The following is a 70,417-nucleotide window of genomic DNA, read 5'->3' as shown; positions in this document are numbered from 1 at the left end:
TATCTGATTGTTTGCACAGTGGACAGATTAATGGATGACTGGGTGACGGATGAATACTCGGTTCAGAATATTTCTCCATTCTGGATTAAGTTAGGGAGGGTGTGTGTGGGTGCAGGTGGGATCTCTAAGGTCCCATGTAAATGTTTGTGGGCTCATTCAAGCCCACAGAGATGCACCGGTTAATACCAGTGGATGATGGACCTGTTTAACTCAAAGACTTTACTTCTGGGTAGTCTTTCCTGGTAGTCAATTTGTTCACTTATCCTGGATTATGCCATGTAGATATAACTCTTGTGTATCTGGAGATGTATATTTATAAAAGGTTATTTTTACCTTTTAGGTAACCAGTTCACTGGTTCTTTTGACTATTAGCACCTGCTGTGGCTAAAGAAGGCACTTATTTTTCCTGCTTGATTTTTCTTTCTCTCTTTTTGTTTGTTTTCCTGGTGCACTGAGACGAGGAGTGCTGTGACAAGGACTTTTGATAGTTTAGTCTATCTGCTGCAAGGGCAAGCCTCTGTGAGAGTCAGCGCACTCTGGATAATGTTTAGTCGTATACATTTAATAAAACTTCTTCTTGCTTTGTAGATAACTGATTTTGAATCTCGGTGCCAGTGCTGCTCCCACAGAGGCCTGCAGTGAGCAGCTGATTCACACAGATGAAGCTTTAAATATCTTCCCTTGCAGATGCAAGACTCGGATCGCTTTCTCTGCAGGCAGTCCCGTGCAGACAGTCCCACAGCATTCTGCCCCCTGGAAGATGTTCAGGTGGGCAGGAGAGGGTGAACGATTTGGCCCGTGCAGCTTGTCCGGCAGGGTGCTAATTCTGGTGCACGGGAAGGCATATGCTATGACGTGTGCGGACAGATCGCTCACAGTTTGCTCAATTCCTGGAGCAGCAGGGAAACGGGCAGAGTAGCGCTGGGCTGCCAAGTCACAATCTGCTAGCTCGATTGCTTGAGAGTCAGCCCAAACCTCCTTATCCCCTGCTGCAGAGTAAACTGCTCAGTAACGTTCTCTCTTTTCCTAGCAAAGGTCTTAAGAAGGCAGCTCTGTAGCTTACTGCAGGTTGTGCCAGATTTGCTTGTTGTGATCCGGCTCTGCAGTGCTGTGTTTGCCACAGTGATTCTAACCTATACAGAGCTGCTGAGAGATCTTTGGAAAACAGGATTGTGGAGGAAATTCTCTGTACGTACATGGACTCTGAACAGGAGTATTGTACAAGAGGCTGTGCAGTGTATTCTTCCCAAAAAAACTGCTAACAAAAATGAGTGAATCAAAGGAGAGTTATTAGTCATGGGTTTCCCATAGCAGTCTCTTTAATGGATTGCTGATGGATGGCTGCTTGTCAAGAAATAAGCAAAAATATTGGACGAAATGAAGTCAAATTCTTAAGTCTTTACTCAGGACCAGCTAAACTTCAACTATTCACTCTGACCACTTTGGAAAGTTTGGCATGCACCAGTTGTATGAGGGAGCTGTGCCAGACCTGTGAAAAGCCCTACTTGTCTTACCTCTTGTGCTGTGTCTTATATCCTCCCCATTTCCCACTTACGTTAACCGTCTAAAGCTTTTTAGTGGCTCTGGCATCGTCCACAGTCCGTGCTAAGGCATTAAGGACAAACAACAGGATTGTGTTCTTAAATCCTGCTTTGAAAATCTCTTCATAATATGTCCCTGGAAGAAACTCCTTTGCTGTTTATTTTCATTTGTCCTTTGGCTGCGCCTGGACGCCTGGTCATTGCCCAGAATCTCGCTGGCCGAGTACCAGCACGGAGCAATTTGCAGCTACATGTAAGCGACTTCGGTTCGTTTTGGCCCTATCTCCACAGCATTTCCCAGAGCCAGTCATCTGTGTTTCAGCTGATCAGGGTGCAAACTGAACTCTGACTTGCCTAGCTGAGCCTGCCAAGAAAAGCATTAGCTAAGCAGAAACAGCTTGTAGCTGAGGGCAAAGGTGAGAATGCATTAAGTATCCACATCTTGACACAGAAAGGATGCAGCTACAGTCAAAACAGGGGAAAGGGGACTGGGCAGACACACAGCCGGCTTATGTGACCCGGGAGCGCACGCTGCACTGCGTGCTGAGAAAGGCCTCTTTGTCTCTGTGCACTGTGCCTGCCTGTTTTGTCTGGGATGGAGGACAAATGCAAGAAACGCACCGATGTGGCCTTGATGACATTTTTTCTGTTTCTTGGCACTGCTTTGTTGTGCTCAGAAAAGCCTTGAATATGTTAGGCTGTTGTGTATCTCTCTGCTCCAGCCAAGCAGAGATAGTTGTACGGCTGATTTTGCAGTTCCCTGCTCTAAAGTGCAGGCTAGAGGATAGAGAGGGTGGCTGAATGCTGCAGCGCCTTCCTAAAAAGAGAATTCACTGCTGAATCACAGCTGGGAGACAGAATAAAGAGACTGAAATTCTTTGTCTGTGTCTAGGAAGGAGCTGGGAGCAGAGGTGAGGAGGAGACCTTTAACCATCACCTTTAGCGCTGGCTGGTGTGGCAGCCTGATCCCATGTCATGCAGCATGAGGCTATTTGTATTGCTGTCCTCTTCCCATTCAGATTAGATCTTGACCAGTGTGACCTGCATTTCCAGACTTTATTTTGAACATCGCTGATGCAAGCCTTGCTTCAGCAGAAGCCCCGCTGTGTCCATGAGTACCCCTCAAAGACATCATTTCTTATCAGTTTTACAAGGAATGGTCTTATCAGAGTTCTCCGACTTCAGCTGGATTTGCACAATCCATTCTTGTTCTGACGAGGCTTTACCACTTTGATGTATTCAGCCTAAGGCATATCCCCTCAACCGCCCCATGGGCTACAGATGGCCTGATAAAATGGATTTGGCTTCCATTTACAAGTAGTTTTCTTTTCAGGCTGTCTTTCACATCTGTTTCTGCGATGGCAAAGTGATCGTACTGTGGGTCTTGAAGCTGTAAGACTAAATGTTAGAGACACCAGTTCTATATTTCCCTGAACTTTGACAGCGTTGGGAAGACTGGATTTATGTCTTGACCTCCATATCTACCAAATGTTGGCTTTACAGAACAGTTTTCTAGGGGGACAGGCCCTGATTCTTGATTCAACTGTATTTGGTGGGGCTGTTTTGTGGGAAAAGGTAGCTTTCTGGTCCTGCAGTGAATTGAGGTCCAGCCAGCTGAGTGTTGAGTGTTAGCATAAGGCACTAGAGTCCTTTAGCCATCCTGGTTGCTGACAGTGAGAGGCAGCTCTATCAACAGAGAGTGCCTGGAATGTAATGCTTATTTCCTTTCGTTACCCCTTGCCTTGGTGTCTAGCAGAGACAACCTCTGAGCCCACTGGGATGACAGTAGCTTTGGGCACTTGTGGAAAGTTGGGACTATGTGGGCTCAAAGCCACTCCCTGTGCATGGGAAGGCTGAGATAAGCCCCAGGAGTTAGCTCCAATCTTGTGCCTTAATTGAATACTTCCCATTTCCCATTAACTGCGGGGCTTTAAAAGTTAAACACGTCTCTTCTCTTTAGGCCCTCTTCTTTCTTTGTTGCTATCACATTTGTTCTCATTCCAGCTTCCTAAGGGGAAAACCAAATGCCATTTGCAGTTCATTGCTGCGTATTACATTTATTTCCTCCGTGCTTTCCTTCAGAGCATGAGCCCAGCCGACCAACTTCTTATCAGTTTGACAGGCTGTGACTGTTGTCCTGGTGACCGGAGGAGTTGCACTATCATCGTGTACAGAAGGCAGCGAAAGAGATGCCTTGACCTGTGGGCGTAGCTGTGTGTGCACATGATACGATAGCAAGTTGCTTGGATACACGAAGATAAGATCCAAGTCTTGGGCTATGTATGCGAAAGATGAAGCAAAAACAAAATGGAGAAGCATGCAAAGTTAAGAGCTATACAAGAAGAAATGAGAATATGAGTAGGAGTAGCAAAATGCTCAGCTCTTCTCGGCATCTGGTCTGTGTTCCAGTCATTTAGTGCATTTGTATTTGAGAGATGCTTGCCTGCCAGCCTGCTGTCTCTTTGCCTTTTTGTCTTTTTCTACCCCCTCCCACATTTCTCCCATTTCTTAGGTTTATGGACATGAAAAAGAATAACGTTAGTAACACTTCTGAGTCATGCTTTTCATCCAGGTGCACCGTGCTTAATCCATTCATATACACATTCCTGAACAACATCAACTCCGATTCACTAATTACTTATTTAGGTGAGTTAATCAGACTTGTTTTGTGGTGCCCTGTCACAGATTAGCTCCTAGGTGGTAGGTGCTAGAAGAAAGCCCTGCTCTGAACGGCACACGATCTGAGTGGAAGACGAGGAACAACAGATGGAAGGAGGGAGATAAGGGAGCACAAAGAAACAGTGAGACACCGTTACTCAGCACACGGGCAATGGTGTCAGCACACCAGCTGCCTGGCACTTGGGAACGTTTTTGCAGGCTACACAGCATGTTCTTGTTTTAGCGTAGTGGTGTTGGCTGGTTCAGTGAGAAACTGGCAGCTTTCAGCCATCAAAGACAATGTGGGGTGGGTAGCCTGGATAAAACCAAATCCTGGCTAGTACAGGCTATGTATTTGCTAGGGGATAAGAGCATATTCAGGTCTTCTGCCTTTAAAAGGCTTGCAAGGAGCCCGCTGGTTTCTGTGCTGAGCAGGGACAGCTTTAGGCTGCTGGTCCCCCCCCAGGACGTGGCCCTGCGGCTCGGGTACCCTGTGTCACCTGTGCCATGGCACTGTTGTAGCCGTGCTTGCTTTGGGGAGGAAGTGTCCAGTTAATCCCAAAGCCAGTTAATCTTCCGTGGCTAACCGGGAGTCGAATATGGTTGGTTTACTGTAAAAACTTGCCTTCCTGATCACTTACTACCAGACGTGTCCCCACAGACATGATCAGAGTCCTGCGCTAGACCCAAAATTGTGGGAAGGCTAGGCCGGCCCACCCTCAGCTCCCGTCTGTGCACCCCAGAACAGCCTGCACGGGGGATTTCTGTGGGAAGCACTGGCAGGGGGAGCCGATGCAGCAGATCCGTCTCCCAGGAAGGTCTCTAATGCAATGCTTCAGTTTGGGCTGAATTTCAGCGGTGGTTGGTGGGGAGAAGGGATGTGCTGGTGAACAACATGACCCAGCCCCGTGCCAGGGCTCCCAGTGGGAGATACCACGTCTCGTGGCTGCAGGGTCAGAGCCCTGCTGACTAACAAGGAGAGGCTGGAGGATGTTGTGGGATGGAGCTGCTCTCATGTAAAATTCATGGTGTTAGCAGGGCATGTTAAATAAAACATTACCGTCCCTGAAAAAGACATGAAGTCTTCATTTTGTGCTTATAAAAAAGCAAAGAAAGGATGCTTAAAGAACGAGGGAATTCAGGGCTGTCTTGTGCCAGGCTGGTGTGACCCGAAATCTACTCTCCCAGTACTTTTGCACTGGAATGACCCACCCATGTTGCCTGTAGGAGTGCAGCAGTGAGGGAACAATACTTTGGCTTAGAAGAGGACTCATGCTTTTTGATAAGCAGGAAAAAAAGAGTTGCATTTCTCACTGCTGCAGTAGCTACAGCCTCTGAGGCACCTACGTGAACTTCGGTGACATAGTGCGTGATGCTGGCGGATGGGCGAGCAGAAGTGGCCCAGCTCTCGTTACAGGACAGCTGATAACATGGCTCATGTTACATTTCTGCTTCTGCTTTTTGTTTGCCTGACTATGCCTATTGTCCTGCACTCATTAGCACTTCTTCTGTTACGAGGCTGAGGCAGTTTTCCTTGTGATGTTCATAACTTTCCTAGGTATTGTGTGTTACTGACATCTCTAAGGGACTTGTGAAAGTCCCGTGTACCTGGAGGTAGTGAGGAACAATTACGTGGCCCTTCCTTTGTGACATGAGTTCTTCCTTTCATGGTAAACCTGATTAAGAAGAAGCTATTGTTTGTTGTTGTTACGAAAGGCTCTTGTGATAAATGGGAATCTGGCACCAATAACTAACTGCGTAATTTCAGGAGGGTGAAACTGAAATAACTGCAAAGCAGTTTTTGCTATTAATGAATGCAATGAGTTATTGTTGCCTTCAGTTCTTTTTCAAGGCAGGATTAATCTGCTGGTTTTAACATTAAGATGGAAAATGAATGTGTCAGTGACTGATAAAGTATGTTTTATTTTTGTATGAATTGATCCCAAAAGAGTACAGTTGCAGAAAATTCAATGCAACCCATGTTTGTCTCCTGTAAGGTTATTCCCTGGATAGCACGGTTGCTCTGGCTAAGTCAGATAAGCATATGGCTTTAAGAAAAAAGATCTGAGCTCTCCAGCTGATTGTTTCCTCCAGTGTTTTGGCCAGTTTCAGGCAGGTTTGACAGATGGGTTAGGATCTCTAAAGTATGAAAGTTCTGACAAGTTTTGTCAAAATCAGCTGCTGGAAGAGGAGACAGGATCTACTGCCCAGACTTCAGAAATGTCCAATTCAGAAGGCAGTTCTGAGCAGATTCCTGTTCTGTTCGGCTATTCAGCCTGCTGCTGGCTCCACATCCCATACGACGTGTTGCAGGTGATAGGTAGTGGAAGCGACCCATGTGCAAGTCTTATGTAAAGGTGTAGGGAAAAAGGATGGTAAGTCTGGGGTAAAAGAAGCCATCTTTATGATTTTTATCCTGAAACACTGTTTTTCCTGGGAGAAATGTTAGAATTGTGGCATTGCAGCGTTAGGTGCTGCTGCTGCGGTGCACTGCTGGCCCATCCTGCCAGCTTGTGTCACTCAGGCCATTCCAGCAAGTTTGCAGGATATGTCCCATGTTCTTAAAACACCCCTAAGCTTCCCTGCATATGTTTCCCACTCACCCCAGGAACGCAGAGTTGAGTTCCCAAGCTGTGCTATGTTTAGGATGGCCTAGCGAGAAGCCTCATTCATTTGAACCACTTCTCTTTGCAGGAAAATCTGCAGTTGCCTGCCCTGCGTGGAGAATGCAGCCGGTGTAGCTTTAGCTACAGCGCATACCTAATGCTCTGTGATGGCTTGGTCTTTGCTTGAGAAAGAAACGTTATTTATGGCTTGGAAGTTGAGTTGGATCTGGTCCAGTCATCTTTGTGTCTGCCTACCTTGTTTCTTCTGAAGTTGTTTCTTCTGGGGGTAGACACCTAGATGGTACTAGCAGTTAGCTCAGGGAGGCACGCTGACTGTGGTGCAAGCTTCAGAGCTTGAGATGAATTAGTAAGGACAGGAGAAAACAGTTTTTCCAAATTTAAGTGTACACAGTATGTTGGTGGAAGTGTCTAACTGTGGGGCTTGCAGTGCTCTGTTGGTTATGTTCACCATTTGATTTCTGCTTTGTAGGCGTATGTGCGGACTGGTTGCTGCATGATGATTCCTCACTTAGGGAAGCTGGGGAAATTCAGAGCTTTAAGTTTGAACCCACTGTTGGAAACATCCTGGTAATAGAAATAGCTACCTGGTTCCCTTCATTTTCACTACAAACATGATGTAGTTCTTCAAAGTCCGTCTTCTTGACAGAGAGAGGGCTGATGCTGCTGTCTGGGGGGAAGTGGGCAAACATTTCATGTTGATTTCTGGAATCTACTAGTGAAAAATATCAGGAGCTCTTGATTCCTCTTGTGTTACTAATCAAAGGAAGAATGGGAAGAAGGAACAAACAAGCACTTCTTTAGAGCAGAATTCAGTGAGAGGAGGACAAAATGAACCGAGGACCCTGAAAGAAAACATAATTGCATTATCTGTAAGCTTATTCAGGGAGCCTGGTTCACAAATAGGAAAGGATCAGGAACAGCTCGAGTTGTTCATCAGAGCTAGCCGTACTCTTGCAGTCTGGTGGGCAGATTTGCTTGATGCGAATGTAAAAGTCACTGGAGGTAATATTAAGGAGGACTGAGAAAGACAGGTTAAAATCAGCATGACTCTCGTTTCCAAGGAAGAAGTAATTTTGAAAGCTTACGGATGAATGGTCTAACATATAATGCACGAGGCACAGTGACTGGTACCTGCTGCAGTCTGCAGGTCACTGCAGGGCCAGGGGCCAGCCCCTGAAGTGACAAGTCCGCAGCTCCACTGCTGCTGCTGAAGTGGCCTGGGGAGTTCTAAAAGACTATACACAGGAATTTCCTAGCTGAAAACGTGTCATAACCTGTTCTGCATTACACAGACTTCAGGCTGATGAGGAGGCATTGATCGCTGAAGGACGGGTGGTTGCTTAGATGCAGGTGCTTATTATGGTTACACGTAAACAAACAACGTGTGAACAAAGAACAGTGGACAGCACTGTATATCTTGATGTTTTAATTAGCTGTTTTCATAATGACAAAAATAAGTATGAGGTGGTTCAGGTGGCAGGAAGACCTTAAAGAGTAAATAGGCATGAAAAGTGAGAGCTGACTAAGAATATTTTAGTTTATGATCAAAAAGCAACAAAGTGCAGAGAGGGTTGTGCTAATTTAAGTCCAGTCAAGCTAGGTGGAGTGAAATTATAAAAAATAAAACAGGCAAATTCTTACACATGAAACATGGGAAAAAAAGGTGATAGTAATGAATAAAAAACAATTATTATAACATCATGAAGTCAGTAAGGAAAACCAAAGGACCTCCAAAGAAGCGTTTGCTCCATAGAATTTGGAGCTACAAGGGTAATGTTCAAAGTACATTAGATAAGCAAAGGCTCTGAGAACTGATAAAATTTCCAGATACCAGAAACTGTCAATGGATATTTCAATATTGCAGAAAAAAAAAACACAAAGTGTTCAATAAAAGTTTCTATTTCCTAATGAGGGAAAAGGCCAGAGGACACAACCGTATAATAGTACACTAAAATCCTCTCCATCTAACAGTAATTCAGGATATGCTAAATAACGCCTGCTAAAGCCAGATGCTTTAAATTAGCAATAGCTAATAGATTACATCAACAATTTTCGGAAAACTAGCTGAGTTTCTCAGCAGTTGAGCCAGATTTTTTAAATATCTTGAGAAACTTGGAAACTCTGCAGAGCTGGAGAATTATTTTTAAAAGCATTAACAGGACACTGAGGTAATTTGGTGCTTGATCTCAAATATAGTTAGGCAGATGATACACACTTGATTAATAAAGAATTAGAGTGTGATAGAACCAATGCCAATTAATAAAGCTAGAGAGAGCGTGACAGAAGCAATGCCAATTAATATGGGACTGCAAGTTCAGTTGGTAAAGCAATAAGTAGGTTGACACAGGAGACTTTCTGCTGGGCATTTGACTTAGAATAAGAATGCTAAGTATTAAAATCATGATGGCATTTCTGAAATAGAATACAACTGGGCTACTTTATCTCAAAATGCAATTAGAAATTATGAACTGTCATTAAGAAAGCACATTTTAGTGGGATCACCCAGGAACTAAATGGCTTGACAAGGAGCTTGAGAAGCTCAGTCTCATTAGCTGTCAAGCTAATCTGTACCTTTTTGCTGGTTATAAAAGCAGACTAGATTCTCAGCAATGATGAAGACTTCTTCACACTGGCTACATGAGGTTAGTGAAATGATTCATGTCCCCAGGATGTGAAATGCGAATTAGCTCAGACACACTGGACGAAGGCTTTGGATTCCCCAATAGGCCAGATGAAAACCACGTGCAGACCAGACACAGAGGCTCCCCGTTAGGCTCTGGCCATATAACAGAGGATGGGGATCTCCTGAGGGCAGATCCCTCATGGCTGATCCCTCCCACCCCGTTGTGGTTGTCCTGTGGGCATCGGTTGGTGTTGTGACCGCTCACCTCCTGAATGCAAAAGTGCTGTAGGGTTTTGTTGCCTTGAGTTGTTTCACTTGTGGCAAGAAGATGAGAAGAAGTCATGGAAAATAAATTTGTACCTCTGGACAAGTTTTCTGTTGTTAAGCTTGGATCTCCTGCTGACTTTACACAAGCTGCTGAGATCTTGGGCCTACCCTTGCAGGTGCTGTGAAGATCTAAGCATGATGTTTTCTGTCATCTTTCACTCTGCCCGATTCCCCACCTCCCAAAATCCCCTGTCCTCCTTTCTGCTCCATATCCTTGCCTCTCGTTGCCTGCACCGCTGCCTTGCCTTTTCATAGGCTCTCGGTGCACTTGTCTGGTTTGCTTTGTGCGCTGCTGCATGCACTGTGTTCATAGACAACTGAGGCATGTGAACTGCGTGGTCTCTTGATTTAGTCTGACTTTGCCTTTTAAAAAGAGGCCAAAGATCTCAGCAACGAACCCAAAGAGCTGAAAAAACAAACCACTCCAAACAAGACAGGCAGGAAAATATACAGTGGATCTTTCTGTGCTCTCATAAATAAAAGTCAGACGATCACATGGCTTTCTAAAAATAACACCCATAGCGAGTGTTTCGGTAGGAATAATACTGACCTAGTTTGCATGCTAACCACATGCAAAAGATAAGATGGTGAGGAAAACCCAATTGCCTGATGTGGTATTTGCAATTGTCGAACCAGATCTGATTTGAGAGGTGGTTAATTAGATGTCATATTCTCATCTGGTGGCCCCTCTGGAGGCTTCAGGGAAGAGGGGAAGGGGAGATGATTGCTGACAGGATGGCCCAAAGCAGTCGCTTTCCTTGGTCGTGGGCTATAGGTACATATTGTGCCTGGCTCCCAGAGCCTTGGGGTGCTTTGTGCTGCAGTCACCGAGGGTCCGTATGAGCAGAAATCCTCTTCTGCAGACACAGTCCAGGATGTTCACACCTGGAGAACAGGCAGAACATGTCTGTGCTCAGAGGGCACTACGTATTTGAAGTTGGCTTTACATCTCCATCCAGGAGGCAAGAGCCAGATGGAAACATTTTGGTATCAGAGATGTTCTTTGGCTGCCCAGCTCCTAGCCTGGGGACTCAGTCCGTGCTGCAGCCCTTGTCCCCGTGGCCAGCACTGCAGCAAGGCCCTGGGGTGGGAGCTGTACCCTGCGGGGCTGAGAGAGGCCTGCACTGTGCCTGCCCGCCGGCTCCCTCTCACCCTAGCTGAGGGGTGCTGCTCGTCTGCCGGCCTGGGCCTGGGGCTGCTCCCTGCGGGCAGCTCAGCATCAGTGACCGCAGCCATCGAGGGCTGGCATCAAGCTGCCCACCCTTGTGGGGACAGGCACCCTCTGGGTCCCCTGAACACCAGCCCTATGGGTATTATTGGTTACTATGAAAGGTTATTGGGATCTCAGTGAGATGAGGGGCAGAAGCGGGAAAATAAGGACTGTTAAGATCCTTACTCTGGGATTGCCCATCCTTTCTGTCCCTCTGAGCCACATGCCACCATTATTACATTGTTGAGTGCCACAAGACCTGCTTCCCTTCTCTTGGAGAACTGGGAGGTGGAAACCTGTCCCATGGACTACATAGGTATGACGTAGCTTTGTCTTATCAAGGCCTCCCTGGCTTCTAGGGGGTGATGGACGTGTGCTGCGTGCGCAGCTGGATCCCATCAGGACCTGGCGGTGTTGGGCTCAGCAGATCTCGCCGGGTTATTTCCTCTTGGCATGGCATTAACCGGCAGTCCTTGAGCTGGCAGCCCAGGGACTGCCTCCGAGCTGCTGGAAAGCTGCGGGTGGCTCAGGGACGGCAAGCTGGCCAGCCCGCTGTGCAGTCCCGTCCTCTACGGCTTTGGCACATCTCCGCCTCTCTGAGGCGGCTGCCTAGCCTGCTGCATGTGCTGAAATGGGGGCTGTGGTCCTTTCCAGACTCCGAAATGAGAGCAGAAGCATGTCGGGTAGTGCTTTGTGCGGATGTGGATAAAGCTCTTTTATGACTAACTGATGTGGTTACTTTCCCTTAAGATGATATCCTTTTTATTTTTTTCCTCTCTCATGATAAGTGGTACATGAATTTCTGACTCTCCGAGCAGCCTCAATGCTGGCAAATGCTCTCATTCAGGCAGAGAATCTAGGTCAGCTGTTCATAAGAATAGATCAAGCCTTCATTGAGCAGGGTGGATGGGTCTCCAGCAGGACTGGATTTTTTTTTCCTGGCTTGTTTTGTTCATAACAAGCTTCTACAGTTGACAGGCATTTTGTGGACAGCAGCTATAGCTTCCTGTCAGCAGGTTAGATGCTGACATTACTGATTCAGTGCATCACAGTGGAAAATCAATAATATGAAATATTAATTGTGATTTTTTTCTAAACCTAAGATGGGGCACTCTAATGAAAATCTCTACCTATGTTCAAGAGGGTCTGATTCATGAGACAATACATTATGAGGACTGGGCTTAAATTTTGCCTCTGTTTCTGCACCTATAAATAACATATGCTCTTACATATGGCATCTAATTATGTAATTGCATATGCAGATTAGATAGTCATTTGCATGCTGTCATTAATGACAGCAACTAATAACACTGGCAATTATTTCCAGGCACATATGGTAATGCCAAAGGTTTTAAATATCAGTCAGTACCTGCTATACAAACCAATATCTCTCTCCAACTCTTCTCTTCAAATAATGTTAGAATAAATTAATATCACAAGGTACATCTGCTTCCTGGAACAAGTTGTACCAAGGCAGATCTGTTGTGCTATATATTTTGTCTAAGACTACGGTCCAGCTTGGAGTTCCTGATATATGTGTGTGATGACCCCCCCTGAAACTGTGAAGCAAGGAGAAAGAAAATGTTAATATGTTTTTTTTCTCAGTCATTTTATACATGCAAAGGTGGGGGGAGGCAATTGCTGACATGAAGGACTCAGGTCCCATTTGCCTCTGTACAAAGTGTGATCCATAGCTGCTTTGATCCAGAAGATATTTTACAGCTTTTTGATGTTCCCATTGCACAGACCTAAATGGTTACCCAGGGTAAGGTCAGTAGGAATCTGGTCTAGCGGGTGCCCAGTTCATCTTCTTATCCTCATCAACAAAATCAGTGACGTCTTCTTTTTCCTGACGTAAAATAGGTTTTGAGCATGAAACCTTAAATTTTGCTGCCATTTTGTCCACCAAAGTTGTATTTAACTGTGAACAGTGTGGTAACAGTGAAGGAGACCTTAGTGAACACGTAACCACTACTGTGCCTGGAACCTCAACATTAAAAACTTGTGCAGAAAATGCCAGTAAAACCCAAGTCATTCAAGCAAACAAGCTCCAGACAGATGCCTTAAAATACAGCAATTTTATGCTGTATCACAATCAGTTATATTATATTAGTTTGCAATTTGTGTGACTTTCAATGTCTCTGAGATAGTTATTGTTATGTAGCCATGGAGCACATAAACACCACTCCAGCCTGACTTCCTGCTCATTAAACAGATGTGTACAGCTAAAAGGCTGAATATTCTCTTTGAAACTACAGGAAACAGTCATGCACTTATATCCTTTGTAGGAATGTGGCCTTAATGCGCTTCTATTAATTGAATTTCAAGAGTCAAATAATGTGCTGGAGATCTCAGGTCACAACAACATGACGGATAACATGCTTGTGTAGGATGGATTAAAAATGCCGATTCCTTTTATTTTTGATTTTTCTTGATAATTTATTTATCATCCTTAAAAAGTTATCTAATCTTGGTTCATTGAGGACCACATCTTCCTCTATTGCAGGGGAGAGCTCACTGTGGGTGATGAATGCCGGCGGTGGTGTTGTGATGAGCACTGCAGATGAACACTGCTCGTGTGCTGGCAGTTGGTGCTGTGCAGATCTTGGGAGCTGGGTTAGTGTTTCTGAGTCTTTATATAGCACTCTGTGCTTTGTGGAGAAGTAGGAAGCAACAGAAAGATGGGATACATCCTGACACATTTCCTTTCCTTTACCTTGCCTGTATCTGATGCCTCCTCACAGCCCAAAAGTTTTGCCGACCTCTTGTTGTGTTGGTATTAATTTCTTTCCTGTAAGAGAAGGGGTCAGAATAAGTTGAAGACTCTCACAGAGCTTCCACATCGTGTAGCAGTGCTGAATTTTCTAATGCCACGTCTCTTCTAAACGCTTTTCTGTTTGTGGAAGAAAGCAGAGTGGTGTCGTGTAAATGTTTTATCACCATGCATTTGGGAAGCCTGCTTTATTCAGCCTGAACTCCTGCTGATAAAAATTTAATGCTTCTCATTGTGATCACGCAGACTTTCTCCGCAGTGGTTTCAGAGGATGATTAGCTCTCTCTTAGGACCATTTTGGGTTCCTGTAGCAAACCCATCACTGTATCTTGCTTAAGTCCAATAGTTTAGAGATGAGAGAATATGGAAAATAGAGATTGCAAAAATATTTTTAAACTGACCTTTTTGCAGTGTGACATGACATCTTGTTTAATATCCCGAGCTTTATCAGGACTAGCAGATAAACCAACTCCATGTTTACTGTTGGATGGGAGTGGAGTTCTTACACAGACTGTCCAGAAGGGACAGCGGGAAATGCTGGATGCTGAGCATTTCTGAAAATGTGAAAATATAACAACTTCTTTGGCGAGATGGAGATTTCCATATTCTGCCATAACTGGGGTGCGTGGGCTGTTCCTCCCTGCTTCTGTAGCCAGAGATACCTCGTGAATGATGCATTCACAAACGATGAGTGAAGAGATGGTTGAATTTTGATCTTAAGTTACTATTAAGTTGTGCACAGCTCCTATCTGACAGGTTTCAGGACGTTCAGGAAACCAATCTGTAGTTATGATTTTTAGCCTCCAGATGGTGTCTAACATATGTGCCTGTGGAGCCATGTCAGTACAGTGTTGGTGAAACACTAGAGACTAGAAATTATAGAATCACTGGCCTCTTGTGGCAGCAGGAAAAACATGCAAATGATTTTGGAGTGTGTAAAGTGAATTTTCAGTTCCAAATCTCTGCATATGCTGCTCCATATAGGGCTGTGGGTGTAGCCATGCGTAGGAAGTTTCCTGCAAAATTGAACCTAAATTATTTACCACTGGATCGGATCTATGGGAAAAAATGCACAGAGGAAGCCTGCCAATCTAAGCCAAAATAAAAGATTTGAATAAAATCATTTTAGGTTTGTCTCTGTCCAAATGGATATGGAATATTCATAACACAAGCTTCTAAAAAGAGAAACGCCTCTGGATAAAATCATGGAACGTCTTGAAAAGAGACATGTTGGTGGCTGAGATGATGCATTCTTTATCATGCTAGCAAACCATATCCGTAATTTATTTTTTAGAAAAGCTCTTTCCAAGTAGCATTTACGTCGTAGTTTTCCTCTCTCAGACCTGCCCCTGGAGCATTCCTTGGATAACTCTTTGGCTGGCTCTTAGGATTACACTTTTCTGAGGTTGAGATTAGAAACCAAGGTGGGTAGCTGGTCTCCTAGGGATGTGATCAGACTGACAGCCCTACAGTTACTTCTGTAGCAGAAGTAGTTTCCTAAACTGCTATTACAAGACCATTCAGGACTTGGGCTCTGCAAGTGCTGAAATAACAAGGGTGGACCCTGAGTATTAGGAGATAAGGGGTGAGACGGCTTCTGTGGGTATTACTCCTTCGTGTTTTCCTGGTGCTGTCTTAAGCAGAGAGGCCAGTTTGTCTGTCCTTCAAACCTGTCCTTGGTTTCTCCTGCAAAGTATATACAATTTGCAATTTAACATTAGGTATATATTATATATATTGTTTATATAGAGGTATGTATGGTAGGAGGACAAGGTCAGACAGTGTCTTGTCTCTGCTTACTGCCCTTGCAGGACTCTGGGGAAACAGAGACTTCATCAGCCTGCCTCACGTTGTGGTCCTGATGTTTTTCCTGTTGCTTTTCCTGATAATTGTCATCTATGGAGAACTTGGGAAATAGCCCTCAGAGCTTTACAGAAATGACATTGTGCCCAGCCAACGCTGCAGCAAGCAGCACAGGGCTTTTACCAAACCAGGCTGCCCAGAGGGACCTGTGCACCAAGGGAGGTGAGAAAACCCAAAGGCAAGGAGTAGGCTTTTACTCGCGGGTCTTTAAGCCGCCACACGCCCTGAACATGCCGGCCTCCGCAGGCCGAGGGGTGTTTCTGCCCTTCAGCGTGACACCGGCCCTGGCCTCTCTGACCCAGGGCTGCTGGCCCTCTCCTCTCCCCGAGTCCCCCACAGGTGCTAGTGCCGCTCTAAGGGCTGCAGCCCTCCGTCCTCCCACACCAGTAATGCAAAACCAGCCGCTGGCCTCTGTGCGGAGGTGTGAGGGAGCACGGTAACCACCCTGTGCTCCTCCCTGTATCTGCTATTTCTGCACCTCCCCACAGCTAAATACAGCCTGACTCCAAACAGGCCCTCGAGGTCTCAGTGTATGAGATTTAACAAGTTTGCTTCGAATATTTTATTATCCCAGCGTTTGGTTGAACCTAGTCGCTCATTTTTGTGGTCTGAATAAACTGTTTTTTCCCTAGTGTGTGTTGTATGCTCTCTATTCTTTCTCGTGGATAAATCTTTCTCCCTCTTCCGCTGAAGGCAAGCACAAGGAAGCTGCAATCACTGCAGTATCTTCAATCCTTGCTGGAGATCTGTGGGGAAAAATCAGGGTATGGGAGACTGCAGCTTGGTACCAGTTTCTTTACCGAAGACTAAACTACTGCTCCTGGAAGTATTGCTTTATTCTCTTGCTATGTGGACAGGGTATTTGCAACGCAGGGATCGTTAGGGTCAGTTTGAACATCCTTATAGATAGGCTTCCTACAGTTCATCTTTAAAATTTTTGGGACTGCATGATTTATTTACTTATTCACTATTACTATTATTGTCAAAAGGGGAAACATCTTCCTTAAAACCATGTTTGTTTGATTCTGAAAACAAAAACTAACAAGAAAAAAAAACACCAAAACAAACCAAAACAGAATGAGGCAAAGTCCCCAGGAAATAGCTAAAAATGTTTCAAAGGAACAGCGAACTAGGTTACTAATTAAGTGAAAATTGAGGTCAGTTTGGAACCAGGTCCTCACAATAATGAGGAAAATACAGGCAGTGCAAATTGTACATCACGTCCAAACTTGTTATGTTTCAGCACTCAGGGCAAGGGAAGGGGCAGTTTTCAATTCTCTGGATTGAATTTATTCCCAGGACTTTAGTGTTATTTTATAAGAGCACGAAACTACTGGGACCATGCAGCTGGCCTGTTTGCCTGTCGGTCCATCTGTCTGTTCCCTCCTGATAAATTGAATTCATCCAATTTCAGACAGATCCGGAGCTGGAGAGAAGTCTTAGATTAACTTCTGAAAGAGGTGACAAAAATTAGTGGCTGAGCCGGGAAGAGACTCAAGTGAATGCAGTAAGTAAGAGAGAGGAAGAAAAATTGCCATTTCCCTTCTCCTCTGACCGTGGCTACCCAGCAGTGCCCCTTGGCTGGCCGGGCAGCAGCAGCAGCTCCAAACTGGTGGCAGCTCTTGTGCCTGCTCGGGGTAATGCAAACCTCCTGGAGGAGACGGGGTGCAGCCCGCGGGGAGGGGGCACTGCAGGGAAGCAGCTCCCTTGCTTCTGCTGCTATGGGAAAGGTTGCTTGTGTTAAATATTTGTGTTGCTTTGTTTGCTCTAGCACGCCTCCAAGTTAGGCGGAGAGTAAACAGGGAATTTGGGAAGCAACGGCAAGGAGACCGAGTCTGTGTGCTTAAGATGGAGCTGCTTGGGTAGAGTCTCTGATGTCTAGTAAAGGCTGAGTTCGAGCTGTGTTTTGCTCCTTAGCAGGAGCAGTGAGAGCCTCTCTTCTCTCCTCAACAATGCATTTGCATGAAGTGTGTAAGGATGTATTTGTGCCAGCCACCCTCTGTCAGCTTTGTTAAAAATGACGTACCCACATGAGTATGTTTGAGCAAGGGATCAGATGAACACAGAGAAGCATGCGACCTGCGGCTGCATAATGTCATTTCTTTAGGAAATAAAGATATCTTTAGGAAATAATAATGTGTGTGCTTTCCATGGAATGATTAACGGCTAATTTTGCACAATTAACAAAGCTGGCTCTTGCATAAGACCATAGTGGCAATGCCAGCTGCAATGTCAGACTAGAGGGGGAGCTTCTTGTTTATTTGTTTGATTCTCTCTCTCTCCAAAAAAAGCTTACCTTGCTTATACCACCGGCTGGCTGTTCTGTGATTGCTGATGAAATCAAAGATGGTGTGTGTGGGTGGGGGAACACACTGTCAGGCTACAGCATGGTTTCAGAAAGTGCTTTTGAGTGAATTTATATCCTAGGGAACCACCATGTTTCTGTGCTACACTCTGTGTGTTTTATTACTGCAATTAATATTCTTTTCTGCCAACTTTAATGCCTTTGTTTCAGAATGGTGGAGAGTACCAGCATGTTCTAGAAAAAAAGATGGAAAAAAAAGATATTTCTTTTCCTCATTCTCTCTCTCTTTGCAGATACTGCAGATCCAGCTCTCCTGTTAGGACTCAAGTGTACTTTATATAACAGATGCTACTGAGCACAGAGTTTCCATTGTATATGCCTCACTGTGCTCCTGTAGAATCCCTACAAAGCAAGCAGGAGCATCATTACATTGCTGGAACTGGAATATTAATGTCATTGCGAAGTAATTTCATTTGGAGTGCTAATGGTCTGACTTCATCCAATTAGCATCCAGACCAAACACCCATTGTTCAAGTCAGGCGCACAACCCACTTATTATGAGGAGGTTTTTCCTTTGTAGGCAAAAGAAACGGGAAGCAGCAAGGTGAGGAGTTAAGTCAACAGAGAATCAATAAAGTATCTGAGATACCCACTTGTTTAGTGGAAGCTCCCAAAGACAAAGGAGTTACAGATTTTCCAAGACAGGCAGTGTCAGTGATGTGGGGAGGGTGTGGGCTTTTCCACGACCTTCAAGCAACAGGGGAAACTCCTGAATGCTGGGGATGTTCCCAGAAGATACATTCCCCTTCTTCAACAGTGAGCATTGCAAGGGTAAGGGCAGAAGGAAGAATGACCCCCACAGAGAACGTCACACTGTAGATAAACAGAAGCATTGAAACGCCAGGAACAAGGAGTGGGGGTGCTGGGCTTCCAGGTAGTGCACTTTGAGGAAGAAGAAGGTCATTTGGTATGCCTAACAAAGGAGATTGTTCAGAAGCAGAACTGCTTGTTGCGGTGCCGTGTCCTCGTGGCTTCCTGCTACCTTTCTTTCTGCTTTGAAGGACTCCCCTTGGGTGAGGTGCTCATGAAATGTAGAGGGGAGGAGCAGATGGAAGGTAGAATGCCCTAATTCCCCTGTCAAAACAATGGCTTTGGACAGCAGACAATTCCTCTGCGTTGTGTTAACGCTTGGTGAAAGACCTTTGCTCTGGTGTTATCTTGACATGTGTCAGCTCCTCTGTGGTAAAGGTATAGCCTGCCTGGGGGCTTCGCTTGGCTAGGCATAAAACCACTTGTGTGAGCACTGCAGTGGAGGATATTCCCAAAAGTTTAGGTTTCAAATCCTCGTCTTTTAGCTGCAGAACTTCAGCCTGAGCAGCAAAATAGCATTAGAGACAGAGGGGAGATATCTGTGCACCTCTTACGTGCTGCTAAAGCGCACAGACAGAGAAAGGCAAGCTGTTGGTGGCCTCTTGGCAGCATCTCCTCTCCCAGGGCAGCACATTCCTGCTCGGTGAGACCATTCTTCAACCCTCGCCTTTGGAAAGGAATTGCAGGCAGGAGTACCCAGAGCAAATGAAGACGAGCTGCTGCTCCTGCTGCAGCAGGATGGATGGGGCTCAGCACCCACAGTCAGAAGGGCCATCCCCAACATGCTGTGCCTTTGTAGGGTGCTCATTGCTGCCTGTTCCGTTAGGCAACCGCTGCCTTTGCTTATACACACACATCACCCCTGGTTGGTGAAGCCGGTAAAGGTAGAGCAGCCGAGCTGTCTGGGTTGTTGGTGTTGCATTGCGCAGCTGGGGTGTACCCCAGAGCACTCTTGTCTTGGAGGGTGGCTGCCATAGCTTTGACCCAGTGGATCCAGTGGACCATGGACTAAGAGATCATCCTAGCCTCAGTAAGTCTATCCATCTCTGCTCAGGAACTCCCCACTTTCCACAGGCTCGTGTTTCACTCCCTTGAAAGAACATTTCTGGGAAAATACAGCAATTCCCATAGATCATGTTGCCCCAGTTTATAGCACGATCTGCAATTGCGCTGAATTTAATATTTGTATACTGCAAAGAATCATGCCTGCAGGACTGGCACTTTGACATTCAATTTCCTTCCACAAAGAAGTCTAGGGCGATGATTTTTGTTAGAGCTGGCCTTGTTCGAAAATGCTGATGAAGTGAAACATAAACACATTGTGTTGGAATTTCCATGGGAAAATATTGCTGAAGGGTTTCAGCATGCTCGGAATGCTTCTCTTCTGTACTAACAGGGACTCGGTCGTGTATTAATATATATAGCAGCTATAATATTCCAAAGGAAACATTTTAACTTTATGCAAATAAACAGTAAGGTCAAATAGGAATGTACATAAAAACTTTGAGTTTGTGACTTTTCCACAATCAGGGAAAGCACTGTGTTTCACAACCTTGATATTTCCTACTGGCAACAGCTCAATTATATGACCACTACTGGAATTTCTGTTTATCCTTCTAAATGTAAGGTATTTATTTCCTCCTTCCTATTGTTAATAATGAATCTAATGACTGCGATAACATGCTGGTGAAATTAAACACTGGGTAAAAGAGACAGTAAAATTCCACTAGTTTCCTACTTGGAAACCAAGTAAATGTTATGTTGTTCTGTCATGAAAATGTAGAAAGTCTTGGAAGAAACTGCAGGCATTAAACCCAGAAAGATGACTGCACATATTCTGATTAATCTAGATGTTCTATAGAAAAATTAACCCTTACATTCATGCCCCCCCCCCCAAATCATTCTTGAATATTGTATGGTTTTGAATAAGTACAGCTTGTAATGGTTAATAAAAGACTCTGTCCTCAGCTAATGAAGATCCTGAAGTTCTTAATGCCATTTTTGTAGTAATGGAAAGGAAAAATTATATATAAAACCAACAACAACAACCATTTGCAACTATCTAGCAAACAGCATGTTAAGGATAGCATTTCAGCTTACATGTAAGTGTATTGTCTTTCTTACAGCAGTGCTGGGGCTTTTAAAAATATGTTTTAAATTTGAGCTCCTGGACTTAAATGATATTTTTTGTAAAGGAATCTTTTCTGAGGATTATGGATCAGAACCTTTAACAGCTCAGGACTTAACAATATGATTTTCATACTGGGTGGGCATTAATCTCCTTTGTCTTTCACTATGGGTTGCTGTAGTGGTATGCAAGTTACGTATATATAAATATAAAATAATACTGTGTGTAGTTGCTGGAAAATTGTTAAATCCATAAGCTTGAGATCACTCTTATCTCCTCTGAAGGGTGTTGCTAAACACGAAACCCAACACATCTCCTCTCCTCTGCAGGTTCGCTTCCCTCTTGGCTAACACCCGGCTTTCTGAGAGGTGGGGAAAAACCTGGCTCCAGAGCAAGGAGTGATGTCCTCGCTGAGAAACAGCTCACGTACAGTTGGCACACATGGCGTGTGTGGAGTGTGACGTGTGCTTCATAGAAACTATTAATAATAAACTCTCTTAAACCGATAGGATTGTCATTGAAATAATTGGCAGCGGGCGGCGTGTTTTAGTCATTAGACAATGATTAAAATTCCACTGGCTTTCCCCCGTTGCTGGTGGTTATATCGTGTGTGAGGTTTTTGACATTATTTTCCTAGAACAGAAAGATTACATAACAGGGCTGGCAGCCTATAAAAATTTCCTCACTCAACATGGGCAGGAAACAGGTTAGCTTTCTCAGAAGACAGTTGAAGGTTGTAGCCGCCCAGAGAAAAAAAATCTGGGGATAAATGACTTCTCTGGGAAGTAGCTGCTAAACTTCTACGTGAAACACCACCTTGCACAGAGGAGTTGCTAACACTCTTCTCTGATAGTATTTCCAGTATCTGGATCTGCTTGGATCATGAGGAAGACGATGTATTCCTGGGGAACCTTCACAGGAAGAGACAAGTGGGAGAAAGGGGCTGGTGAAAATGCAAGGATGCTTCCCAAGGCTGGGCATGAGGAAAGAAAGAAGCAGGAAACAAAGAGGAAAAGAAAACTAAAAACTGTGGCAGGCAAATTACTAAAGGCTGTGGCTAGTGGGAAAGAGACAGCAGCAAAGAAGGCTGAAAGTGAAAATGTGGCTGGGAATTTGCTGAAGATGGGAACAAATAGGAAGGAAGCAGAGGGAGAGACGCCTGCAGGTAACCTTGAAGTTATCTCTGTCTCCAGTCCTAGACCTTCTCAGCCTCCTCCAGCTCCGGAGACTCTTGTTTTCACTAGTTTCTGGAATAGCTGATATAAGTGTTCCTCCTAACCATCCTTCAACTAATTTGTTGTCCTTTTTGAGCTGTATGGTTTTTCCTCCGAAATTTCTGTGTTTCTTTCCCTTTGCCTCATGAGTATTTCTCTTTGCCATACTTAGACTATCCCTGCAAAGACTCCTGATGCGTCTTCTAAAAAGGATGATGTGCGTTTGACTTGTTCCCTGTAGGGTGTGACTGTGCCGTTCTTCCACAGATGGGCAGGGGGAGGTGGGTTGTACATGGGTTAATTGTAGAAGGAAACATTTTCTATGCGTTGCATGTGTTGAGGCAGGATGAGTGCAGCTTGCTAGACCCCTGCTGAGCAGCTTGCCCATTTCTTTACTGGAGATCCTTGCATTAACTGCGTCCCCATTTTGTGTCATGTTCCTCCCTTCAGTCCTGTTTAATTTAATTCTATCTACACAGACATGTTATTTCACAGAAGAAAGTTAGGATACGTGTGAAAGATAATTGAAGCTAATACTCTCATGCTTTGCTCTAAGCACACCCAAAGCTGTATCCTGAATTGATTCCAGTGTCTCACTGCTTCTGTCCTGGCTTAACTTTTCATGGGTCCTCATCAGATTTAAGTTTTCTTCTGGGCTCTGCTCCAGTTGTCTTTGGGGAAATCTTGTTAACACTTTGTTACTCGGTTTCATCATCTGTAAAATGCACAGGAAAAGAAACTACCGCTTTGTGCAGCTGTTGTGAGATTAGTTTAATTCTTAATGGCGGGTTGAGTGTGATGGTTAAGATACTTTGGAAGCAAGCAGCAGTGAAAAACTTCTCCCATCATCTTCTGAACTTTAAAGATTTGTTACCTGTCTTGTGAGGGTGCCCGGTGATCAGAGCAGTGTCTCGGTCACCACGGCTTCTTGCAGACACCGAAGCTGTGAATTCCCATTGCTAATGCAGTGCAGATAGCCCAACTTTTGATTTTCACTTTTGGACACAATAGTGCACGCAGCTATTTGGCCTAGTTCAAGGGCCCTGGTCTGCAGTGAGAAGCCTTGGTTTAGACAAGAGGCAACAGTTCGGTAGGAGTGACACACTCAGTGCAGCCACAGGAGGCTGCGAGCAGGAGGGAGAGGCCTTACGAGAGAGTTTGCAGCACGTTGTCCTGCCAGGGTTTCTGCACAGAGGACAGAGGGTTCCCACTGGGCTTGACTTTTGGCTGCGTGCTCCTTCAGAAGATGTCCTTTCTGTAATGCTTTTGTTCTGGCCCAAAGGTACTTTCCTTAATGAAAGATTGACGTTGATAAACCCACATTGCCCACAATAGGATCTGGGATCATCACGGAAAGATGAAGAAGACATGTCTGCAGGCTTAGTTAGCCTGAAGGAGAAAGGAAGAGAGAAAGAGTGCTTGCCCCAAGGAAAGTAAGAGGTGCAAGTGCTAAGCCTTAAGTAAGGGAGGTGACATTTTGTAGATTCTGAGGCTTTCTGGGATACCTGTGAACTATGTACTTCAACATGTGGATATTCAGGCGATGGGTCCTATAGAGGAGTGAACAAACATCAAGCTGAGTTGTTACTCTCTCTATTGCAGAGGAAACCGTCTGTGAATTCATTGAGCAAGGAAAATTTTTTCAAGCTTGTAATTGTATTTCTGATCTGGAGCATTCTGGAAGCGATGCTGTGGGAAAGTCTGAGTCACTTTATACGCTGCTGGCTGAACGAATGTGGGCTGTGGTGGGAGAAGCACTCTGTGGAAGTGATAGGATGCTCCTGGAGCCGCTGCAGTCGGTGGGTGAATCGCTGAAGTGGGAGAAGCAGAAGGAAGAGGAGTGGCTTGGCCGTGACCAGGAGATGGAGTCCGTTTCCACCTGGCACCCAAACTTCTGGAAGAAAGATCTGGAGGAGAAACTGATGCAGTACATGGCAGCCCAGATTCCCCGCTTTGTTCCCACGTGTAACACCAATGAGGCTGCACTAAAACAGCACCTGAGTCAGCTGGAAGCAACATTTCTTCCCAACCTGGAACACAAAAGCAGCTTCTTCAAGGAAGCAGGACTGCTTGTCACCTATGCCCAGTGCTGCCATGCCTCTTTGTCCTCTCACCTTTCCACCCTTACTGACAATAAGCACTGTACCTTCAGCCAATGTCTTTTAGTTTATGAATGGTGCCTTAACATGTACAAAAGGTATGTCTGGAGGACTTTCTTTCCTCTACAGGTTTTCTGTTTCTCTCTAATCTTCAGTTCTGAGCACAATCTCCATTTCTTGTTAATGCAGTGATTTTCGGGGCATAAAACCAGACAGATCTTGCTGAGTTTAGATTTGCCCATTGCCTGTTTTATCTTCTGTTCTCTCAGAACCAGAAGCTTTCTAGTTGTACTACTGCCTCTGTCTAAATCCCTTGTACTGGACTCAGGGCTTTCCCTGATATACGCAGACAGGATTTCTCTGCTGGACTTCTGTTGGACATGTGCACAGAGTCCTCCTTTCCTGAGCAAGCTGATGGGAATTTCTTTTCTCCTATTAAGCCGTTTTTAGCAAGCCCCAGAATGGTCCATTTACTCCAGAATAATTTACTTTTGCCTTGATGTCAGCATTATGCTCTGTGGACTTCTTTATTTGTCTCCTTGGCTCACTTGCTGTTTTATCTGGCTTGCAGTCTGACCAGTTGTTTCCATATTTCCTGCACTCAGGCCACAGGAAAAAATACAGCAGATCATTTAATTCATACCCAAGTTTGGGAAAATGGTTGTGGCTTACTTGGTGATCTGCAAAGCAGCTCATCTGGGACCTTCTGGCCCAATGCAAATTCAAAGCTTTCCACCGAGAATTCCTGCAGGTGTCATTGAAGCCTGGAGCTACTTTGCTTTCTTGCGATTTCTTTTTGTATTGCAGTGGTAGATGAGGTGTTTCATTCTCTGTGTTCGTGGTTACTTTGCTACTTAACAGCTCCAATTTACTGATTTCCTACTAGTTTTCAGTGCTTTGGCTTGTTTGATTGCTTCCGTCCCCACCTAGAGCTTCTCTGTTCCTTGTATTAACTGCACCATAAATACTTGGTCAGCTGCTAATCAGATGGACTCTTCCCTTCACCAACTCTTGAAGGAGTGGGACAGCGTGATGGGTACACATTGGTGCATGTTATCCTCAGAGACATGGGAGACATGAGGCCAGGATGCATCCCTTCTACTGCTACTTTTATGGGTTTAAAATGGTAACATTTTGGTTTTGGATAAGATTAATGGATTGATGAAATACCAAAAACTTACATGAAATTGGAGGTGAATAATTACTTAATTTAAATATATAAAGAAAAGTCCAGAGACAGGAAAAATGTGTTATGCAAATGCTGAATTTCTTCAAGAAAAAAAAAAAAAAAGGCAAGAGCAGCCTGTGACTGTGTTAGGGTCAGAAGACGGTGAAGAAAATGGAAACGAGGAGAGATGCCAGACTGACTTTAGGAAAAATAAAAACAGTCTTTACAATTTGGATTCTTCTCTCTGAATACAGTTACAACCTTAGTTAATGCTCATGTGTAGATGCAATTATCCTCGTCTATAGGTGCTTTTTATTATAGACCACTTTCCATTCAGGTGGAATATCTTACACTTGTAAAATTGTTCCTATATGGAAGTGGGTTTGCATAGCTGCGCCCAAGCCCAGGAAGGAATTCAGCAGCAGGAGAGTGAAGGGGAGAGGGAAACAGAGAGCAAAAAGTATAATTTGGGCAGCGAATTTAGGAAGAAGGAAAAGAAACAGCAAAAAGCACAGTCAGCAAAAGGGTATGAAAGAGATGTTCAGCCGTGCTGGGGCTGCTCCAGTGCTGCAAACACTGGGTGTTTGCTGTGCTCCGGGTGAGCCAGGGGCACAAAACAGGGGTGCCAGGTGGGAGAAGGGCCGTGAGTCACTGGGAAACTGAGCTCTTGTTTTCTGCACACAGCAGCAGCGGGACATGCCTGAGACCCAGGCAGACCTCCCAGCACAGCCTTGCCATTGACGTACAGAGTCTCGTGTGGATTATTTTGAAGACAGAGGAAAAGTTACTTGCAGTCACCCGGGTAAGAGTTCAGTAGTTTTACCCCAATCTGCCCGTTGTACTCACCCCCTCGCAGCCCTCTCCAGCCTGCTAGACTGGCACTGCTGAGGTTATAACAAAGATTATTTCCCGAGCCCAGCAAAAGAAAACATGCAGCTGGTGCGCAGGGGGCACAGCCCCTCTATAAGGTCTGAGCAGGGCATCCTGCCTTGCGGTCCCACAGACAACCTCAGTTCAAGGGCTGCAGCATCTCCTTTTCTCAGCAAATCTCCCCCTCCGAGAAGTGCTGTCTAGGCACGTGGTGCACCAGCAAAGCAGGGGAGATGTGTTACAACAGTGGGGAGTTCCAGAGGAAACCATGGTGTCTGGAAATTTCAGCAGGGCCTTTTAGATTCAGCCAAAGCCTAAATGCAGCACCGGGAGTTACCACACGCATCTTCTCTCTCACTTTCCCTTTCTACTCCCCCCTGACCCCCCCTCCCTGAGCAAAGGAGGGGAAGCTCCATGGCAAACTGCTGAATCACCTGAGGGGGAGTGCTCTAAATTGCAGAGATTCTCAAGTCCCTTTCCCACCAAGGTTTTCATAAACATGGGAGTAGAGGCACCAGCTGGTGACAATATGCTTAAAACCTACTGCTTTCAGTGTTTGACATTAAGCATCTACGGGCTGTTTCAAATTATTACCCCGGGGAAGACCACATGTTCTTAAGGGCTGTTTTTAGCACGCATTTCAGTGAAGGAAATGACTACACTCAGGGTAGTGCCGGTGAGGTTATCTCAGAGCATGCCACTGAGTCACTGACAAACCCTCAAAGCTACTGACTAACAGTGATGAAGAATTTAAGTCTTTTTTTTTTTTTTTTTCTGATGTAATGGCTGGAGGAAGCTTTTGTTTAACATGGGCATTCTGCTTTCCTGGTACACCGTGCACTGAGTGAGCTCACCTGGATCTGGCGGTGGCTCCGAGTGCTCGTGCCATGGTGCTCCAGGCTGGCTGCATTTCTTCAGGCATGCTTGGATCTGGAAGCATTGCAGAGCTGGGATCGCTGTGGAGCACGGCACAGCACAGGCCCAGCTCAGCTCAAACCTGGCCAACTTTGGACCAGCCCTGGGTTCAAGCTAATAAGCTTAAGTGGACCTGAGCTCGCTTCATACGGACAAACTGTTCATGTCTTTTCACTCAGCTCAGTGGCATAGCTTATAAAACCTGCTTTATTCCTTTATTTCTTTTTCCAGGATAGTTCGACACCTCATTACTCCAAATATATAGGAAGCTGACATTGAGCAAATACCCTGAGTTATCACTAAGTGATCATAATGTATAACTGTGACTGTAAATCATACAATGCTGGGTTTGCCACTTCAATGGATGACCACATTTTTCTAAATGAGAAGAGTCTGAGCAGAATAAGCAATAGCCTACTCTGCCTGTGAATACCCGGCTTTGTCACTGGGAGTGCCAGCCCGGTACCTGTGCAAACTAAAAGCATTTTCAACAGAAGTGATGAAAGCTGTGACCACATCAGAGGGTGCTGGCTGCTCAAACGCCATGTGGGGTTCCAACCTCCTAGTGGGGGACGTGGCCAACTCCGGGTACAGGCAGCATTACCTCAGCACCGACACCTCTACGGCAAGGGGCCTGCGTGCCTTTGAGGGTGCAAAGCTGGTGAACTGGAAATTATGGTGCAGTTGGCGGGGTTGTTGATGAGCTACCCCTGTCCTTATGTACTGGGGAATGTGGCATGAACGAGGGGCAAACCTTCCAGTGAGAAGTCAGGGTTCATTCTAATACTGAGAGGTGGAAAATGAACTTCTGTCCCCTGCTTCTGTGGCCTCAGCTCAAAACTGACTGTCCAAAACCAGGGCAAAAACTGGAGGAGGGTTTAGAATGACCTGCAAAGGATCACTTGGGTCAGAGTCTTCTTCCCACCCTCCCCCTGTTTTTTCAAGTAGATGAAAAGAGGACTGAGATGTGCACGTGCTTTGGAGAATTTGGGCCGAGGCCCTGCTGCTGCCCAAATGAACAAGGCCGTGCACTAGTTCTGCCTGCTGGTTTGTCAGTGGTGTGCTCCCACACAAGTTGAACATCTTAGACGATTTTGGCATTTGGTAACGAGGTAGAGGTCTCAAGGATGTTAAATACTTGCATGTTTAAAAAAAGTAGCAATTTGACAGATGAGAGAGACCCAAATTACAACCCAGTCCTGTGTGTTTTCCGAGAGGCAGCAGCTGGCTGGGCCATTAGCACTGGTGGGCTGGCCGTCCGTGGACCTAAAGCTTTTACAGCACGAGGTACCACATCTTGGTCAAAAAGAGAGGACAAGGAAGAAGCTGGAGGTTATTCATGGGCCTGCTTGCTACATCAGAAGTTTTGGTCCTCTCCATGCTGGAGCTCTGGGTAGCCAGTGTCACTGCAAGGGCTAAAAACGGGCAAGGTTGTGCTAATTCAGACACTGCCCGATCCAAAGGAACTAGGTACTCTGTCTCAACAAGTTATTGCCTTGCAGAGATCAACTAAATGTGTGCTTTGTCCCATTACGGAGCAAGACCTCCGTGTTGGCTTAAACTGATGCATTTTGCTTTGCAGCTGGGGCAGGCTAGAAATGTTTCTGCAGCCCAGCTGGTATCTGTTATCTCCGCACATGGCGTTAACACAATTGCCCACAGTCAGGTGATAGCAGTGCTCTGGGAGAAAGGAATTTTCCTTTGGTTGTTTACAACTGCTTATTTGCCTTTGTTCAATGCTTTTTCAATGAATATGGCAGAGCAGTTGTTTTGAATATGCTTTTGATGAAATTCTTAAGTGACAGTCACAAATTTCCTAATTCATCAGCCAGAAAAGAACAAAGACACAAGGGGAATGTCAGACTTTACATTCTTTCTATTTCTTTGGCAAAAGATGCAGAAATGAATGAGTAAATGAGCCTGGCTTTTGAGTTTAAAGCTTCTATGAAGGTCAGATCGTGTTTTAAGCAATGAGCCCTTTCTCTGCAGCATTAGTTTTGTTTTTATAGTCTATTCAAAATAACACAAGCCAGCCAAGTCTTGGGAAATTTCCCATCCTGCAGCCTCATGGAGCTCATCTCTCTGTGACAGTAGCTCTAAACACTAACCCGACTCCTATTTGCACTCACACGTCCCTGGCTCAAGTGAAGGAATGCTTTTAATTAGTACTGGCTGGCTCATGTGGGTGCTGGCTGGAGCTAGGAAGGGTGGAAAATCTCAGATACAGTAGCTGGCAGCGCAGCGCTGTGTCTAAATGTTGTTTTGCTGTGTGGGTGCCTTCATTTGAGCTAAGCTAACTAGGGAAAGCTGTAGATAACCCGAGCTGACACAGGGATGAAAGGAAGCTGCAAATCTTTTAAACTCAAACAAACAACGCAGAACAAAGCAGAACAATGTTATTAGGTCAGCTGGAAGCCAAGCTTTGGGTTAAATGAGATGGCCAAAAAATGGTGGCAGAAATTCCTCTAGTCCAAATGCATAACGAAGAGGCTGGGAAACCTAACTCGTTATAAATACCATTGTATCTCAACTGCTTTTTTTTTTTTTTTTTTTTTTCATGTATATATGTATTTAGAAGGAAGTAGGGAAAGCCCTGGAAGAAGCTTTTGACATTGGGAAAACCCCTTGTGCAGATGCTGCGGTCATTCAGGTAAACTGGGGGGTAATTGAAAAGCTCACATCCTTTGGGGCAGTCACGCTGTTGCACACAACTCTGTAGGTATTTGGCAAGATCCAGTTTTGCTTGTCTTGGTCTAAGCTCAGTGTGTAACAAGCTTGCAAGTTAGCTGCCGTATTTAAACTCCATCTCTTTACCCCCAAACCTGTTTTTCTCTTGTGCACGTGTAAGGAAAGCTAAACTAACTGAGGAAAGGATGAGTCTGAGATTAGCTGATTCATGCGGAAGCTGCATTTACACCTGGATTTCCATTTAACCCTGTGGAAAATGGTGGTGTAAGTTAGCCAGTCTGCCCTCTGTGAGTTCTGCACCGCAGCAGAGTGCTCTTATAAAACAAGTGGGAGCTGCTGAGTCGTGGCAGATCCCCTCATCTGGCAGTGCAAAGGCAGGCAGTGTGTTCCCTGCTGCCCCGACTGGTTAGGTAGTGTGAGGGATGACTCCAGAGCATAACGAAACTGGCTGCTCAAAGGGCATCACAGAAGCATACTGCAGATTTATGAACAGGGGGTATTTGGATCAAGACCTGCAGGAGGCTTCAAATAAATCCTAGAGTTTACATGTGGACTCAAGTGATGCTAGATGGAGATCAGGGCCAGCTGACGTGGCCCTCGTATCAGCTGATATGTTGTGGATATCGTCCTTGTATCTCCAACATCTGGCCATGTCTCAGCACGGATGGCTTTGCTGTGCTGTGTACATAGCTGGCAGTTTCGAATGCTCTGGAGCAGGTGATGAAAAAGCCTGGATAAATTGGCAACCGTTATGAAATTACCGCCTCCTCGATTTTCTCAGGCTGACACCTAAAGATCAGATAGCAAATGAGCAAGGTGATGTGGAAACTCATCATCCGTGGTTTCCTGACACTTTGGGGAACTGTGTTTTATCCCGTCCCTTTTGGTGAACTTTTACATCTGTTGTGAGCAGTGGAAAAAAACCTTCCCAATGTGAGTCACCCTTTGTCTCTCGCTGATGCTTCCCAGAGCATCGGGAGAGCACAGCACACAAGTCCATCTGGCTCCCTTTATCCATCTGGCTCTCTTCCCCTTGCAAGCTTTTGTTTCCACGGAGCAACTAATGGACAGCGTTAAGCTGCCACCTGCTCGAGCCTGCCCGCTGCGGGATGGGTTTGGAGCTGTCTGGCACAGCCCACCTGCTGCAGGCACCTGGGCCACCGGACGGGGTCAGAGGGGCGAGACAGGCACCGTGGGGCTTAAAGCACGTCGCTGTGTCAGGCCTGAGGGCTGGAGCTGGGCACCGGGCACCTGCCTTGTTCAGACATCCCCGACAGAGGCTCTGGGCACACCGTTTGGGCTGCCTAAACTTTTCTGGTGGCTGCACCCAGATTTATCTGTGAGGGCGAGCCACACAGACCTGCAGGTGTCCCCACGGGCAGCAGATCTTGGTGTGCTCTGAGCTGCAGTGCTGGACATGGCAGAGAGTGTTTGTAGGGACAGACTTTCTCCTGAGCACAGGACTTTACGCCACCCTGTTCACTGCAGCGAAAGCAGTGGTAGCAAAGTTGTAGGATCAGGCATTAAAATCAGACTCCTAAAAATACTTTCAGTCACACAAAACTGAAAAAGAAGTTGTTCCCTAGAAGGCAGAGGGGTTTGCAGCAGAGTAAAGGATGGGATGTATTCCTGATCACTGTATAAGGAAAAAATAGCTTTGGCCCGTTCTCCTCTCCTGCCTTGAATCCACAGATATTCAAAGAGAAGACAGAGGCTGCCCAGCACATCAGCGAGAGCCTAAGTGAGAAAGTGGAAGCTGTGTGCCTGGAGGAGTGCCTGAGCTTCCTGCAGAGGTAAGGGGGATGCTATTTTCCTCATCAGCATGTCCTCAGTGCCCGAAAGAAAAAAGTCCTGATGAGACTGGTGGTTCTGTGTCCAGCTTGCTCTGCCGTCACCCCTCTTATGTTTTATGGCTGTTTCCCAGAAAGAGGGGCAGCCACGTGGCTGATGCCCAGGCATGTTGTTTGCTCCTGGCTCCCTGTAAGGGGGAGAGCTCTGCTCCATTGTGCTTCTCAGAAGACACATGCCTTGTTCTTATCCTCTGCCTTCTCACCATTTCTTCTGTCTCCCTTCACCTGCATTTTAGTCTTAGGCATCTCCCTCCCTTTGCATCATGCAAGGCAGAAAACGCTAATAAATACTGCTGGCTGTAGATGAAGTGTTTCAGAAGGAGATGAGATTTAAGATCTTTGCTCTGCACATTATAATGGGAAGGAAATTCCTGTAAATCAGAATTGTCCAGGAGCCGTTTGTGAGCCTGAAGCTGTGAGGAAGTGGTCAATACATGTGGGTCGTGCATGCACGCTGAGGCTTTTACTGTTCTGCAGCTTTATCATCAAAGCCTGAGTTGCTTCCCAGAAGCAAGTGTTGCAGCAACAGCAATGATAAGACGAATCCCCTGCTTCTTAATCCATAGAATTGGCATCCAGGCAGGTCAAGGGCTGTTCCCATCCCATCGTAGTGCTCTCTTTCCTCACGAACTGGGCAGGACAGAGACCATCTTTGTCCAGCTCTAGGTCCCCCCTCAGGGACTGAAACCACGTGCAATAAAAATACAAGCAACCACAGAATATTTCTCCTGTTGGCTGCTAGGATAGTGCTGTCAGATGTGTTACAGAGCATACCAGCTTCAAAATATGTCTTTCTTTTTTAATTTAGCTATGAAAATGAAGTAAGAAACTTTCTCCAGATTGATGGCTGCCCTGGGATCTGCAGCAGCTTACGGATCCTCGAGAACTGCTGCATTCTCAGGTTAGAAACCAGACCCCAGTGGCACATGAGGCAAAACGAATTTTCTGAATTTTCTGTGGGGACACCGTCCTGGCCAGCCCTGCCGGGTGCTGCGTTGTGGTTCCCTTCCCATGCCTGATTCTCCCTCATTAGGAAAGCCTCATAAATGTTGCACTGAGACTCAAGTGCTTACGTACTTCAAGGTAAGCCCAAGCTTAAGTGCTTTGCTGAATGAAACCCTGCCGAACGCACCAGGCTTTCCCCGGGGTTGTTAGGAAGGAGGGAAGCAATAAAGCACAGAAGGCTGGGGGAGGCTGTTTGCACCTACAAGCTAATTTCAGAAGTGCTTGCAGCAATGGGAAAACAAGGTTGCTTCTGTTCTTCCTGTGTAAAATTATCTGAGGATCTCTGGAGTCAGCAAAACGCCCAGATCCACCATATGCACGATGCTTCCTTGACACGGGAACACTGCCTTGAGCCTCGGTAGCTGTTTTGTTTGATGTGTGTGCACATTGCTGCTGCTGGATCCCTAACTGAATACTTATGAGACTCTTTTATGTAATTCTTCACAGAGATACTGAAAATGAAGTTACACAATGAGCTTTTCCAGAAAGTAAAATGTCTGGTTTCAAATTGGTGATCATTTTGACAAGGTTTTGCTGACTTGAAGACTGTTCTGATGGGATATAATTCTTCACCATGTATTTGCAGGGTGTCAAAGGCATACAGGATGCTCACCAACCCTCTCTTTGTCAAGGCCACTTAACGCCTTCTAATTTTTTGAAAATCCTAGCACTTTTACTTATCTAAGCTCACTAGTGATGGGTACAAGTGGCATTTTTATGCTTTTGAGCTTTTATGTCCTTGTGACAGCATCTTAATGTGGGCTGTCCAAACTATGCGTATGTATCTGTGGGTCACTGAGACCCTGTGCTAGCCCTACACCCCAGCATGTGCCAAATACCCAAATATCCAGACAGTCACGCTGGTTATAGTGGGAAGAGTTTTGATCTGAGAGAATAGCCTGATGTGATCTGATCAACTGTTTCCATATCCCTTTTTGTTTTTGGTACAGAACTGCCTGGTGTAAGCTAACATACATTTGCAGTGCCAGCACTGGTCAGGATGCTAAGGTAAAAGGATTTCTATACAGGATGGAAGATGAGATTACAGAGCATTTTCTGCAGACAGTCACTTCTAAAGTCAAGGTATGGGAGACCCATGTTAGCACTGAGTATTTTCATACTGCTGGGCAAGCACCCCCTTCATTTTCATGTCCTCATTTGGAAAGGATTAAAATATGGTGTGATCTTCAGGCCCAAACAAGGATTAAAACAAGGTTTGATCTTCAGACCCTCCTCTGCCTTGTCTCAAGCTGCGTATTGACAGCTTCATCTTTTCCAGTTCCTCTTGTCTGTGGTATTTACTGTTGTGCTAGAAATAGGTACCCCATGCTTCCCCTGGGGACCCAGGCCCCAAGCGTTGAGCTCCACTTGATGCCTATTCATCCCCTGCAGCTGGGTGTCTTCCTGGAGCAGTGATAATTCCCAGAGCTAATATCACACAGATACATTTTACCCAGGATTAGAGCTACTGCCACCCGTTTTTCATAATTTTAGATCTTCTAGGTTTGCGCTTGAGAATTAAATACATCTTTCCTGATTTTGAATTGGTTCTGTCTTTCATGTTTTTGCTTTTCTTTGACATAAAGGAACAGGATGCTGCAGCTTGCGGAGGAGTCTGCTTCTGAGAGCAGAAAGAGCGGAAGCACAGTAATCCACGTCTGTGGCCTGTGTGGTGTCTCCACATGTGCACCCTTTGACTCTGTCTGTCCCTTTTCCTCAGGAAACACTGAAGGATCACTTCAAAAAATGTGACAGTGGTTTCAACCACATCCTTGAATCCTTAAAGCAAAGCTTTTTGGCATTTGGGAAGAAAAAAACAGACATATATGAGGTGAGGAATAACAATAAAGAAATAAGTAAGAAAGTAGGAGCAAGATACTATTCAGCAAATTACTAAAACTAGTCCATGAACCTCCAAATTACACAGTATTTCGACATTAATCCAAACTACCATTTTGTCTATCATTAAAAGGGCTTTCCAAGATCTAGTGGTCTCAGTCCAGTTCCTCAGAGTTGGATAGCTACTTCGCCAGGACAGCTAGGACCTTCCTGTTATCTCAGCAGAGAAACCAAGACATGAAGGAAGGGGGAAACCGAATGTGGGAACATAGGGCGGTCTCTGACACTGCCATTGCCCCAGTAGCATTATATTGGGAATCCTGTCAGTTTCTAATGTGCTTCAGCCTTGGTAGTAAGGCACATTTATCCCTTTGGTAGAACGGACCCATGGATTGGTGAGAAGTCCACATCCCCAGAGGATGTAGTCTCTCAGGAAGAGTTAAGTTAGGGTTAGCGAAGTAAAACTGCACAAAGTACCTACATTTTTTCACTTTTACAGTAGCCTGAACAGCTTGTCTAGTGTCTCACAACACACTAGAGTTTGGCCCTTCAGCAGTCAGATTGGTACCTGGAGTATCCTCTTGTGCACAAAGGTTGAATTCATTGCTGCTGTGCTATACATGGACCGCTAGGCATTGGCTCCCTTTCTCTCACCCTCTGAGGTCTGCAGGCTTTTTGTTAGTGCTGATTTTAATTAACATTTTGAAATGTGGAAAAAGGTAATGGAACAGAAAAATGGGGAGCTATTCTGATGTTGCTCAGAGCCCGTCACCGGACGTTGTGTCACATTAGTGCTGGGGTAAGCAGCAGCTCAGTGGTGGAGCGCTACACCAGAGCTGTCTGTCCCTTGCTTTGTCTGTTTTGGGCAGGGCTGGGGATTTCCTGTACCCTTGGACTTCAGCCTAAAACCGGTCTGATTTCCACTGCTAATGAAAATGGCTTTTCTGTGCAGCAGCCCATCTCCCCTTAGAGACATTCACTCTGCCTCCCTCTTCAGTTATTGCATGGCCTTAGCACTGAGGTTTCTTAGCAGACTGCGGGTGGCTCAGAAGTGCTCCCGGGACTTCTCTGTGCCCAGCCACAGCTGTGTGCCCAGGGGTATGGCCCTCGGATGTGTCCAACAGGGATGCTTCAGGGAGGCTGGATCTTGCTTTGTAGACCATCCCAAAGCTATGTGATTGTTAGCTCGGGGCCAAGCCAAGTGTCACTTTGCTGCTCTGGAGTGTGAGTGCGACCTCTGGCTCTGCCACCTGGTCCCATCGCTTTTGTTTGGATGTCTCCACACTTATCAGTGTCATCCACATACTGCTTGGAGTTACTGCATGTGTTAGACCAGGCATTTTGAAAGGATGCTTAGGCAGAGAAATGGGACACCCATCTGCCTGGGCCATTTATCACCTGCCTATGCTAGCCAGCATCCTATAGGTATGGTCTGCTGGTTGCTCGTTGTCCTGCTCAGTGCAGGGAAGTTAATTTGGGCTTCTTTGCTCTGGAACAGGCCCTCGTCAAGTCTGTGAACGTCATCATTATTACAGAATATGTGCAAGCCCTCCTGACCACTTCCAGGAAACCATCTTCTGTGCAGAGGAAGAGGATTGTCAGCAAGATAGAAGAAGATCACAGGACGCTGCAAACCGTCTTTAAAGAGTGCTTAGTAAGTCTTTGATATGGTCATGGGTATGCTCTCTGTCATCAAGATCAGTATCAGAAGAGAAAAAGGCTCTGAAGGCAAAAGAAAAGCTTAAGAGGTCTTACCACAATGGCATTTAGCTTCACAGAAATGAAAGTCAGATGTGCTGGAAGACAGCCCGTCCTATCTGCCAGAAGCTGTTAGTTTATAGTTTAGAAATGTGTGACTAGAGCAGGCAAGATTCACACTCCTGACACTGAAATAAGGACGAGCCACATTCCTCTAAGCTGGTAAGATAGCTCCAAAGCTGTCAGCTCCCCCAGGCAAGCCCTTTCTGCCTTGCTGTGTGTATGCAGAAGAGGAATGTGCATTCACATCCCAAGAGTTGTGTTCCCACCTCGTGCTTTCCCTTGAGCCTCTGGGATGATGAACTGAATCAGCCGCTCCGCAGCTTCTGGGGCTTCACCTTCTCCGCCCCATATGGCTACCCCTCCTCGGACATGGGATATGTGTGTTGTTACCTGTCCCTCTGGCCTCTTCCTGCAGGCCCTTCCATGGATGCCTCTGTCCCAGCCTCCCAGAGCTGGGCTGATCTGTGCATGAGCCATTTCTGTGTGCTATGGTGTTTTTTCCACAAGGGTAGAAACACGATGCTGTTGTGGTTGGTCATGGTTGCAGGGAGGAGTGAACCTTCGTGTCGAGGTGAACACCTCACACCATTACGTGGTAAAGACATGTTGCAAAAGGAATAGGTAGGGTATAAAGTATATCCACACCTTTGAAGAAAACTTGTGGAAAAAAAGACAAAACAGTAGGTCTGAATCACAGAAGCAATTTTGGAAGCCTAAGGAAGCCTCCTTACTTAATTCACAATCCTGTGTAACTGGCAGCTCCCCACACCGTGCTGTCACATGCTTTGCTCGCTTCTCCAAGGGCAGGCACTGCAACACCAGCAGCCTGCTCTGCGGCTGCTCCAGCAGGAGAATTGGCTGCCGTGCAGCACCCCTCTGGCACAGCTCTTGTGCAAATGCAGGCTGCAAGTGCCCAGGCACAGCACTTCATAGGAAAGCTGAACCGTGCACTGCAGTAACAATTGCAAAGGCAGTCTGGTACCAGGACTTAGTTGTAACAGAGCCAATAATAATTCTCGGCTTTATTGATTTTGATAACTCCACAAATTCTGACTCATTCTGATGATTTGTGAATTCAAGAGCTAGGGACTAGGAATCGATTTTCTCCCATATGAGACCTGCTGCAAGTCAGCTGTCAGAAATTCTGACTTTGTCCAAGTAATAAAATGAAATCAAAATGATAATTTTTAGGCTCCTCTAGAAACCTCTCAGACTCATTACAATTAATCCATTAGTTTCATGGCAGAAAGCTGGAAGCTGCTGGTGCTTTTAGCTGCAAACCTGCCTTTCCTAGAGCGATCAAGCACAGACACGTCAGTGCCTTGAGAAATCAGGGCATCGGGAACAGCAGGAGGATTTTTTTTAATGTTAATTCTGAAGTTTACCAGTAATGCTCTGCTCAGCATCAGCTGTAGTTGATATGTGCAAGGACAGCTGGTTTTATAATGTAAACGAGATATAAGAAATCTAATTATCTAAGAAAACCCTATGTTCTGCTTTGGTGAGAAAAGTCTGCATCTATTAGTGCTGTTCCCCTTGTGTCCCTGCTCTGTCCTCTTTCTTACTTGATGCAGAAGCACTGAAAATCTCGGGGAGGAAATGCATAAGCAACTTGCAGGGGACAGCCTGATACTCAGTCAAATGAGGTATATGGTTACGCATGCAAAATATGTGCTCTTCTGCAGGCTGAGTTTGTTGTGCAGTTGCTGCACAGGCTGCACCTGCTCCCTGCCCTGCTCTGCCCTCTCTTCAGGCTCTTCCTTCCACTCTGTCCTCAAAACACATTAGCAAACGCTTTGCTTCTTTCCTAAGAGCAGTACGTGTCAAAGGCACCTAAACACCGCTGACAAGACACCTCTTCTTTGTCTTTTTAGATTGCACGCTGTTTACCTCGGACCTTTCCTGTCTATATCGTGCTTAACAAAATCTGACACCTTCTAATTAATTAGCATTTGTAATAGTGAGCTTGCCAAGTATGAAGCCTTACAGTACTGGTGCATTAGGAGCTGAGTACAGCCTGTGCGCTGTGCAGAGCTAGACATGCTGTGTGCCTGCAGTGCGGAGGAAGAGAGAGAAGGCTGTCTTCACATATTACTGTTTTTTTTTTTTTTTTGATTTATGTTCAATGCAGAGATGAGCTGCACGGAGAATCCAGCCTGCTGTTTCTAATGCCCCATGGAGATCAGGGGAACCCGGGCTGCTTCTGTCCTAGTTTGGCAGCCCAGGCTCCAGGTTTGCTTTGTCATGGAGTCTCTGTTGACGTGACGGCATCAATAATTCAGAGAAGCAATTTAATTGCATTACCACACCAATAAAAAATGTGAACAAGACCTGAAGCTCTCTCTCGGCAGTTCATCCACATTCTGTTTTCTTCAGCTTTGCTAAAAATGATGTGCATTTCTTGCTAGATTTATGAGGCTTTTTTTTTTTTCTTCTTCTGTGTGCTCTGGTTTAGAGGGAGCTGGCCAGACACAGCATCTACCATCCATGCTCACACCCTTCACAGTGTCTAGCCTTGCTTCCCGTTGTTTTTCTGCTACAGGATCTGTGTCCCCTCACCTGCTCACCAAGGTCTCTTTCTGTCCCTGGGCTTGTTCCAGGGCAGCAGAAATGCTGTCAGGTGCTGGCCAGCTGAGCTTGTTTTCACGCAGCTACAGGGCTGTAGTTACCTGCGGAGGGAAACCATTTCCCAAAGAGTGAGACAGGCTTTGAGAGGACAGGAGATGCAGGGAAAGGCCTGCTTTGGAAAAGGAACTGAAGAAAGGAATTATGCGCTGCTGCAGGTAGTCACTGAGCCACCCTGGAAGCAGCCCGTGTTTGTTTTTTTTTCCTTTTAACCAGGAGGGAAAACATGCACAGACAGTCCTGCAGAGCTCTTAACCCGTGGAGTGAGATCCCAAGTCTGATGTGAGGCCACCTTTTAACACTGTATTTTGCTTTCCTAGCCCTGAACACACCTCTGCTTCTCTCCCCAGGGTCCCGCAGCTGGCGCCGTCAAGGATCCCATAAAAGCAATTTTAGAACTTATTCAAACTTCCGATGCCGAGGGGATGAAAATAGCCCTGCTGCCCATTCTCAAAGAATTTCCCGACCTAAGGTAAGGTGTTTTACAGGCTGGTTAATTTTGTTTCTGAATGATTATTTGCCACCAGAAGATCTATAGCAATATTAGTCCTGTGGGACTTTCTCATTGCAGCGTTCTGGGCCAGGCACAATATCTACCTTTGAATGAGCTCAATGCTTCCCATTCGCAGATGCAGCTTAACATGGTTTTTAATTTTGCCAGACATTAACCACTGGAGTTGAGATGTCCACCCTTAAAAGCAAAGTATGGATGAAATTTCTATCAACAAAGCAGGAACACTGTGGAAAAATGCTACCTGAATGGACAATTTGCAGGCTGCATTGGTGCATTTTACAGCACTGGCACGTGTGGGCCAAATGTAGATTTCAAGACCATTTCATAACTTCCAAGCACTTGGTGTTTGGCTTTAACACTTCATCAGTCCTCTTCTAGGTATTACTATTTCCACATAATCCTAGGTGTATTCAGCAAGAATACAAACTTCCATTTCTCTCAGGAAGCTGTTAACAGAAATGAAACCCAACTTTTATTAGGAAGATGAGATTTTAGCTAACTGCATTTCTTTCAAATTCTGTTGTTTGTCACATCCATCTTAAGCTCTGATGTCTTCTGCTAGTGACTGTATTTTTCAAGTTAACATGATTACAGTGTAGAGCTCTCTGTCACACGATGCTCTAAAGGCCAAATGTGTGAATAGCTTCAAACAGGGAGCAGACAATTTGTGGTAGATAATTGTCTCGGCGCCTATTCGACATGACAGTCATGATATAACCCCCAGCAAAGGAAGTCCCTTAACTGCAGACTGCCAGAAATGAAAAAAAGAAAGACAAAGAGATCATGTTATGCTTGGCTTGTTTTCTATATTCTTTTCCTAAGCGTTTGCTTCTTTTGAAAATGCAATATTGAGCTATAAAGATATTTATCTGATGCAGCAGAACAGTTTGTATTCTCTTACTATATATATATATGTGTATACTTACTATGTGTATGTATGTGCAAAGGAAATAGAATAATATTATTTTGATCCAATTCTTAGTGGAGACCGTTGTGGTGTGAGTAGATGCACTGCTCTTGATTTCAGTAGATGTCTGTAGGTTTAAAACTATGTTTGGTGTGGATACATTTGCCCTGCTTGTTAAACAGACTAAGCTGTGGCCCGGCTCAGCAAAGCAGTGCTGTGTAGAACAAAAATCCTAAAACCCTCCAGATAACCAAAAAGTAACTCTATCTGAGGTGAGAAAAGATAATACAAGTACAAATAATACAAAGGATATCAAAAAACAGTTTGAGCAGCTTCCAAGTGTTGGTCTGGCCCAGAAATACCAGGTGATAGGAAGCAAGCTTTTTTCCTTGACTCTTTCACTGACCTGCCCTCCTTTGGAACAGGGAAGAACATCTGAGTGCCGTGTTGGACCTCAAAGACTCGCTCAGCCGAAAAGACAGAGCTGCTCTCTTGAAGGCATTTCACGATAATTGTGGGGAAACAGAAACAGAAACAACCTTGCTTTTTGCAGATATAGAAGTAAAACCTAGAAAATACGGACTCTGTGGCTGCTTCTGTTGTTAACAAAGGTAGGCGTGTGTATGTGTGCTTGTGGGTAACCTGCATACGTGCATAGGCATAGGCATTCCTGCTTATAGGGAGGTGGAATGCCTATGGCTGTAACATCACCTCCCTGAGCTCCTTGTTGCTGTATACACTGGTTATACTTTCCTCTTTCTAGCTGCAAATTTCCACGTCATGAAGCATCATGCTGTAGGCAGTGCAGGGAACTGAATGCTCAGACGTGTGATTCAGCTTACAGCAGGGACAAAGGAGAAGACAGGGCCCTTCCTCCTCATTCTTCCCTCCTGTCTGAGCTGCCCTGCAGCAGTGCTCCTCTGCAGCATCCCCTCCCTGCCAGCCCATGACAATATGTGCATGTGCAGGGTCAGCCAGGCAAGAGCTGGTGCCTGGGAGGGGAACTCAAAGGGGTTTTCCTCTCAGAGGTTCCCCTGCTCCTATCCCTGGTGCAGAGGGGAGGGGTATGTCAGTCCCACTGCTGTCCCCACTCCGTGAGAGCTCTGTTAACCAAACCGGTCTCCGTCCTGCCCAGATGGCTGTGCTGTGCTGCCGACACTAGAGGCAAATGTGCCCCCTTGGCTCTGAGAGCAGCAGCCGATGGCAGAAGGCAGAAGGGATAGAGGTCAGAGGCATGGCTGTCTCTGTAGTGTCTTAAATTGCCTCAGTGTGAACTGCCGGGCTCATCTGGAGCACCTGCAACCTCTTCTATACATTCTATATGTGCAGTCTGTACCGTATGTTACAGTCCTATTCATAGATCTCCAAATCACCAGCCACCTTTAAAGGCCGTTATGTGAGTCCTACGAGTTTCCCAAGTGATTCTTTCACATTCACAAACTACTTTTTTTTAGGTGGCAAGCTGCATCAGATCTTGAAACTAAGCAGGTCCTCATGGTTTAAAAATAGCTTTTAGTGGAGAGCAAGCAGCCATTTGCTTCACTTTAAATAATCTGTAGCTTCTTTTTGTCCGAATTTACCTAGCTCCAGCTCAGAGCAAGAGAATTTTGTTTAATCTTTGCCAGGCCAGAGCCCTCTCATATCAGAAATCTCCCTCAGTTAATATTTACAGATTGTTATCAGTCACCTTCTGTTGGATAAGCTGAATAGACTGAGTACCTCAGGTTGAAAAACACGGTCCCTTTCCACCTCCTCCTCTGCTCTCCAGTGTCACCATTTATTTATAGTTCCCACGTTAGCAGATCAAGGATGAGTTACACAGAGCTCTGACCTGGGGCCTCCAGGCACAAGCAGACAGCAGGTTACCCTGTTAGCCGGGAGAGAAAGCAATTAGAGAAACAATAAGCAAGCACACTTTCCCTTCCTAATGAAAACTGGTTCTGATATAATTAACTGGCTATCAGCCACCCACTTGTATACCCTCCTTTGAAGAAATTACCCATAGCACCACCTTTGCTTTAGAAAAGATACTCAGGAACATGTGTTTAAAACACTGTAAATCACTTAATCTGCTATTTGCTGAAATCCCCTGGGTAAATAGGCCCCTAAATCCCAGAACTGGCTGTGCTGCAGTGCGGTGGAAGCATATTTGCAGCACAGGTTGGTAGTCTCAGCCAGGCTCACAGGTAGCAATAGTGAACTGCTGGAGGGATGTGCTTAAAGGAAGGTCACCTTCCTCCCTCCATCCTGTCCCCTTCCTTCCTGTCCCCTCTATTTTGTGGCCGTGCACTGGGGCACGACCTGCAGGTACACCAGCCCCTATCCATTGGGAATCATCTGCTTTTTCCCAGTCAGGCATGCAATAGTTGTGCATATTTGTCCCTTCTGTAGACAGAGGTGGGAGGACTTTGGGAACTTGTTATCTTTGGTTGTTTGGTGTTAGCATGAAATGACCTCCCAGAAGAGGAGTGAGAAGGTTTGACTAGTGTGGGCAGAGAGACGCAGGGATGCTGCCAACAGCTGTGGGCCCACAGATTGCATTAGCCAGAGCAGCCGAGGAACTGGAGATTTTCAACATGTAAACATTGATACAGCTTCATTCAGGAGCCTGTGAATAGGAGGGATGTTTTTGCCATTTGACTCTCGCAAGTGTTCTGATAAGTGCTATTTAATTACACAGCTTTTTTCTTGCTTCCACTCAGGCCCCCTGTGAGAAACACGAGGTTCTCCCTCCCATGTGGCAGCATCTGCAATCACAGCTCCTTGAAAGCTCTGGGGACTTGTGCAGCCGGATGCACGAAGATGCCTGGCAGCTATGGAAGACAGAATTCCTGCACTTCTGCAGGAAAACCACGCAGCCCAAATCCTACTCTTCTATGCAAAGTCCAGGCGGAAGATGATTGGGGTACGGCAGAAAGACATTCCTTCAAAATGGCCTAGAGATTGCTGCTTAGCTGAGTCCTGGTGGTTATTCCAGGCTGTGGCGCCATGGTGTGTAGAGGAGGAAAGTTCCTCCCTGCCGAATTTTCTTTTTTCCTCCCTTGTTTCACACAGTCTTGCATGTAACGAGGGACTGCTGCACCATGCAGTGTCCTAGCAGGTTACATGGCACTGCAACCTGCCCCAGTGACTCAGGACCCTCTGTCAGGATGTCCTGCCTAGCCCACCGGAGCACGGAGCAGCCACGGACATGGGGCAGGCTGGGGCTGTGGGCTTGGGCACGTGGATCCAGCCCCCATAAGCCTGAGGGAGCTGCCCCCTTCCCTTTCTCCAGGCATGTGAAGGCTGCGATCTGCTTTGGGGACAGCCCGCCTGGGGGAAATGCGGCCTTTCCCTTCTCACACCAAGGCTGCAAGCCCCAAGAGTAGGAGCAGGGGACAGCACTTGGCCTGGTGTTGTCTCTTGTCAGGCTGTAGGACACGTGCAGCCTGCCACGGCTCATGGCAGCCTCCCTGCTGTGCCGGCTGTGGGATGGGGAGCTCATCTCATATGAGTTTCACAGCTGGCTCTGGAGCAGAGTTTTGCATTCATTTTTATACCTCAGTTTCTGGAAATTTCCTCTTGCTGTGGAAAGCAGCTCCTTTGGAGAGGGAGTAGAAAGCTTCATGGGAAGTGGGCAGTGAAAGCAGTTGTTTGTCCCAGCCTCTGGGCAAGGTCTGTGCTGTTTTCAGATGTAAATAGGCAGTTCCTCTGGGGAAAACACTAAGTTTTCTTTCTAGTTATCTATGGGCTGGCCGCAACCTCCGAGCTGGATTTGGTTCAAGGCCCTCCTTTGCTATTGTGTTAATTTAGGTCATTACTGTCCTGCTCTTCTCTGGCCATGTAAACAAGTGAAAAAGCTCTGCTACCTCAGACGTGCTGGTGCTTTTCTGAGCAGCCATTCCTGTTCCAACATAGTTTCTCCCCCTCATCTCCTGGCACCAAAACGGGCTCTTGCTTAACAAGAAAAGGGGCTAGTTTGTTGCATAACCTACAAGCTTGTGAGGCTGGGGATGTGTCCAGCTTGGGGACTGTGGGTCAGTGCAGGCCTGTGTGGGTACCACCAAGCTTTGCAGAGCCATGCCATGTGAACAGCCCCTTCGGATGTGCCGGCAACGAAGCCCCATGGGCTGGGGAGCGTTGTGTGTCATGCAGCCTGTGTCTCATATGGGGTTCCCGTGGGGCCGTCAGTCAGCTGGTTTTGACGTGCCGCCCTGGGGACGTGCACGTCCCGCACCCCAGGCAGCTCCTCCGCCCAGGGCCCTTACCGCAGACAGGGTCCATGGCCTGCGAACCTGAGGGAGCAGGAACAGGTTTCTGACTGTCATTAGCATTGCTTCTGGCACAGCGCTGAGCCTGTGAGTCACAGGGACCAGGAACGAACAGGCTGTTTAATCACCAGGAAGCACTGTGGGCTCTCAGAGCACGGGGCATCGTGGTAATCCGTCGTTACAGGCAGGACAAGAGCGTTGGGTAGACGCCCATGGCCTGCCTGTCCTTCCTGACTGCACATCTGCTTCTAAGGCCCAACTGAGGCATCTCTTGTGTTTTATAACTGCCCTGCGTGTTTCAGTTACACATTTCCAGGACGTGGAAAGGCTCGGTGAGGCTGGCGAGGAGCTGCAGCCTGGCAGGGTGGGTGCGGGAGGGCTTTGTGGGGCGGTGGGTGCCTGTCACCATGTGCAGCGCTGCACTCGGAGCGGTGACGGCCCTGTCAGGCACGCCGGGTCATTCATCCTCCTGTGCTGCCTAATTGCACATTTTTTCAAGGGCAGGAAGTGATTACAGCCCCAACTTTGTGACAACAGGATTAGAGTCAGCCTCTGTTTATTGGAATTTCAATCAACGAACCTTCCAGAGGAAATAAATAAAAACCCCTCTGACATTTTGATCGCGTCTGGTCTAAAAATACTTCCACCGCACTTGAAAGATTCCTGCCACAGACGTTTTGATTGCTGCATGCATCTCCTCAGTTTGACATTCACAGGCAGCAAAGGGTATTTTCCGCTGGCTGGCAGGGGCTGGGAGCCCTCGGGGATGCCTGGGTTTCCACTGGTGACCCGCAGTGAAATGGCTGAGGACAAGCCCCACGCGGCGGCACCTGTTTCACCGCTGCTGCTGTGCCTGTCCTCGCTGGGCATGTGGTGACCAGGTGGCATCTCCTGCTCTGCACGCGTGTGTAGGATGAACACCCTTTTCCGTGAGGTTTTCTAATGGCAAATTTCTCCACCCTGTGCGTGGCATCAAGTCGTGGACAGGGCAAATAAAGGCTTCAGTTCAGAAAGGCAACCTGGGGCGGGGAGATCTGTGCACGAGGTCGAGCTCTGGTGGCATGTGGGAGGTTTTCTTGACCTGGGGCGCTCTCTGGGGAGGGGATGAGGGGGGCCCAGCAGATGGTGAGGGAGGAACATCCTCGGCCACCCGCAAGCCTCCGGGGGCGAGCAGATGGTGTGTGGGGAGGCTCCCGGGGGTCCCGGGAGGGGAGGCAGTGGGGGGTCCTGGGTCGCACAGGAGGGGAGAGCAGAGGGGAAACTGCCTGGGGAGGTTAGGCAGGAAAGGGAAGGCTGTGGGGATGGGGACTGAGGGATTTCTCTTGTGTTGTGGGGATTTTAACCCACTTTGCTGTGGGCCCTGTCATTCCCAAATGAATGTCATGCTGCTCCTGGTGGTTTGATGCTCCGTCTGCTCTGGGAGTTGCTCGCCATCCATTGCCTCTCTGTTCCTGCCCAAAAGGTGAGCAATAATTTCTCACCCAAGCCCCCACACCGCCCCGGGCTGGGGTTTGGCTGCTTTGAAGTGCTGCACGCAGCAGAGCCTCACCAGCCACCCCCCTCATTTGAGATCCCGTCTCAAAGGGTCACCTTCTGTGCTTGATGCTGAAGGCAGTGGAAAACAAACACTCTTTAATTACGCTGCAAGGTCTAGGGAAAGGCCTGACATTTGCTGAGGTGCCACCTGTGCTTCCCCAGTTTACCAAGCAGCTTTGCCAAGGGTGTGTGACGCTGCAGGGAGGGCTTGACGGTGAAAAAGCAGGTAGGACTGAGGATTTGGGACATGCCGGCTTCTGTTGAATAGCAGATGTGCATACCGAGAATAAATCCCCCAAACCATGATACAGAGTTGCTTGCCGGTTGCAAAATTTTATAGTAAATTGGGTTTTATTCCATTGCCTATGCCCTCCCAAGAGAAGTCTGATGATGCTGGAGACTCATGCGCTGACCAACACCGACCAGAATAACCCGCACCCGTCTTCGGGGCTGTCCAGCACCCAGCTGGGGAGCGGTGTCTGACCCATGGGTGGGGACGGGGACACACGAGGGAGCACCGCAAAAGCCACCCCGGCTAATTCCCCTGTGGAAATACCTGGCACATCGCTAAAGCTCTCTCCCCCTGACTTTAAGGAACCCCTTAAACGTTTGCCTTCTCCCCAGCACACCCGCGGGCGTGAGGACAGCAGGAGGCTGCAGAGGAATTTGCTGAGGCCTCTCGCTCGGCACGAAGGGGCTGGGCTGGCGGCCTCCCCCCGTGCCCTGGGGACAGCCCGGGCTGGAAGGGCACACAGCTGGTGCCATCTAGTGGCTCTCGGAGCCACTCGGCTTCCTGAAAGCCGCTGGAGGCCCTGAGGGCTGAGGGAGGCCGAGAGGAGGCTGCAGGGAGCAGCGAGGCCGAGCTGTTTTGGGGAGCTTTTTTCCCTCCGGCAGCCGTCGGGGCTCCTGCTGCAGCCGAGGGCTTTGGGGTGGGGTTTCACACTCGGCTTCACCTGGCCTAGGGCCGTATCGGCACCAAAAGGCACATTCCTACCTCCACCCCTGTGTGTCTTCCCACCACCTCCATCACATCACGCTGGGTGTTGTGAAGGGCTATTGGTTTGCTAGCATTTAAAATAAACGAAGGGGAGTTGAATCAGCTGTTGGGACAACCCTTGTGTCTCAGGGTTGGCCTGAGTATTTGCAAGGGGCCAGAGCAGCAAGGAGGTTCAGGAGCAGTTTGTTGTATCATAGAGCCTCGCAGGGTTTTGTAAAAAATGTAAAGCAAATCTTGGCTAACAAATGAATATCAGTTTTTTTTTTTTTCTTTTGCTGGATTACATCCACCGATCTTTTGTGTCTCCTAACAAGATGGGCTTGTGCTGTGCCAAATGATGTCATTTTCTTCCCCACCGGCCTGCCCAGTGTTGAGAAAGATTTGAATCTCCATTTCCAGCTGCTGCGGTTCCTGTTTTGGGGAGGATAAAAAGTGGGGATAACACCTGGAGGGGGCTGCTTGCAGCACGGGGGGGGGTGTGGTGCGAAGGGAAGCACGGCGCAGGGGGTGCTGGCGGTGGTTTTCCTTCCTCTGTGCAAAAACGTCGCTTAGAAAACCCCCCAAGTCTCCGCAGCTCAAAACCCCCTCACCGTCCGGAGGGCTGGAGCAGGGGGACAGCTTTGCCGGGTGCTGGCAGGGAGCAGGGGAGGCGTTTGACGCGGGATGTCCCCCCAGCTGGGGCCGCCCGCCGGGATGTCCCCCCCGAGGCCGGGTGCCCGGCTGTCCCCCCGGTGTCGCGGCGAGGCCGGGAGCAGCCGCTAGGTGGGGGTAGGACCTGCGGGAACCCGCGGAGCCCGGCGGGCTGGGGCTGCCTCCCTGCCTGCCCCCAAACGCCCCGTGTAAGGCATTTAGGGCTTCCTCCTTCCAGCGGAGAAACCCTCATCCCTCTGCTAACCAGCATCTGTCATTCTTGACCCAGTCCCACGCTCTCCCACCTTAAAAACTCAGCCCAGCGAGGCTGGACTCACTGCAAGGGTAAATTCTCTTTTTGTGCACCCGCAGGACTGATGCCCACGTCTCCAGCGAGGGCGTTAGGGTGCTGCTTGCTGCTGGTGCTTCAGCCCTGGGGGGCCAAGGGGAGAAGTGCCATGTGAAACACGCTGCAGTGAGCCAAAGCCCTAACCCACAGCAGTTTCTTTATTAGACAGCTGTCCCTGGCCATTAGGGATGTAACGGGGAGCTTTCTCTTCTGCTTTATGCCCCCCACGGTCATTAATATGATGCTAACATGACGAGCCAGCGCGGTCAGTGGCTCCTTCTCAACAAGTGATTAAACAAAACAAGCACAGAGAGATATTCAGGCTACAAAATTAAAAAATGTTTCTGGGAGATATTTTCCCCGAGACTGCACGATGACCGCGTGGGCCAGGATAGTTCTGTGCATGCAGTTCATGGCCATCCAACACTTTGCAGGGAGGAAGGTGAGTTTGGGCAACAGCGACTGCAGGAGTGAAGTGTCCACATCCTCAGGACGTGAGGATCCACATCTCCCTCCCAGGGGTGAAGTGTCCTCATCCTCAGGACATGAGGATCCACATCTCCCTTCCACAGCAGGACCCACCCAACAGGCCCCCGGCGCTGAGTCCCCCTGCGAGGTGGGCTCTGGGGTTGCTCCTGCCCCATGTGAGCTGAACACCAGGAGCGGAGGTGAAAGCTGTTGGTGTGGCAGCCACAGCCCTGCTGGGGAGAGCTGCATGCCTGGGCTGTAGGTGTGACACGTGGGGTGCTGGAAATGTGTGGGTATTGCTTGTACTGACTGGTGTGCATAGCTACGTGGGACTGCTAAACAGCAGGGACCGAAGCGATGGACCCAGAAGGGATCTTCAGAAATGAAGAAGTTTCTCCCTGATGCAACACAGGATCCATTCTCTTCGTGAAATATTTTTGTAGCTTGATATTAAATATTTCCAAAGACCCCAATCCATCCCACCTGATTCCTTTCCCTGCCTTGCCTTGTTTTCCCTGTACCTCAGCCTATTGCATTCCCTCCTAGATGCATTTTTTACCTGCTTGAGGGCCAACATCTTGTCTCCTGTCCCCCATATTTCCTCAGTTAAGCTATGTCGTTTCTTTCAATGTTTTCTCAGGCATCACAGTTTCTGGACAGTCAGTTTTCCTCTCTATTTTCCTTTAGACTCTGGAGGTGGATTGCCCAGACCAGACACTGTACAGTAGCTCATCCTCAATGATGACAGCCAGAGCAGGAGAGTTACTTTCCATGCTGTGAAGGTGTCAACTTGTTTTTGCAAGTCCCAGCTAGAGATTTCCTTTTTTCACAGCAATGTGTTGACACAACCCATTCATGACCCTTTATTACTCCAGAGTGTTTGGATTTTTGCAGAACAGGCAATTTCCTCCCCTTACTTGTGCAGTTGTTTACGTCTGTGTCATTGTACTGAGCAGTGCTTGTTCTGGTTGAATTGTATCCTATTGATTTTTTTTTTCCTAGATAACTGCAAGATCAAATCCTGTCCCCTATCCCCCGTCATCCTGCTTGCAGTCCCTGAAGTTCTCTTGAGCATCCTCTGCATTTTGGCACCCAAATGCTGAACAAACTTGGCTCGGAGCAGACTCCTGTGGCCCCACACTCAACACCTCCGTGCTGTTTTGCTCTCTGACTGTGAGTCTCCATCCAGGTTTGTGTTGGCATGGAAGTCCCAGTTTTCCTTCTCTGGAAGCCTCCAGTTTATTTAGGCTGCAGTTGGATGCACAGTTTGTTAGCATTATCTTATTTCACTTACTTTTTGGCAGTGCAGCTGGCATAAGCAGCTCTCTCTTCTCCCCTCCCTGCCTCCCTGTGCTGGAGCAGCCATGGGGGCAGAGCACAGGGCTGTGCGTACTGTGGGGGGCTGAGGAGGGGGCAGCGGGGCTGGGGGGGGCACAGCCTGCTTAAACCACAGCTGCTGCCGGAACAGATGCACCTCTGAGCACTTACAGCTGTGTCCTGTGATGCTTTTCCATCCCTTGGTAATGGCATCTGCGCTTGGTTTCCAGTTGCTCCCCAGATGCTTGTGCCACAGTTTGACATGAATCCACTGGAATTTAAATAACTGTTGTTTTCTTTTTTCTGTAATTCCCTCTTAAAGTTCAGGGGATTAAGGAATTTATGAGTCAGCTGAATTCCCATCACACTCCACATCCCTCTGCTGCACTGGGAGATTTCTTCATGCCTTCAATATTATTTCCTGAGGAGCTGCGAGCTCCTCCAAATTACACTTTCTCCTTAGACTGACCTGCCCCGGGGTGTCTCATCTGTATCTTCTGAAACCTACCCCCGCTGACTTCATTTTTCCCAGCTCCTCCTGTCCCGAGGAGCTTTTTCCATCCTTGTCCCTAACTCACCATCCATCATCTCACCTTCACCTCGTCCCTGGCAGCTGGTCAAGAAGGGGGTCAGGAAGAGGGTGCTGAGCACTGTGTGCTCTGTGCAGGGGTGAGGAGCACATCCTAACAGTCCATGGACAAGCCTCTATGGAAGGGGGGCTCCAGATGAGGGGGGGCTGGAGGGAAAGGCAGAGGGAGTCTCCACAAAGGTGAGCTGGGGTGTAAAAAGAGATCTGAGAAGGAGGAGAGCCCATAGTTGGAGGGCAAACAGGCTGCCTGAGGCACGTGGCTCCTCCATGTGGGGGGGCACAAGAAAGGGGAAGGAGAGGCTGGAGGCTGCAGATGAGGTGAGGTGTGGGCAGCACGGGGCTGTTTTGGGAATGGGAGCCACCCTGAGCGAGTGAACTTCAGATAAATCCCTTTGGCGGCTTAGCTTTGGGTTGAGAAGTCTGCAGGATGCTCGAGGAGGCTGGTGGCTGGCTTGGCACGCGTGGCCCTGGGAAGAACTGCTGGAGGGCAGCACTACTGCAGCTTCCATCTTACAGCTGTGGCCCTGCTGCTCCCTGCCCTGCCACATCTTGTCCTGCTTGTCCAAGCAGTAGAAAGCTGCAGGGGTGGCGTCTGTGCTGCCTTGCTGTAAGGCCTTGCAGGTAAACCTAAATTGCTGTCTAGCCTGGTCTTCAGTGGAGGCTGAGCTGCCAGACCCATTTGGGCTGAGGTGTGTGCTTAGGGCTTTCCCTCTCCAGCCCCAGCAGAAAGACCGAAGATGGATTTAAGGGCTGCCGGGGCTGGAAGGCTACAGGAAAAGCAGCAATTCTGGGAAACCACGTGGTCCCCTCACGCTTTTGGAAACAATCAACGCTGCCAGCCATGATGCAACCTCAGATTTCTGCATGCTTTAGGGGACCGTGTGAAGGCTGTAGCTACTGCAGAAGGCAGATTATGTCAGAGTCATTTGTTTGGAAAAGACGTGCCCTTCCCCAGGGAGAGCCTCCATCCACGGAGAAATGACAGACAGCTGCCTGGGGGGAACAGCGCTCTGGTTCCACTCAGACACTGCCTGATTTTCCTTCTGTGTAAATGCAGAGATGTTTATGTTAGCCTCTGATGTTTTGCACAATACTGGATTCCTAAGGTTTCAGCATGGCTGAAATTCTCTTTTCAACCCAGAAATGCTTCAGCTGGCTACCCCCCTCTCGGCCAGAAGTGAGACTGAGGATGAGCTCCGTGGCTGGCCCAGGTTCCCTGGGGCTGCTACACCTCCGAGCCACTGAGCTCCTTGTGCTGTGCAGAGGGAATTTCTCACCAAACGAAGCAGTCAGAAGGGATTGCCCAGTCCTTTTCTGTTGTCTGTTTTTGGGTAGCTCAGCTCTCAGCGTTGCAGAAGAAGCTTCATCTCCTGCAGGGCAACCAGTGGTGGCGTGGCTGTGCCTTGCCCCTCAGCATCAGGATCCTCACGTGTGAGCCTGGCAGCCCTTGGAGATCTTCCAGCAGGATTTTCGGCACTTTTTCCAGGTATGGCCACCATGCAGGAGCCACCCACCTTATTCTTCTGCGGAGGAGGCAGCTGGAGAGCAAGCTCACAGCTGGCCTCTTGGCTTGGACAAGGCTGCACATCTGCAGGGTTGACTGAGGAGCAGCTGCAGGCCAAAGCCAGCCCCATGCGTGTGAGTAAGGGGCACAAGCACTTTCGGTCACATGTGGCTTGCCTTGAAGAGCAGCTGTTGTTTGAAGAAGACGGGCTCTGGCTGAGGCTGTGAGAACCTCTGTTTATAACTTTTCCTGTTAGTGAAGAGTCACTGCAGGTCAATGGCAGCAGTCTTCTTCTCCAAGTGTTACAACATCTCCTGCTGCACCATGATGCAGCTCCCTTTTGCTTCTGAGAGGCAAAGGGCTCTCTAAAAACACCGAGAGCAAAGGCTGTCCTCTACCCTGGACTGATGCCTCCAGCATCTCCCCCAGGCTGTGCTGCGAGCTGTCAGGGGGCTTGGAGGCAGGGGCAGCAGCCTGTCCTCTTGGAAAACCACAGCTGCTGGCCAGAAGGATCCCCACCAAAGTCCTTCATGTCTCATTTGCTGACAACATATGCAGGACAGAGTTGTCCCAGTAATGAACACATTGCCAGCGAGATGGTCCCGTGGAGGGGTCCGGAGCATATGGCGATGAGCAGAGGTTGCAGAAGCTGGGCTTGCTTATCCTGGAAGAGGAGGATAAAGGACAACTTGACAGCAACTTGTGTGGAGAGTGCTTGCAATGGTGACAGAGCTAAACACTCCTCAGTAGCAGCAGGCGGTATACCTAGGGGGAATGGGCACAGGTTAGGTGGAAAGTTCACATTCAACATTAGGGAAAAAAATCTTCCCTAGGAGGTCACGCAGCCCAGAGAGGTGGGGGACTCTCCACTTGGAGGTTTTCAAAGTTTTGCTAGACGAAACCATGGGCTGACCTGAGCTTGTACTGCAGATGGTCCTGCGCTGAATGTGAAGGGGGACTGGAAGGCCCCAGAGCTACCTTCCAGTGGTGCCATCGTCCTGCAAACTCTTTGGCCAGGCAGAGCTCACTTACAGCTTGTCTGAGGGCTGATGTGTAACGTATCATCACTTCTCACCCACCTGGAAAGAAGCGGGAGGGGAAGGCTCTATGGCCTTTGTCTGAAGCGTTGCTTTCCCAAGCATGAAGCAACAGGGGGGTTGATGGAGCTGAGACGGGGTCAAAAACACTCTTATCCTTCCGTACATTGTAAACGTTGACCTATTGCACTAAGAGAAACGGCAAAGAGAGGGAAAACATAAATAATAGTAGAGCAGAGAGGTTTGCAACTCCTCACAGTCACGATTTGGTTTTCTTCACCACACACCATGGTGAGATGGGACCAGAAGGGACAGCCAAAGTCACAGCCAGGGACCAGAGAAGAGCACGGTGGAAGGACAGGAATTTCCTTGTGCCACTGGATGGCCCTTCCCGCTCTGAAGCCTGTTGGTGTCAAGGACCCACATTTTTGTATGACTTAGTGGGAAGCGAGGCCTCCCAAGAGCCTGTGGCAAGGGTGGAATTTCCCACAAGGCCCTGGTTTCTGAGGGCATTGAACCAAGAAGAGATGCTTGCTCGGGATGTTTGTTTTTGTTGATAAGGCTGGAGCATAAACACATGTCCTAGCTGCAAACAGGGACATGAGGCAGGGCTCCAGGCTCGCATGAAACCAGAACGCCACAGTGAAAAGATCTGAGTGAGCTATAGTTGACTTGAACGTGTAGAAGTTCCTTTCTTGTAAATATTTTCTATATTTAATATAGTATCAGCCATGTTTTGTTTTTCCACAGGGTGACAAGAAGAAAGAGCACAGGAAATAATTTTTGGGAAGAGCTATGAAGGGACTGATTTACCAATCTGACTTCCCAGACTTCTTTTGAGCTCGCAGCTGAGCGTAATTGAGGTTTGGCAGGGTCTGTATTTAAATAGCGGTGTCTGTATTTAAAAGCACTTGATGTTGTTTTGTTCCTGTTGCTCCCTCTCCATCTCTGTCTGGTTGCTTTCTGAGTATAGCTCAGCTTTTAGCAACCACAGCATCCTACACTGGGGAGCTGCTGCAGTCTAATTACATACTCTGTGAGAAAACACTTCATTTTTTCTGGCTTTGGGTCTTGCGCCTACTACCTTCATCTGATACTTCGTGTGTAGGAAGAGACAGTTTTTCTCTTTCCACCCTCTCTAGTCCTCAGTTATTTTGCAGACCTCCATTCTCATTTGTCCCATTTCTAGCCTAGAGGATCCTGTCCAGAGCTCTGCCATCCCTCTGCTAACCCCACGCCTCTGCTCTGGACCTTTTCCACTTCTGCTGCCACCTCTTTGAGTCAGAGGGACCCAAACTGCACACAGCCCTTGAGCTGGGGCTGCCCTGACTTTGTGTTGTGGCACAATTTCTTGTTCCTGATATGTTCACTTTTTCCTCTGTTAGTAACTCCTACCATTTAATTTAAGGTTTCTGCTCACTTCCTTGCATTAGGTATCATTTCCACAGAGCTGTCTGCTGAGGACGTCATTCAGCTGCCCTGTTTTGTATGTAAAATAAGGATTTTGCATCCCGTTGCCTGGATCTCCTCTGTCACCTGCCATTTGAACACCTGCTCGCTCAGGCTCATAAGGCCACCTGCCAAGATTCAGCTGGTATCACCTGCGGTGCTGTCACCTGCCTGTCCGCCCCATACAGGTTCCTGCAGAGATCCCAGCACAACCCCAGTGTGAAAATGCTCCTTATTTCCTCTCTTTGCTCTGTTGTTTGTCCCTGTGAGGATCTGCTGCTCCCTACGAAGCAGGGCTGACTTTTCTTGGTGCATCACTGCTATCTCTATGTCCACTATCTCCATCTCTGGTGTTCATTCCCTGGGTGCATGACCAAGAGCGGAGGAGGCAGCCCGGGACAAAGGCTCCTGCCAGGTGCCAGCACCACCCAAGGGAGAGGACATGGCCCCAGCTGATGTGCATTGACAAGGGCGGTCAGCGTGGGGACAGACAAGGCTCCCAAAACCTCTGGGAGGTCTGTCTGTGCACGTCCCATTCACAAGTCTTCTCATCTCCTTGTTTTTCAGCATGAATGGTATTTCTAGGCCATGACATTCATGTGGCAGAAGTGGTTGGAGGCTGTCCTGCATGTCCTGCACGTCAGACACTGCAGTCATTGTCCCTCCAGCACCAGCCTCACCGCCAGAGGACACAGGGGGCTTTCTCCATTCCCACACTACACTGGACCATCGGATCTCAGGGTGTGGCTATCCTACTTGTTTTCTCCAAGGGTATGAGTTTTGCTTCACAAGAAACCAAGGCAGTCAGGAGGCACATCTGCGGATGGGACACATAAACGGCAACCAAGCAAAAAACTCAGATGCTCTTCTGGAGTTGCTTCATGGTGAAAACTGTTGTTCTGGTTTCTATGGGGAAATGGCCCAACTGTGAGTGGGAGGAGGTGCACGTGGCCGGGGATGCCACTCATATGGCAGTCAGCCTCTGCTGCTGTGCCCCACGTGAGGATGACCTCTGGGAGCTGCTGCTCACAGCACAGCAGAGCCCACAGGCCTGGGGGACCCTGCAGGACAAGGCGTGGTCAGCTTTGGTCCAGGAAAGTGATTTAAAATGTCAGATTGCCTTAAGCCCCTAGAGGTAAAATTGCCCCCACATGGTAGAGTTTCTTCAGTTGGGTCCCTGGGGCCTGGGTAGATGTGGGGTGCAGCTCGGGCTCTTCCCCTCAGGCTGCCCATCACGACTTGGCTGATGTGTTTTCCTTGGCTGAGGAGACACTGACTTTTCTCTGCCCTTTCCTTGCTATCCACTCCTCAACCACAGTGACCCCTTACTAGAATACACCAAAGTGCTCCAGAAGGAAAATTCTGCCCCGAAACACATTAACTGGCTGATGCCAACTTTCTGAGGAAAAAGAGTGTTTTGAGACCCAATGGCCTACAGACAGAAGCACCTTCTCTGCCTCATCCTCGGGCCAGCTGCCATGACCCTCCAGCCCGGTGGCACAGGGACGCCGGCACCAAAGGCTCTGCTGGGGGAAGACCTTCATGCCGAGCTCCAGAAAGCACCCAAAGGGCCTAAGTGCCAGCTCTTCTCCATTTAGAAGTTACTTTGCACTCTGGCCCATAGGGGTTCTCTGGTGTTTGAGCATTTGGGGACCTGGGTATTTGGCGAAGGAGTACTGAATTCTTTCATGGGCTTCCTGGTCTTCTGTGTTTCAGTCTCAAAATGGAATCAGAGGACAAATCCTCTTTGGTACCTGCTTGTGCATATATGTACCGACAAAGTTTGAAAACCCAGCCCTCAGGAACCTATATTTCTGCAAAATCAGTGAGACTGAGACTCTGGAGAGACAGAACATGTGAGGGGAACCAGTTTGAGCTGAGATGGGTGTGTGTGTTGCAGACATCCTTGCTCAATGTGAGGAGCAAGGGGAAGAAGAGACATGGCTAGGGAAAATAGGAAACTTGCTGTTAAATGCTGTGATATTAGCTCACTGGTTTTGTTCAAGATTTCAGATAAAGAAGTGAAAAAAGTGAAATGGGTCAAGGCAGAAAATAGGGAAACGCAGATCTGCCATGCAGTCAGTGACAGTGACACAGGGAAAGTACCAGGGAAGTGAGCCATTGCGGCAGAGCTACGGACCCGCTACAGGAACACGATATTACAAGATCTCTGCGTGCCCTCTGATGTCTGTGTCCCTAGTTTCCATTACTGGAACCAGGACACCCGGACATGGCTGTTTCCAAAGGTGAAGCAAGGCTCTTCAGGAGCCTGCAGGCAGGGAGCCTGCAGGAGGGCCAGGGGTGAAGGGCAGCAAGTGCAGGAGGAGACTGCTGTATGTGGGCCCTTCTGCAAGGCAAGTGGAGTGTAGCTGACCATGCTACAGCATGGGCTGTGCCTTCAGGTTGGCTCTCCATTTTGCATGCAGACCCCAATACACATCTGGTCACAGATGATGATAGAGGTGGTGCCACTGGATCCATCCCTGAAGTCTGTGAATAAAAAAGTTCGTATCATTCAGGAGGGATCCATTCCGCATGCACAGTGATATTTTTGCAGGCAAGTTTTGCAGCAGGTAAAGAAAGAAAAAAAGCCAACCACTGCTGCAAACAAATTTTCCATTTCCAATCCCCCTGCCTTAGCCTGGTTGAAAATCAAGGCTGATCCGGTGGCTGAAATATGCTCAGTGTCCTTTGGGGCTGGGCTCATCACTGTCCTGCTGCAAGCTCACCATGTGTGCCCAGGGACAGGTCACATCTGCTCTGTAAAAGGCAGCACGGCTCTTTTCCCTGGCATGCAGAGGGAATAAATACTCAGCACTGGGCTGTGATCCTGGACACAAGGGGCCATCCAAATAGACGTCTGTTCCAAGGAGGAACAAGGCCAAATACCTCTTCCCCCAGTGAAGCATAATGGGATATCTACAGTGGTATTGCTAAGCATCTGGCCTGGCCTGAAAAAAAACACTGCAAACCATTTATTTCTTCAAGAATTTTTTGGCTTGGCTCAATTCCACATACATTTTGAACTGAAGCACACTTTAATGGCTGCAGGGAAGCGCCTTGTGCTGGCGATATAAAGCAGACTCTGTGCTGTAGGAAAGGCTTCTAGTCCCAGTCCCATCCAGTTTATCTATATGCTTAAATCCATGCAGAAGAACACAACCCAAAAATCACTTCTACAGTTACAGCTCGGTATAGGTGTAGCAATGTGGACTGTGTTATTTTGACCGAACTATGCAGGCTGTTCGGGGCTGATTTCTCTCAGCCGCTGTTTGCCCAATGAGACTTGAGATGGCCGAAAGTTCTCTTGCCAATACTTTCCTGTAATGAGGGAGAAATTAAAGCAAACAAACACAAAACAAAGCAAACATAATTCAACTGCGTGGAGGAGGGCCAATAAAAATAACTCCTCATGCCCTTATTTTTTTGCTCAAAGCAGGCTGACCCTGTGGACGCACACTGTGCATCAGGGACAGTGGCATGGTGAAGTCTGTGTGCACGGCTCTGCTGTGCTGCTGGAGACACTTGCCTGCTCCACTTACATTTGAAAAGTGGGTCTCACTAGGCACCCAGCCAGCCTTGCACACGGTCATCTCTTCCCCAAAGAGTTACAGGCTAAAACCTGTGTTGGACAGGGAAGAGAAGAGAGCAGAGGGCAGAGGAAATATGAGACTGAGGGCACAGGCTATGCACATTCCTGGGCTGATGAAATTGCCATCTGTCTGGCGTCTGTACTGCTGCAGTTTTTATATTGCTGGTGGCAGAGGTGGCTGCAGTCAGCCCTCAGCACCCGGAGACAAAACGCTGGCTTGGTTTCCCATCAAATTCCCGGCACTCCTTCAGGAATAACAGGGCAGTGTCGCACAGCAGCGGCTGGATCTGCTGCAGTGCAGAGGCTTGCGCTGTGGCGGGTTAAGAGCCAAAGGTGCGACCTGGCATACAGCCACAGGGGTTTCCTCCTCTTCACAGCGAGCAGCCACACTGGGGATGTCAAAAGCTCACACGCTGCTGATAAATTACCTGTCCCCTCCAGGTGATAAGCGAGAAAAGACCAGTCTGCTTTCCAGACCTACCGCATCCCCTCTGAGCCTGATGCCATTTCCTTGATGCCTGGCTTCAGCAGACAGCTTTGTGCAAATGTCTTCTTCTTGCTAAATGCAAATATCTTCTTTATGTAGCGAGGCCTTCAGCGTCATCTCAAATCTTGGTGAGAAGAACCCTGAGCTCCCCATGGGCAGCTTGCCATGCCCATTTTCTTTTCCTTCCTGGCTCAGCAGGTATTTGCTTGAGGTAAGGGACACAGCTGTGTCCACCAGGGCTGGGTGGGGATAAAAGTAGCTGCCCGTGGCTCCATCAGCTGGTGCTGCACATGCCTGATGGCCAGTCCACGGATCAACGCCCAGCTGGCCCCAGCTCAGCACGTTCCTGGCCTGGTGCAAGTCAGGGGCACTTCTGTCCCTTGGCTCCAGCATTGTGCAATGTGTGTGAGTGCTCTTGTGTTTTGTGGTCAGCTCCCCCTCCTCCCTGCCCTGCCCTTAACTGATCTGTGAGATACTCAGTATTTAGCCTGTCCACAGAAGACAACGAGTGATGTTTGATGACATTCATTAATGGCATTTCTTGAGTTCAGCCGGATGAAGGAGGGACAGTTAAGGGAGAGCAGACACAAGCTAAGCAGCACACTCCTCTGCAAAACAACAGTGCCTCGATCTGGGCAGCTGGCAGCTGAAATCAGGGCTAGGAAAGAGCTCTGGCCATGCAGCTCAGGAAGGGCTTCTGTTTCCTGGAAGCTGTGTCTGAATACAGGGTTGAGTTTAGGACAAGTTGCTGGTGCGTGTGAGACTGGTCTTAGAGATTGGTCAAGGTGCATCTGCAGGGCTGTGGTCCCTGATGCTCTGGGGCAGGAGAGGGCAGGGTACCCCCCCTGCCAGGGTTGCATGGCTGTTTAGCTAAATTTTGGTTTGACATAGTCCACTGCTGAAAGCTTCACTCCTGAAGGTGTTTTGGCCTCAGACAGCACCAAATCTTCACAGATTGAGAAAGAGAAAGAAATTATAGCTGGAAAGAGTGCTTTTTTTTTCTCTGTGGTGCTTTTTTTTTTTTTTTTTTTTTTTTCTTCCCTCAAGTGGTGGAAATACCGAAACATTCCTTGGCATGCTTGGTACTATACAGTGAAAGGGAAATTATCCATTCTCTGCTCATTTTTTTTTCCCAAGTGAGAAGTGAAACTGCATTAAGAACTGTTGACTATGCGGAAACACGGGAGATTCAGATGGTTGAAACTCCACAACATATCATTTATCATTGCCGGTGCTAATGTTACCTTTGGCAACGGTTGCCCTGCCTACAGATCAATGGAAAATGAGTATTTGCCTCTAGCTAATTGTGTCACTGACAAATACAGAGACAGATGTACAAAGCCAGTCGTCATCTGACCTTGAAGGCTGTGTCTCATGGGCTTTCAGTTGCCGCTGCGATGTCCATCCTGTGTCCAAGTGCTTGCACCAGGCTTGTGCTATGAACTAGAGAGCCCTTGAGGCCACTGGGTCCCTGGAAGATGCCTCTGCTGTCCTTGCCTGTGAGTGCTTGTGGCTGGAATTGTTTGGGGGAGCCCTGTTATGGTGTCTTAGCCCCGGTTTGTGGAATTGCTGTTTTTGGAGGAGGAGTGCTGTGGTCTGTCAGGGTGACCAATTGCTGCCCAGTCACCTCACACAGCAGTTACCCTAGGCCAGGTTAAAGTAAGAGCACAAGCACGATGAAAGATGTGTAAGAGTCTCTGCTTGCACTAACGCAACACCAGCACCGTTCCCTGCCTCTTCCCACTCCTGTGCTCCGTTGGGAGCCTCCAGCAGGGACTCATCTGCAGGAACATTTGAAGAGCTTTGCTTAGAGACCAGGTTGGGGTCCCTCCTTCTGGTGCTGATATCAGACCACCCTCCCCTCCCACAGTACAACTATCGTCCTCTGACATCGTCTCAAGACATGTAGGCAGGTGTCGTCTTCCTCCTGGGAACCACAAGGTAGACCATCCGCTTGACTGCAACAACAAATGTTCCCCATCCTTACATACGAAGGCAAAGATTCACCTCCTGCAGCAACTGCCTGATAGATGGCACAGGGCTGCCAGGAGAGGTGAAACCTTAGTGAAACACCGAAACCCAACAGCTGCATATAGCTTGTCACTGGCCCTGAGACCAACCATAGCAACCCCTGGGGGCTGATGACCACCCTTGTCCTTTTGGGCATACGCCTTGTCTAACAAAAGTTTCAGAATTCAGGGAATTCAGAATTTTGGGACTCCAAAATTCCAGTCTTGAATGGTGGAAATAGAGGTAAGATTTTAAAATTACACTTCATTTTGTGGTTATTAAATTATTTTGTACATTAGGTGAGAATTGCATGACTGAAGTCTCACAAACCTGCAGAAGATTGAGAAGTCCTCCAGATATTGTGTTTGTTTCGTAACATGTCAATGCTCCTACAGCACTATCAACACGAATGGCCTGAAATTTCTGATGTTTTAATTAAATAGAAAGTTACCAGAAGGAACAATGACCAAAACCCGTACTGACACTCATCTAAGCACACGCAGTGGCAGAACATGGAAAGAGGAAGGAGGTTTTACACTTCGGTATGACCAATTCTCAGATCCCGCAAGCTGTGACTTTGCCAAACTAAATACCCTGATTTGGCCCCTTTCCATGGAGAAAAAATGTTGAATTTCCAGAAGACGGTGTGCTTTGAAGGGCTGAAACCGTGCAAAAGGCTGGATACCGAGTGTCTGTAAGAACAGCTGTTGTGGTAGTAGCACGTGTGAGGGCACTGTGTGAAGAACCTTTCCTAACCCCCAGCCTGACCCTCCCCTGCCCCAGCTCCATGCCGTTCCCTCGGGTCCTGTCACTGTCCCCAGAGAGCAGAGCTCAGCGCCTGCCCCTCCGCTCCCCTCGTGAGGGAGCTGCAGGCCGCCATGAGGCCTCCCCTCGGCCTGCTCTGCTTGGGGCTGAACAACCGAGGGACCTCAGCCGCTCCTCACACACCCTCCCCTCCAGACCCTTCACTATCTCTGTAGCCCCCCTTTGGGCAATCTCTAATAGTTTTGTGTCTTATTTTATATTTTGTGGTGCCCCAGACTGCCCACAGTACTGGAGGTGAGGCCGCAGCGGCTCAGAGCAGGCCGATCCCTCCCCTCGCCCGGCCAGCAGTGCCGTGCCTGATGCACCGCAGGGTACAGTTGGCCCTTCTGGCTGCCAGGGCACGCTGCTGGCTCACGTTCAACTTGCTGTCGACCAGAACCCCCAGACCTCTTTTCATGGGGCTGCTCTCCAGCCGCTGGTACCCCTGTCTGTACAGATATCCAGGGGTGCCCCTTTCCAGGTGCAGAATCCAGCACTTGCTTTTGTTAAATATCATATTGTTGGTGATTGCCCAGCCCTCTAATTTTTAAGGTCTCTCTGCCAGGCCTCTGCACCGTTGAGATAGTCAACAGCTCTTCCCAGTTCAGTGTTCATATGAGTTAAGTTGTTCTTATGAGACAGCAGAAACTCACACTGGAAAGAAGGACATCATACCTGGACAGAAATAGTGCTATTTTATACAGAAGTAGTTTTTCTGGACAGAAATAGTGTTACACAGAGAGGTGAGCTATTGCCTGTTGCCCACAGTGGATGTGGACTGTGAGGTTTTGAGGTAGGTGGAAGAAGGGTGGAAAATTTTCTTTATTAAACAGCAGTTTCTACCCAAGAAATGGTGGTTTAAGAGTTTGTTCTGGATGACAGATGAATCTTGTCTGTCTTTAAAAGCTGCTATTGATTTCATGCTCTACATGCTGATCTGACAAAATGTTCCCCAAGTAAATGCAATCTGAGCTCCTCGAGAGAAGCTTTATAGAGAAATCAAATCAAACAAAACCGGTAACATGGGTAGTTCATGCATTCCACACTAATACTTTAGTCTTTATGATATTTTAATGGATCAGAAGGGGATCCTGAGCTGGACAGTTAAACAAAGGCCAACAAAAGACTTTTGAGCACAGCTAGAGGCATGGCAGGTACTTGAAGGCTCCTCTCCCATCTTCACGTTCTCTATTTCTGCAGCCTTGTTTCTCTAGGGCACCACCTATGTTTTCCTTACTGCTATGCAGAAAAGGTTATCTGGATTGCTGCTTGTGCTGGCTGTGTTTTGCCAGCTCCAGGATTAACGGATTTACCCATGAGATCTTTGAAAGCTGCCAAGGTTCCTCCAGGAGCAGGTCTAACCCTCCCAGAATATGCAAGAGTTACCCTAGTTCAGTTCCGCCCTATTTTCAATGACATTTATGCGTCTCTTTGCACCCATGAAATCTCAGGACCAGTCTGTGGGTCCTGCCTGCCTCTCTTGAGTTACCCTGAGCCCTCTGATCCCTTGGAGGTAGAGCGAGATGCCCCTTATTGAGCATCCTGGGCTGCCCAGATCTGTCTCTCTGTCGCTCCCCGCATGTTGAACACAGGGAATGGGAAGCTGTAGCCGACCTTTGAGGGTCTGCATATTCCCACAAAGGTTACTGAAGGAGCTGTGTGGCAACACATAACGTTGGGGCTGGGACCTTGTCATGAACAAGAGGTGAGTGAAGGTGACAGTCCCTGTCCCACATTTCAGGGTGCTGTCACTGCTTCTTGTGGTCATGGTGTGGGGTGCCGGGTCCTGCACCTGGGGTGCAACAACCCCTAGCAGAGCTACAGGCTGGGAGATGAGTGGTTGGAAAGCTGCCTGGCAGAGAAGGACCTGGGAGTACTGGTTGATAGTCAGATGAATATGAGCCAGCAGTGTGCTCAGGTGGCCAAGAAGGCCAGCAGCATCCTGGCTTGTATAAGAAGCAGTGTGGCCAGCAGGTCTAGGGAAGTGATTGTCTCCCTGTACTTGGCTCTGGTGAGGCCGCACCTCGAGTACTGTGTTCAGTTTTGGGCCCCTCGCTACAAGAAGGACATGGACGTGCTTGAGAGAGTCCAGAGAAGGGCGACGAATCTGGTGAGGGGTCTGGAGAACAAGTCTTACGAGGAGCGGCTGAGGGAGCTGGGATTATTCAGCCTGGAGAAGAGGAGGCTCAGGGGCAACCTTATCGCTTTCTATAGGTACATTAAAGGAGGCTGTAGAGAGGTGGGGGTTGGTCTATTCTCCCACGTGCCTGGTGACAGGACGAGGGGGAATGGGCTAAAGTTGCGCCAGGGGAGGTTTAGGTTGGATATTAGGAAGAACTTCTTTACTGAAAGGGTTGTTAGGCATTGGAATGGACTGCCCAGGGAAATGGTTGAGTCACCATCCCTGGAGGTCTTTAAAAGACGTTTAGATGTAGAGCTTAGCAATATGGTTTAGTGGAGGACTTGTTAGTGTTAGGTCAGAGGTTGGAGTAGGTGATCTTGGAGGTCTCTCCCAACCTAGATGATTCTGTGATTCTGTGTAGGGTAGAGGATGGTAACAAACCAAAGGGCAGAAACAACCCTACATTAACTAGGACATTGCACTGTTACCCTTGTCCTGACAGTTTATCTAATCTGTACACATGGCTTAACTCTCAGGATGCACTGCCCTTGCCAGGGGGGCTTAGGGGTTGGCCTCCAGCCTTTGGGATAGGACTCAAAAGCTCTTGAAGACTCCAGGACCAATATTGTTGTACCCGAGAGTTTGTTATCACCTCCTCCCTTTCAGAGTTAATCTCTCCCCATCACAGCTGTTCCAATATTAATGAATACTTTTGAGGGCTCAGCTTTTCTGCTAAATTATAACTTTTCCTTTTTTATTAGTCCATTAGGAGAGTTATTACAGTTCAAGTGCTCTGTCCTGTTTGGATGAAAACTACTTAGATAAATAACAATGCATTCCTCCTTCTAAAATGATGGCCTTTCTGGGTGCTGTTACTTGACATGCCCTGCTGGGTCCCAGCTGCTGAATTAAGGGCTGAAATGTTAGGAGGACATGGTACCAGGCAGCATTTGGAAGGGAGCTGGGGTGAACATCTGAAACTCGTGGAGTGGTAAAAGAAGTAAATGAAAACCTCCAAGCGGACAAGACATGGAGCAGAGATGAAAAATGGTTTTGTTGTGAAGGCTTTAAGCTGGTCAGTTCAAAAGGAATTTTTAAATCCGATTTCTAGAGGTGGAAGACCTGGATAGCAAGCAGAAATAGCGTCCAGCAGGTGGGAACACTTTGCAGTAACATATTGCCTTAAAAATCTGCAATTAACCCTCCTCCAGTGAGGTGCACCTGGACAGCCTGATGTATGCAGCTGCTCCAGTGCATTTGCTCTGGTTTTCCTGCAGGTGAGATGTGCTGGTCTCTGAGGCCATGTGGGGTTGCACCTTTGCTAAAGGGGAAATCTGTGGCTGCTGCACTGTTGAGTAATTCATAAAATCCTCCTGACATAAGCTGCTCTCTATTCATGTGGCTATAGGAGAGCTATTTTGTGTTTTTAAGGTATCAGTGTGGGTGGTGTGGCCACATCCTCTTTTAAGTCATGCAGGAAGGCAGCAATTATTCTCATGGATTTCAGCTTACAGCGTGACAGCGCTTTATGCAGGCGGGGTTCTGCTAGTGTCACACCCAGGTTTACCAGCATCCAGCCTGCTCCTCAAATGTCCTTCCTCCTCGGTGCTTTCTGATACTGGTTCTTTCCCGTTTGCTCCCCGGTACTAGCTTTCGACCCAAGCTGCATGAAGCAGAGACAGGGCGATGGGCAGCTGTGCTGGGACGTGCTGGAGTCTGCAGCCTATGTGCCCAAATTCACCCAGGGAAGGATGCTTGGCTGCTTACTGCAGCAGCTCCTTGTCTTCAGGAAGCTCTGTGCATTGCCAGCCTCCTCAGTCTATTCCCAGTGGATTGCCATTCCCAGTTTTACTCCAATTAAAGTTCAAACCCGCTAAACTAAACACAAGATTTTTAAATGGAGGTTGACAAATTGCTGCCAGATCCTTTGTAATTGCGCTTACTCCTCCTGTTTTATGGATTACGCTGTTACTCTGGCAATTACCAATTACCATCAGGCACTTGGGTCTAGTGTCTCTCTTCAGACCTGTGGGTCAGTGCATCCTACAGCCTTCAGTCCAGTGCTGTCACCTCTCAGGGGACCCTGGTGAGAAGATCCAGCTCTGAGGGGAGGAATCGCAGGCTTTCTGGTTTCTTAACTCTCTCTCCGGGTCTGTAGCCCTCAAAGCTTCTTGGCTGGCTCTAGCAGGAGTTTTCTGCTTTTTTTCACTATGTCAGCACTGCCTGCTTTGTTGCACACTCCCACTCCTCTTTGCTTTCCCTTCGAGAAAGGTCAAGGCTGGCTGATGCCCTAACGGGGTCCCAGACAGCCCCTCAGTGCCAGGCTGGTGCTTGCTGCGGTGGTGGGTGATGCTGAGGGCTGAAGGAAGCTTTCCCCCACCCCATGCCAGAGGGGCAGGAGCTTTTTGGCTGTTTCGGCTTCCCTGCAGGACGGCTGATGGTTTCCCAAGTGCCATCGGGGACCTTGCATACTGCAGATGTAAAGGAGGAGCAATGACTTGGCCCACCCTTTGGTATGCTGTGGGGAGCATCCCTGGGTCTTTAGTGCTGCAAATTGCAAGCCTGCTGCCAGGTGATGGAAGTGCCTGCTGGGATGGAGGGGCAGGGAGCAAGGAGGCAGTGTGTGTCCCTGCCTGCTGCAGGCTGCTGTCCTGCGTGGCACTGATAACAACCGAGTCACTGAGCTGGGACTGCCGCAGCAACTCTGCCGAGGAACCAGCTGTTGTAGCTGTTTCATAAAGCTGATTTTATTTGTTTCGTCCTGCCTATTTGCTCTGCCTCTAAAGAGGGGCAGAACAACATCAGCAGAGGCTGCATGATAAAATCCAGCCACACTGACCACAGATAATTTTCATTATTCAGTTCACAGGAGTGCTAGTTATCAGTATTAACCTAGCACTGTCATTGGAAGACGTTCCTGCAACCCTCTGAAAGTACCTGGCTATGTGTAATATGCCGCATATGAATAAATGCCATTATAAATGTCGAGTCATACAGGAAGGTAAATAAATTGGCTTCCTGGGCTCATTAGAGCTGAAAGCTAAGGGTTTTGTAGCAGGATGAAGAGAATTGCACAACGTGGTTCCATATGGCTTATGAAATGTGTATGAAAACCGTTTTCTCCTACCCATCCTAATTATGATATATAAATAGATTTACTATTTTCCTTTGAGTACTTACTTAGTTGAATTTTTTTTTAAAGGCCAATGTAATCACTTGTATGATGCGTTTCTCTAGGCCCTCAACAGTTCTCTAAATCAAAATGTAATTATTTATAGCAATAACATGACCTTTCACTAATTGGGAAAGAAAATGTTGCACAATGGGTGACAGTTGTCATGAGTGCTCAGCACTGTTAGAAGTTACTTTGGCATTGGCTTTAAGTTATAGCTGGGATAGGTGTTTAAGTAATGTGTAATAAACTTTGAGATTGTTGTGTACCACAACAGAAGGTCCGACAGCAGACTGAAACCCAAGTGCTGTTTTAAATGATATATAAATAGCAAGTGCTAAGAGAGCAGACGTGGGCCAGCAATGCCAGCTGGGGCCAAACTCTGTCTTTCCTAAAGTCTCATGCCAACAGGAGGAGAAACAGAAATAGAGGAAGCAGAAAGGACAAGACACATCTCAAATACAAATCTTTTTATTATTCAACATTGAGACCGTGGCAGCGCCTCAGGGCTGATGTTTTGGACCTTGTTGTACCAGCTACCACAGACGCAGCACATATGGCAGTCCTGGCTCCAGAGAGTAAGGAGAGACAGGCTACGGGACCAACAGGCACCACAGACACGGGGTGCCCCTGCCCTCCCGACCTGGCAGCAGCAGGTGATGCTCACTGGAGCAGGCTGGGAGCAGTGGAAGAGCTGGCCCTTTGGAGGAGTATGTAGCTCTATATGAGGCAACACGGTAAACAACAGCCAGAGACAGAATAAGTGAGTCACTCTCCTAGCGTATTTGAATACTGTTTAAATATAAACATTGCAAATGCATATCTCTAACTGAGAAAAAAATAAAATTGGTTGCAAAAATACACCAATGGTATACTGTATATGCATATAAATACATTGCATGGTTTGCACGGTCATTATGTGTCTTCCTTCCAGACTGACTTTCTACAGGCTGATACAGAAGTTGAAATAAAGAAAAACAGAAGGGAAAGGTCTTCAATGAAACACATGTTGTTTTGGCAAGTGATTCATTTCCCCCCAAAAAACGGGCTGTAAAAACAGCGCGTAGTTTCACAATGGACACACTTGTGTTTGCACATCTAACCTACCCTACAGCAAGAGGGGAAAGAGCAAGCGAGCGCATGGTGATGCAGATGGGGACCTCAAGACATTTTGATGGCATTCGAGTCCAGATCCACCACCCACTCAAAGCTCACAATGTTAATAGGGTCTGGAAAAGTCCTTTCCTCCATAGGGAGGGCTAAAGCAATATCTGAAGTGCCTTACTAGAAGGTGGGACTCAGCCTACAAGTTCTACTGCAATGCAGTTTGATCCCAAGCCTCTGTTAGGGGGGTGCCACCCCAGCGGAGATGTGCTGGATGGGGCCACTGGGTGGCTGCCAGAGGGTTCAGGTGCTCCCACCTCATGGAGGTGAACGAAGCCCGGGCCAGACTGCTGCTGTGGGGGCAGCTGGGGCTCCTGGGACTGGTTTGGAAACCCCAATGCTGCCAGGTAACACGGCTCCATGGGGCCAACCCAAACCTCTGGGGGTGCTGCAGCATGGTGGGACATCAGGAATCACAGACTGGGGGGAAGTGTGCTCTCTTGGGGCTTTTCCAACATCTCTGCATTTTAGCTTCAAATTTCATTTCCTTCCCTTTCTTTAGCAGACAAGAAGCTACATAGGAGGCGCCTGCTCAGTACGGGAAGTCAGCGACGTGGCCTTCACGGCGCCCGGTGAGGTAGGCAGAGGTCAGAGCACCAGGGCAGCGTCTGGGCAGAGAACGTGGTGACACCAAGGAGACCTCAGAGAATGTCCGTGGCTGGTGCGAGGAGCATCCCTGTTTTTTTTGGGGCACTTTTCCTTCCATGGCCATGCATGGTGGATGGTGTTTCCCATGGAGACGCTGAGCACCAGACCAGGACAAAGTACTTGCCGTAGGAGAAGGCGGCGCCGTGCAGAGCACTGCTGCAAGGGGCAGTGCCTGGCTTTGCCCACAGCTCGGCACACGGGGTGCTGAGGGGTGCCCCGGCCTAGGACAGGTTTATGCTGGAGAAGAGCGGGTTGCTGGGTGGTGTGGACACCGTGCTGTCTGCCAAGTAGCCCAGGATGCTTCTGAGTTCTCCACGTGATAAATTGGCCTTGATATACAGGAAAGCTTCCAGGTGCCTTCTGCTGTGGAAGAGAAACAGGCAGGTGTCATCTCTGCAGCTCTGCACCAGGATGCAGCCCCAGCCCACGGTCGGGCCCCCCTGGATGATGGCAGCTTGGATCCTACATGGGACCCAGCACCACCAGGGAGGTTTGGGAAATCTCCAAGGTAAAGGAGAAAATCACGCCAGAATTTGGAATATATAAATAGGCCTTTTTTAATAGATTACTTTTATGTCTGATGGCACTGGGGTGGCCACAACCTGGCAGCAGCCTCCCACCCACTCTGCCCTGGGCAAGTTAAGGTTTTTGTAATTTCGGGCAAGGGATATCTAGGGAAAATGCAGTTCAGGCTAGGTTGAAAGGAGATGTATCCAGCTAACCAGGCACCATTTACCTGGATTATTTATCTGATAGGGGTCGATACAACCTGCGGAACATCAGCCTCACCCACGCTAACATTTGGCTGCTTCATGGCTCAATCAAAATTCCATGTGCACATCTGCAAATCTGTTTCAGCTTCTCTTACCGGATATCTGGGTATGCCGTGGCAAGCGTCGCAACTTCAATTTTAATAGCGCCTATATCCTGAAGCCGGATGATTTCAGCCAGTTTGGGGAGTGCCGAATTCAGCCAGGTGGCTTGAGACCCCTGCAGAGAGGGAAGCGGTCAGCAGTGCATGGCCGATGGCAGACCCCAGCCCAGACCACCCCACCGTGCCCCCCGGTGAGCTGTGAGCAGCCTTGCCTCTAACTCCTCCAGGAACTGCCCAAATCCCTGCAAATGCAGAGATGTGAAAGGAGGGAGGTGACCCCAGAGGACGCAGAAGGGTGTTTCGGCCATGCAGAAATTTGGCTGTGAAAGCCTGAGCATCTCTTGGTGGGAGCCCTTGTGCACCAGACCCCCCCCCTGCCAGCCCCCGCCTCACCCGATGGCAGGGGAGTGAGGGAAATCAGACTCCACGCAAGCCGTACTGCAGCCAGAGAAGCTCAGTGTTTAGCTCAATCTTTAGACCCTGTTGATATAAGTCTTCAAAAGGAAACCATTGCTTGCAGTACAAAGGAGGGTGAAATCAGCGTTCTCCATCTGGGAAGGGCAGGCTGGCACTTGGAAAGCTCTCCCTGCCTCAGGTCTTTCCAGAACACTAAGCTGCACTGGAAAGGCTGACAAGGGGCCGCAGGAAGGGCATGCTCCTGTTTCTCAGCGTGCCCGTGCTCTGTGCTGGCACAGAGGCAGCGAGTGCTCACGTACATTTTTGGTGCAGAAGTCTTCCAGTTCGGCAGCGTTCTTGGAGATGCTCTGGGCCAGGTTTTGCTGTTGCGCTGCACTTTTCAGGCTGACCTTCCTCTTCAGCAGCCTCACGATGTAATCTCTCACCAAGCGGACATGGATCTTCTCAACGATGACCTGTTGGGAAGGAGAGGAGGCATCAGCCATCTGTCTTTTGCTTGGGGACACAACAAACCGTGTGTGTGGATGGGGGACAAACATCTTGGGTGCTACCAAGCATGCCCCACCACGTGCCTGCTGCTGCTCGCACCCGAGGAGCCGTGCTGGCTGCCAACCTCCCCGC

The 70,417-nt window shown here is 48.0% G+C and overlaps 2 protein-coding genes across 4 annotated transcripts in view; one reads left to right on the top strand and one right to left on the bottom strand.

Annotated features, from left to right (window-relative positions):
* The first annotated feature begins 16,591 nt into the window (after positions 1-16,591).
* LOC310900571 (exocyst complex component 3-like) lies at positions 16,592-45,248 on the top strand. Of its 3 annotated transcripts, XM_083838732.1 has the most exons (13): positions 16,592-17,259; positions 21,255-22,090; positions 23,742-24,336; positions 26,091-26,208; positions 29,767-29,841; positions 31,572-31,672; positions 32,538-32,630; positions 33,685-33,817; positions 34,455-34,565; positions 36,072-36,227; positions 39,310-39,431; positions 40,806-40,991; positions 43,083-45,248. In XM_083838732.1, the coding sequence occupies exons 2-12, from the start codon at positions 21,808-21,810 to the stop codon at positions 40,984-40,986; spliced, it is 1,968 nt and encodes a 655-aa protein (XP_083694858.1). In that variant the 5' UTR covers positions 16,592-17,259; positions 21,255-21,807; the 3' UTR covers positions 40,987-40,991; positions 43,083-45,248. The 3 variants fall into 3 exon arrangements, with proteins under 3 accessions (XP_083694858.1, XP_083694857.1, XP_083694859.1); XM_083838731.1 differs by lacking the exon at positions 16,592-17,259 and having other exon boundaries at positions 20,870-22,090; XM_083838733.1 differs by lacking the exon at positions 16,592-17,259 and having other exon boundaries at positions 20,878-22,090; positions 26,094-26,208.
* A 21,900-nt stretch (positions 45,249-67,148) lies between these two features.
* The window catches only part of TNFAIP2 (TNF alpha induced protein 2), an 18,285-nt gene continuing 15,016 nt past the window's right edge, over positions 67,149-70,417 (bottom strand). The window contains 3 exon segments of the mRNA XM_083838891.1: positions 67,149-68,868; positions 69,374-69,495; positions 70,096-70,251. Coding sequence (XP_083695017.1) covers positions 68,727-68,868; positions 69,374-69,495; positions 70,096-70,251 — 420 coding nt within the window. The 3' untranslated portion in view covers positions 67,149-68,726.

The sequence above is a fragment of the Anser anser genome (assembly GCF_964211835.1).
Source record: "Anser anser genome assembly, chromosome: 5".
In the NCBI taxonomy this organism is placed as follows: Eukaryota; Metazoa; Chordata; class Aves; order Anseriformes; family Anatidae; genus Anser; species Anser anser.
Note: the sequence above shows the minus strand (reverse complement) of the source record. Positions and strands in the feature narration are given on the sequence as shown.

Coding starts and splice junctions, on each gene's coding strand:
- LOC310900571 (XM_083838732.1), top strand. CDS start 21,808: ATGAGGAAGACGATGTATTCCTGGGGAACCTTCACAGGAAGAGACAAG. Junction 29,842..31,571: donor CAGATGCTGCGGTCATTCAG/GTAAACTGGGGG, acceptor TTGAATCCACAG/ATATTCAAAGAGAAGACAGA. Junction 39,432..40,805: donor AAAGAATTTCCCGACCTAAG/GTAAGGTGTTTT, acceptor CCTTTGGAACAG/GGAAGAACATCTGAGTGCCG.